The following is a 59,645-nucleotide window of genomic DNA, read 5'->3' on the forward strand; positions in this document are numbered from 1 at the left end:
AAACAAAAAAAAAAAAAAAATCAATACAATAATGTGAAGAGAATAAGCATTGTGACCAACCAATGATTTTTCTTTTGTTTTTTAGTCATTGAATTATTTTGTGCTAATTTTCTATTGGTGGCTTTTTATATCATTAGTTTATTTGTCATAATAACTTTCCGAATATGATTTCTCATTTTATTAATTGAGAATTAAATTATAAGATGACAAGATGTAATGTATATTTTGTATTTCAATGCATTCGAGTTTTGTGATTTTTTTTAATCACAATTTATTAAACTGAGGGATAGAGATATTTAGTCGTGCTTAGGTGCATACATACACATTTTTAGATCGTTTCGATGGAGCTAAAAAAATAATATAAAAACAAAAACTTCAATGTTCTAAAAAATAAAAATAATGCATTTTAAGTCTATATATATATATATATCTTTTAATTTTTTAGTTTTGTTTGTATTTTAAAATCGTTTGAACGTCCATACCATTATATACACACTTGCACTCAATCAGTCTCTAATGAATATGTCTTCACTTACAAAATTGAGGCTCCATTAAACAAATTAAACGGGAAAAAGAAAATTATTTTCAATGCGTTAGAATTTTTTAAATCTTTCATTGGCATTCTCATTCTAATAAAATGTAGTATCATGGCCTTTTTCACTTGATTGAAAAATATATGATTAACAACTACGATTATTACAAAGTAAAGCCTTAAAAAATATGCTGTTATAAGTGGACTTCTAACTTTTAATCTTGTTATTCTTGTATTCGTTGTCGATATTAACTTCAATAAAATATTATAATTTTTATTTAAAAGTTTTGTTTACTGGCGTCACTTATAAGCACAAACTGATTATTATTATTATTATTATTTGTTTTCCGGTAATCATCTATATTGTAATTTATTTAAATACCTGTTCCTCCAATTCTTAGCGGTTGTAAATAAATCACTCTTTCTTCTCAAAAAAAAATAAAAAATAAATCACTCTTTTAAGTTTTTATTAATCTCATAGTCGTAGGCGCTAGCCTAGCTTGGAGAGTTGGAGCCTTGGAGGGCAACACTGACTCTACACTGAATTCTACTGACCACTGCCATAAATGGATCTGTTAGCGCGCTGCACGACATTCATAAATTGCCTCCGCCTCCGCCTCTCACATTGATCCCCAGTACTCACCGTATCGCTCCCCGATCTTATGTCATTTCCCAAACGTTTCGTTTCGCTCTCCGTCCCTCCTTCGAGCTCCGATCGGGTCTCGCATTTCGCTCTACCCGTGCCCGACCCGAGCCTCCTACACCATACGGAACTCCTCCTCTCACTGTATTCAGCCGAAGGATATAAAACATTTAGGTGATCCGTCGTCGTTTTTGATTGTGAATGCTTTTGTGCTTGTAAAATGAATCCTCTGTGCTGCATTGCTCCGGTTTCCATCGATCGGGACCGGGCGAATCCCGTGGTTGCAAAATCGACAGCTCATTGTCAGTTAGGTCATGAAACAGCCGCTGTTAAAACAGTTAAACCGAGTTTGTCGGCTCAGGTCTCCTCCGTCGGTACTGACTGCGATAAGTCGTCAGCTGCTAACGTCGTCGTCGAGTCAGTGACGGAATCTCGTTATAGCGGAAATGGCGGAGGCGTGAGTGCCAGCGTGGCAGGGATTTTGTACAAGTGGGTGAATTACGGTAAAGGATGGAGGTCGAGATGGTTCGTGCTTGAAGATGGAGTGCTGTCGTATTATAAGATTCATGGACCGGATAAGATTTTGATGAGTCCGGCTAGAGATAACAACGTTAGAGTGATCGGTGAAGATTCCATTAGGTTTATGAGAAAGGCTAACTGGAGTAGTCACCGGCTCGGCTTCGCTGCTCGCCAATGTAAGCCTTTTGGTGAAATACACTTGAAGGTTTGTTCCTTTAACTGCATAGATTTTAATTTGTTTGTTGATATGTTTGTCGTCCTTGATGCCATTAGAAAGTAACGTTAGAATCTTAATGGCAGCCAATTTTGTTGACTTACTTGCACTTGCCTCTTTCCGTCGAAGTATTCATTGTATAGATGGAGGTTCTTTTTGTTAATTGAATCTTTAAGTTTAGGAGTTAGGACTATGTTTGGATGAAATATTAATGATCGATATCTCTAGTATTTTTCAAATGAATCCACTATTGTTCTACTGATAAATAAAGCATACATTATTAGGAAAATAATGCTGGTCTCTTTGAGTGGTTTCTGAGTTTGAAGTGATATGGTGCGCAGGTATCTTCAGTTCGTGCAAGCAAGTCAGACGATAAAAGGCTTACAATATTCACGGGAACAAAGACTCTTCACTTGCGTTGTATATCTAGAGAGGACAGAACTGTGTGGATTGATGCACTGCAGGCTGCCAAAGATCTCTTTCCGAGATTATTGACAAGCACTGATTTTTCACCTTCTGAAGATGTTGTTGTTTCAACCGAGAGGTTACGATTACGATTATTGCAGGAAGGCGTTGGTGATTCAGTAATTAAAGACTGTGAATCTATTATGCTCTCAGAACACTCTGACCTGCAAAACCAGTTGAACGCACTTCAATGTAAACATATAATGTTACTGGGGACCTTGAGGCAACTAGAGGTATTTGACATGATTTCATTTTTCAATTCAGTTCTCTATCTCTTGGTAAATTAAACAAAGTCTTGGGAAGGATAATTGAGTGTGTCACCATTTGCATTGGAATTAGTGAGGAGGTTGTTCTGTTTTCTGTTCTTCTTTGTTTTTTGGAAACATTTCACAGATTTAGGTTTTGCCACCAATCACTAGGTTCAGCCTCATCTTTTCGTACATGATATAATCATTAATCTATAGTGACTGGCATTATAAATTCTGAGTTGAATCATCGTGATTGTCTTGTATTATTTAATGGTACAGACGTGTTTGAATGGCAGAATTAATTGGTTGGTTTAAGTTGCTTCAAGGAATTCAGTTACTCAAGTTTCATGCAGCCATTTCTTAGTGCCTCTTGAACTTTTACCATCTTATGATTTTCTGCATTGTTGTTATTCCAGCTCATGTCCTCAATTTCCTTGTGTTTTTCTCCTATGTAATTTTTTTTTTCTTTTGGTGATTTCTCCTCTTAAAATTGTTTTGCAGACAGAAAAAATGGAGCTGGAAGCTACTGTAGTGGATGAGACAAAGGAGCGTGATTCTTATTGCGGACAAGGGAATAGAAGATATAGTGGTTTGTTCTGCTTTTTTAACTTCTTCAATGGAAATAATTTATTTCATCCATTTTTCTTAGAATATAAACTGACCATGTCTATTATACATATGTAGAAGCTTAATATGTGTGAATATGTACTTGTTGAGGGTGAATACAAGAGAGTCAACATAGTTGGAGCTTGGTTGATTTCCTTGAACATTTATTTTATTTTGCATAATAATATTGTTAACCGACCACCGGAAGCTCGTAGAAATCAAATCTGTTATTGTTTAAGAAAATACAACTCATCCGGTAGATATGCTTATAATTTTCCAAATGAAGCATTACAATGAAAAAGGTTACATATTCACATGCCATGCAGTTGGCAAAACTGAAAAAGGGCCATGTGAGCATTCCTTATTATTTAACTCCTAATTTCTTTGCTTATTATGAAACTGTTATTATTATTATTATTATTATTTTTAACTCAGCGGTATATGTTCGGTCCCTAGTTCCTAATCATTCAAATAGAAACACTTAATGAAATTGCAGGAAGAAAAGTTGTATTTTATTTTTCATTTTAAGCAAAAAGTATTGGGCAGAATTTCTTGTAATGAGTTAAAACTCAGAATTTTTAATTTTTTGCTGATTTCTTAGCTTCTTCATGTCTCAGATTTCTATTCCGTCATGTCTGAGGGCAGTGCAAGTGATTCTGATGCAGAAAATGAAAGTCAAGATGGAGCAGATGTTGAAACAGATGAAGATGATGGAATATTTTTTGACACAAATGATTTTTTGTCTTCGGAGGCTTTAAGAAGTGTCTCTTATCGGAGTAGGGAAGCAATGGGACACGCCTGCATATATGACAAAGAACTTTTATTTTCAGATCGTTTACGAGGGGTTGAAAATGAAATCAGACCAATACAGTATCCATATGTTAAAAGAAGGGATACTCTACCAGAACCAAAGGAGAAAGAGAAACCAGTTGGCTTATGGTCAATTATTAAGGACAATATTGGAAAGGACTTGTCTGGAGTTTGTCTCCCAGTTTACTTTAATGAACCACTGTCTTCACTGCAGAAGTGCTTCGAGGATTTGGAATATTCATACCTGGTCGATCAAGCATCGGCATGGGGAAAGCAGGTCAGGTCCTCTGCTTTGCTTTCTTTTGAGGCAAACCAGTTTTAAACCATGATCTACCAGTTAAATTACAATCCAGGTAGTTCATGTATAGGCCTTATTTCTGATAGATTAATTATCTTATTCGCTTATGTGGATTAGGTCATGACTGCTTTGGCTAACAAATTTAAGCTTTGTTCTTGGTTCAATTATGTATTTTGTATGTAGTTTTGATGATCCCTTTTAACCTTCAACCAGGATTTCATAAATTTATTCATGATAACCTCTTCTATCCACAATTTTTTCTTGTTTGATGGGATCTTAGGGGAGGATCTAAGTAATTTTACTTCCCAATTCTTAACTGCTGCTTGGGATCTCAAAAAGACTTGATACCGCTTTACTCCCCACTGCGAGGAGCCAGCTGATCCTACTGACCGTAGGACTTCTGGTCAATTTGTGATATGTGTAAAAGGGTAGACAAAATATGTGATTACTATTCAGCTTCAGGTGTTCTTGTCCTAGTCTATCAAGGGATTGCTCCTTAACAGTCTGTACCTCTATAAACTTTGGAGCTTCTCTATGAATTATCTACTCCAAGGACATTTAAGTTCCAATTACAAGACATTGCCAAACAGCATGTGGTACCCATAGGGAAAAAGGATAAAAGAGGATTGTTGCAATATGATAAAATATGCTGATTTGTGGGCCTCTTGGTTGATTGAGTGACGGTATTCAGAATGGCTTGATATTCAGTGGGCTCTGGGTTTTGTTCAAGATAATCTGTTTTCCAAATAAGCCTGTTTAGGACATTTAGTAGATGTATAGAAGTTGCAAATATCACTTCCTTTTTAGAAACAGAAATGGTTATCAGTGGAAAGTGTTCAAATATTTTTCCTTTTAAGAAGTAGTTTCTATTGGGTTTCGTATATTTAAGCTTAATATTTACTTTCACTAAGAAGTCTACAGACATTCAGAACTTGCTTTATATTGTAAATTGTAAGTGGGTGTTGACATTGTTTTCATTCCATGCTAACAAGGAATGTCTAAGATAAGGAATTTACATGGTGCAGGGGAATGATTTGATGAGAATTTTAAACGTTGCAGCCTTTGCTGTATCTGGCTATGCATCAACTGAAGGTCGGCAGTGCAAACCCTTCAATCCTCTTCTTGGAGAAACCTATGAGGCTGATTATCCAGATAAAGGACTCCGCTTTTTCTCAGAAAAAGTATGTTTCTTTCTTCCAACTGAAAAAGCTTGTTTCTTTCTTCCACTATTAGTAAACTTTTACCTGAAAATACTGGAGAGAGTCAAAATTGAATTCACCTGTTAAATTTTGCCTCATTTTTAACGAAGTACATGACGCTGACATCTAACGCTTTTCTGTTTATCACTTAGCTGACAAGTCACTTTCATTTCAGGTGAGTCATCATCCTATGATTGTTGCTTGTCATTGTGAGGGAAGAGACTGGAAATTTTGGGCTGATTCCAATCTCAAAGGGAAATTTTGGGGTAGATCTATTCAGCTTGATCCTGTTGGTGTCCTAACCCTGCAGTTTGACGATGGCGAGACCTTCCAGTGGAGCAAGGTCACCACTTCCATATACAATATCATACTTGGGAAAATTTATTGTGATCACTATGGCACCATGCGCATTAGGGGCAGTGGCAATTACTCATGCAAACTCAAGTTCAAGGAGCAGTCTATCATTGACAGAAACCCACATCAGGTAACTTTTGTACTTGAAACAGACATCATTGGGCACTCTTATGTGTTCACTTGACGGACAACAGGCTTTTTCTCAGTGCATGTCTGCTGTTTCTGTTTCTGTTTTTTATTTTTATTTTATTTTTTTAATCTTGACAAAAAAACAAAGGTTTTCTTAGGAACACCAGTTTTACCAATTCCAGGCATTTAATTATCTGCATTTGATTTTATGATCTATCCGGCAGAACCCTCATTCTTTTCATAAGATACTATTTGGAGACTATATATCCTTAAATATGTGAAATACTGTATTACAATGAAAATAACTTCTTGAATATGCACTTAAAACATACATGTATAATTTAACCAATTGATTTCTTTTTTTAAAAATTGAGTTTAGGTTCATGGATTTGTGCAAGATAATAGAACAGGAGAGAAGGTAGCGATGTTGGTGGGTAAGTGGGACGAAGCTATGTACTATGTTCTGGGAGATCCGACGACAAAACCTAAGGGATATGATCCAATGACCGAAGCTGTGTTGCTGTGGGAAAGAGGCAAAACTGTTACCAAGACAAGATACAATCTCACCCCATTTGCGATATCCTTAAATGAGCTGACCCCTGGCTTATTGGATAAATTGCCTCCAACAGACTCAAGGCTAAGGCCAGATCAGAGATACTTAGAAAATGGAGAATATGAGTTAGCAAATGCGGAGAAGCTGAGACTAGAACAGTTGCAGAGACAGGTATTCACCTAGAGATCTTCTGTCGTGTTTCTCCTTGGATATACGAGGTCTTATGAATTTAGGGTATAAATTACTAATTCATTTGATTTAGCTTGGGACCAGGTATACAACTTAGGGCCTATTTGGTATTGTCGTTGGACAGCTGTAGCTTTTAAGTTAAAGCACTAAAGTGTTTAGTAAACATTTATTGCTATGGTTTGGAAGCTAAATTGAATTTATTCCACAATTGTATGATGAAAAATCTATAATATCTTTATTATTTTTATTAAAATTATTATTCAAAGGGTCATATTTACAGTAAATTTATTAATTTTAATTTTATAGCTATAACTTTTTCCCCACTACAGGTCTAGTCTTGCATTTACTGTTAGCAATACACTTGTCAGAGTTTGGGCTGCTGGAATGAACACACTTGACTTAAAAACTCTACAAATGACTATGAAAAGAAGGAACCCTACTCACCCTCTATGATGAAGATAATATTTGGTACAGAGTATTGCGCAACTAATATTGTTGCCTTAATCTAATGTATTTGAATTGAGTTCCATGTTCCTGTAACTTACCTTCGTAAGTCTAGATCAGTTCCTGTTACTTACCTTCGTAAGTCTAGATCAGTTCCAGCACTAGTTTACATAATTCAACATGCCATAACATTGAACTTTCTTCTATTTCTTTTACTAGGTAGAAATAACATCGAGCAACTTTTATTTTCTTTTTAATGCAGGCAAGGCAATTACAGGAAAGTGGATGGCAGCCAAGTTGGTTTTGCAAGGATGAGGATGGTTGTTATCGTTACATGGGTGGCTATTGGGAAGCAAGAGAAAAAGGGGACTGGGGTGACATTGCTGAAATATTTGGTCAGAGCAGTGATTCACCTTCATGTTTAGTAGAAGAATAGGCTGTCCTTTCAACTCAGGTTGTGCTGTAGTTATACTGTTGTCATATTTCCTTTTTCGTTCCCCATTCCGATTGTTGTCTATGCTAATAGTTACTCAAAATATTAGATTAGACTTAGCTTCCGTGATGTTGAAACTGGAGTCTCTTCAAGGTGTAAGGCTAATGCTAGTTTCTTGAAGCTCTAGTAAACCGAGTAACCAACGTTACCATTACAGGAGACCCGGTGGGTATTCTACATGCTCATAACCTGCGGAATTTCATTCTCACTTTCAACTTGCTGATATTTCGAGCATTTACTAGTCTACTTAAATGCTAATACAGTGAACAGATTAGATATTAACACACTCAATTGAGTTGAGATATCAAGAAATTTAAGTGGCTTTAATGGTAGGTTACATGTAGACTTGGCATTAGTTAATATGTAATATGTTAGATCATCTCAACTCATCAGACGTCCGAGATAAGGAATGCAATTAAATTGAAAATTGGAAACAAAAATGCTTTCTTTGGACCACATGCTCGGATATACAGATAGAATAAGCTATATCTGATGCAAATTTCAAAACTTGGTTCGTTCCCCATATCAGGATTATTTCCACGCTTTCCTTCCTCGGAACTGTTTGCCCGCTCGTTGCTGTTTTTTCTTTTTCTCTTGTCGAGTTTTAGCAACTTTGGCTCTTTTTGCAGCAAGAGGCATAGCCTTCTTGTGTTCTTTTTGACGATTGCTCAAACCACCCGTCTGATCGCAACATTACAGGATATCAAAATGGTGAATCATGCAAAAGTTTGTGCTTTTGTAATTGGAAAGATTAACAGTAAGGAGGCCATTAAATATGTCAGCAAGCAGTGTCTTAAGGATAATTGATTGAATTAATTCAGCCACTCAATCAATGGTTTAAAAATAATAGACAATAAAGCACTGTAAATACAAGTATACCTTTTTCTGTTTAATAGCAGCTCGAGCCATGTACTTCCCTCTGTCTTCCCTCCCTGCTCTTATTAATGCAAGCCTTTCCTCTTTGCTTAACTTTTGCCGTACATGAGCCTAGAATTTCCATGAACAAGTCAGTCAGTCAAAATGTGTTCGTGGCAGCAAAGAAGAAAAGGAACATGACAAAGGTAAAATTGAAAGGAAAAGATATAAGAATAGAAGAATTTGGAAACTGGGATGAAAATATCTCTTTATCCAATCAATTCAATGAAATCTACTATTTCAAAATGGCCTTAAGCTGATGAAATTTCCATCGAGTATACTAACTACTTATTGCACAGAGTTCATTACATTGTAGTTGAATCTCACTTCAAGCATGCGTAGAGTTCTCAGTTTATATAGGACTATCATATGGTCGAAGCGGTCACACAATCCATCAACCAACTATGCGTCCAAGATATAAGATACCTCTACCTAGTCATTCATTCTACAGTTTCTACCTAGTATCCGAAGCATATAAAATTTATTCCAATTAGCATTGCCCTGCCCTCCAGAAAGCTTGCAGTTTTTGAGCTTATGAAATCCCAGTGACCAACAACAGAGCAAGCTGAAAATATAGCCAATAAAGGCATAGAAAACTTACTTCAAGCTTGACCGGGTCCACACGCTTAATGCTCAGTTGATCAGAACTTGGAACCTTAAACCCTTGCTGAGCCAAAGCAATCTTAGCTTCCTTCTTTGCCTAAAAAAATATTCCAAAGAAGAACCACAGAATAAATGCATAAATTTGTATATCCAACATAAGTTAAGGAAACTGGTATGAACCAGTAGTCCAGTCAGTAAGGTTCAATAAAATACACGTGTACACCATGATTAATTTTTGGAATAAACTTGAGAACAAGTTGGCACACCTTTAGTTCTTTGATCCTCTGGAAATCTTCATTAGAAAGAATGCCATCACTTGAGTCAGAGGACACAAAGCCTATTTTTGCTTCTGCCAATCTCTTCAGAGCTCGAAGACTTGTGTCAGCAGCAATAAGCTGACCATCAAAATCAGAAAACTTCCTCTTTTTTGCCATAGATTCTTTGGTCACTGGACTGCCGTCCCCGGCATCACTTTCACTGTTTTTAGAATCACAACCTTCTTCAAGCTCATCAACATCCTCTGCCTCTAACTCCTCTTCTTCATCGTCATCACCATCGAGATCATCTTCACTGACACCACTATCATCTTCAATACTATTATTAGTATCATTGTCTTCATCTATTGCATTGTCATCTCCACTATCATCATCCTCACTTCCAATAGCATCACCAGAAAACTGGTTTTCTTCATCACCATCAGTGTCAATATTCTCTTTATTATCATTATCATCATCAGAGCCATCAGAGGCAGATTCATTTCCATCACCATCTTGTAGTAACTCAACACCAGGAACATTGCTAGCAACACTGACTTCCCCGAATGCTCTAGGCCTGGCCTTGGGGTCAGTGGGGCGGCCACGATCCTTCTTGACCAGTAAAGAAGGGCACACCTGCAAACAAACAAGTAATTAGTCTACCCAAATAGACCAGGCATATCACTGCAGACATTGCTCCTACACACACTAAAACACAATAGCACAGCAGTAAAAAGTTATTAATACCTCTCTGAACAAAGTTATAAGTGATCGAGCAGCTGCTGAAACTGCCTTCTCATGTGATTTCTTATATAATACAAGATCTTGCAGCAAATCGTCTGTCATCAACTAGAAGCCAAAACAAATAAATAAATAAATAACGTTGGAACATTGTAAACATGCATTCATCTAAAAGTAGTACAGAAGAGACAAGATGGAAATATGAAATGAGTCCAGATATTAATATAAAGAACAAAAAAAAGGAATTGATCAACCATAGCTAAAACAACGCATTTCATGTAAGTTGCGACATTTACATATGAGTTAATCAGATTTTGGGGTGCACCATCCAAAAGGAAACGACCACTATAGGTAGTTAGGCACTTACCAATGGCATGCGCAAGCATATTTCCCTAACAACATTCAGTCCAACAGCAATTGCCTAAAACAAGCAAAGGTAAATGATAAGTCAATCTGTCATTCATTGAAAACAAAATATGAAGCAGCTATACCTCTGTACGTGAACGATCGTGTACAAACTGATTAACTATCTGTTTAAATAAAGGTTCAACTGCATCAGGAGGCACCTGGTTTATTGTAAGCAGAATTATAGAAAGTAAGAAAAGAAAATAGAAAAGAACTGTTAAAACTCAATTGGAAGAATAAATAACTAAATAAACAAACAAAAGAGCTTCACATCAAATCCAAAAGAACAACAAACAGAAGCTAATTGTACCATATCATGACAAGCCTGAACTGCTGCTGCAAGCAAATTGGTGATATCACGTTGATGAGGCTGCAAAAGCCAATACAGTCATACCTCTATTGACCAACAGAATTACAACTTCAACGGATAAGTTAGAATTATATACCTGAACGTATTTTTGGAGAAAAGGGTAAAAATTTAATAAAATCAACCGGTGAAGCCCAATTATTCGAGCAATCACTTTCAGTATCATCATTTTGACCTGATGTTCACAAAAAGAGTAAACGTCAAATGGATCAAATAAAAACAAGTTCTGGTGAGAACTGAGAACTGATCAAATAAAAACACAACCAAAAGTTTCCTCTATAACATAATGAAAGCCCAACATCTGTGTCCATTAGGTAAGCCCAACCTTGACTCGCAGCAATGCACAGTGCGGAGAAATTACTGATAAATAAGTATTGTCAGAAAAATTCATTCACTATTACAATGTCTTCAATCTTTGTGCTGACCTAAACTCTGTTTGGGATTGAGGTTGCATATCTGTAGTTTAAAAACTATATTACTAAAGTGTTTGAAGACATTAGTTGTTGTAGCTTGGAAGTTAAGTTGATTTGATTTTACATTGGTATGATGAAAAAATTTATATATCTTTTAAAATTTTATCAAAATTATATTTACTACATTTGTACGATGAAAAATAGGACCCTAATCAACCTCAAATTTTATTGTTCAAATGATTTATCTCAGTTAACATATAAAACCTTCTTCAGTTTCAGAAATTATTTGAACAAAATGGTAGTTGATATAAAGCTTACTTGTTTTCATAGGAAGCACTAATTAATCAAATAAACAATTACCTCTCCCTTTCCAAGGCTTCCCTTAAGCAATTGCACAATGCAAAACCCCCCAATTTAGCTACTCCCAGTGCCAAGACCAAACTTCTTCATGTTTCAGCCATCTAAATGCAACTTACCTTCTCACCACTATCATAATTGCATGCTTAAAAGTGAACCCAAAAAAAAAAGATACAGCAGTGAAAAGACAATGAATATGCAAGACATGTGAGAAGCAGAATACATGGAATATCAAACATTGGTGCCAGATAACCAGTGTCCATATTAGGATCAAATTTAGGGGAAAAACTCACTTATCAACACATCAACAAACTCAAAATTAAAGACAGGCAAAAAAAAACATAAGAGGCAACAATAAGTAAACATCAATGAATGCTCACCTCAAATCGTTCAGTGCAAGTTTGAAGACGAGAAAATAGCTTCTCAGCAAATCCCTGCAGGCAAAATGGAATTTTTTTTTAAAATTACCTTCTATCCATAAACAAAAAAAGGAATCTGACTGGAATATTGTTAATGATTATGATAAATGAAAAGTGTCAGACCTGCGGATCAATTAGATGGTTAAGAGGAGAGTAATAAGTCAAAGAGCTTTTTTCTGAAGACAGGCGTTGCTGCTTTTTCATGCTACGCATGGCACGCTGCAGTTTTGCTTTCTTTTTCTTTTTGCTAGAAGTTGTACCTTTGTGTTGTGCCTGAAATCCGATACAAAATAACAACGTTGAAATTAAACTAATGCAATATTCAAATTTCGCAGCTAGTGTTTCCCACAATTAGTGAATTACAGAAAATATGACACCACTCCTCTCTAAAAGAGTTAGGAACACAACAATAAAACATAATTGTCTTACATGTACCACTGTGGCTTTCAATGTGTCCGCTATTAGATTTTGGACATATTTGCTAAACTGATATTATAATGAGAATATATGACTGATATTCATAATGAGAATATAAGAGTGATTTAAAACATTGTGGGCAACTACTAACCTTATAAACAGCTTCTTTACTGAGGATGACTTGTGGATTGTGAGTGGTCAAGTCATCTTCATCACTATTAGCATCACTATCATCGTCATCTTCAATCTTCTCATAGTCAAGGAGAAATGAAAGAGCAGCAATCATGATCCTGACAGATTCATATACAAATGATACTTTCTTTAACTCCAACAAGTCGTACACAAATCATCCATGAAAAGTTGAAATAAAATGCATACCTTGATGAAGAATGAAAACATGCTTTACAGATAGCATTTGCTGTTCTCTCATCGAACCACACCTTTCTCCGATGAAGCTCACATAGTGTAGTAAGCGCCCTCCTAGCTCTAGTTTCATCCTCTGCCTAGAGAAAATACAATTATACAAAAATCAGTCCAAACCAAGAAATTAACTTATATTGTACAGCAATACCAGGATCTTTACATGGAACACAGAAACCGACCTGTAGGATTGAGAACATGATGTTCTGAAGTGCTCGATTTTTTGGTTCATTCTTATTCTTCTGATTCATGCGCTTGATACTATGAATAACATGAGAAAATGCCAACTTTCTCAGATTCCGATCACCCAGAGTTTGAAGTTCCATGAATACCGCAAGGGTGGCTTGGATATCAACTATCTAAATGCAAATATTCATGTCAAATTCAAAGCATAAAAAAAAAAGTCCTATTTTTAATTCCTATCAAATGAAGTAAAGTTTTGAGGCCACTGGATTAAGTATAGAACTAAAGCTTTGAGTCATCAAAGGACTGTTTATCTTGATCCCATGTGTTTGATAAAGAATTATGGATTTAATTTTCAGGTTCTTCAAAATTTTCCAAGCAACAAATTACCCAAATAAAGAAAATAACGAGGAAACTATTAGCTTCAGTGTTCCGTAATATTTTAGAGAATCATCACCATATACCTGTCGGTTTACAAGAAGAATGAGAGCTTGGGTGACGTGGCACCTAAGACCGGACGGCAAGGTTGGTGCAGACGATTTCAAAAACTCGGCGAGCTGACTCGGGAACTCAGCGAGTTGCTTGCGATAAAACGGCATGACATGTGCCAAAAACATGGCTCGGTCACCGAGGTCTTTTGCCACGTTAGGGTCGCTGCCAATGCCGCTAATAGAGCTGAAGTTGAGAGCTGCTTGTTGCTGGAACAAGTCGAGAGCCGCGTTGAATTGCTTGTAAACTAGCGTCAGTTCGGCTTCGTAGCCATCGGGGTCACATTTCATTTTTGATTGGAGTAACGGGAGACTTAGTTTCTCAGAGCTCCGACCGGATGCTGAGAGAGGCTCCGGCGAGAGGGCAGTGATTGCGTGGTGATTGAACATTGGTGGCGTGACTGCGTTGGTGCGGCGGTGCAAGGGCGAATTTTCAGAAAACCCTAGTAAAACCCTATCTCTCTCTCCGCGCCTCACTGCTGTACTATTTCATTTCCGTTTAAACATATTTTTTTTAAATACTAATGATTTTTTATATTAAAATATTAATTCTCCTTTAGAGATTTATTTCCTGTTACTAATAGTATAGAATTATAAAAAGATTGGTATAAATAGTGGTATTTAAAAAAAAAATTAAAAAGGTCTCCCGTAATTGTGGTTGGTTGTAACTGTGGAGTAAAATTTAAAAATAAATTGTTTAAAATAAATTGAAGTACCTCCAAATATAAATAAAGTCATCAGGACAAAAAGGATAATATTCACTTTTTGTCCCTGAGGTTTAGCGTATCTTCACTTTGATAGAAAGCATCGGCTTATCTCCACTTTCCTCCTCATAGTTTGCACACCGTTTCATTTATCGTTAATGGATGAGGGTAAATGCGTAATAACATTTCTAAATTCAAAAAATTAAATTTTAAAAAATAGTTATTATCCGATTCCGATGCATCTATTGCTACGGAATATATCCAGCAGATTTACGAGTGTTTTTCCCTTTCATCAAATCTATCCATTGCAAAAGCAATTCTCCTCCATCTAACCGAAACAGACACATACACCATCTCTAAATGCTTTGAAGATAAAGAAATCAACCGTAATCCTGCAACTTTAGCGCAGAGGAACGGACGAGGAAAGAACAGATGATAGTCAAGGGTGAGGCGTCGAGTGAGAGTCGCCTGCGGAAGGTTGGTCTTTGAAAAAACTCTTTGCATGTTAGAAATCAGTGATTGGGCATTATTTGGTTATTTAAATATGAAAATGTGTTTATTAATGTATCGAAGAATCCGCTCTGTTGATCGTGTTGTTTATGGATTAAAATGAAAATGGATTTGTTGATGCTTTGATGAAGTTGCTCTGCCGCTGGCGTTGGTTTATTAATTAGAATGAAAATGGGTTTGGATGTGTTGAAAAAGCTGTTGTTTTGTTGATTAAAGTGAGAATGGGTTTGTTGATGGTGTGTCGAAGCAGCTGCTGGCATTGTCATTGTGACTTTATTTATCCAATTGATGAAGTTATGAGCTAATAGTTTTGTTGGATCAAGTTTGGGTTCTTAAATAGTGGAGTTGATATTCCTACAAGTGAATTTATGATCATGAGAATATGAAAACCGAATGGCATATGGAGGTCAGGATTAATCACTATCTTATATGTTTCTAAATAAAGGAGCAAGCAACAATCAATTTGAAAGTTAAGACTTTAGGCATATGTAAGTGCAACTGAATTAATCATCAGTCATTATCTTGTAAGTTAACACTAGCATATTGCTTAATGGTAAGCGAAGCTATTTTATGTGTATTGCTGCCTGTCAAAATGTTTATGCTGTAAGTTATCTCCTTGTAGGACACATTGAATGCTTGTGCTAGTTCTCCATTGCTCTAGCAGTTTAGCTTTAGGAATGTTTGAAGTGAACTTTTGTTTTATGTTTCAGGACTTTGGATTAGACGTGTATAATATTCAATATCTTTATAGCAAAGAAACTGATATATGTTAATGTAGTGTGACCTGGTCTTTATTAGCTTCTTGATCTGCGAGGAAGTTTGACAACCATCTTTGACTATGATTGCCGATATATAAGCTGCTACATATTGTATCTTAGGAATCACAACAATTTATTATTGCAATATGGTGATTTTGAATCCAAAACCTGGTAGTGTCAAGAAAATAGACCCCTGTTTATGTATCTTCATGTTTTGTATGTCTTTAATAGACTATTATAAGTTACTTTTAGTTTTATCAGGTTCTTTTAATTCAGTCATTTCAGCTGAATTTTTTTCAATTGTAGTTTCCTTTAACTGAGCTAATAGTGTTGTTTGGTCAAAGTAAGTTCGGCTTCATAAGCTTCATAGTAGAGTGTAGAATTGGGTACAATTTTGGGTTAGACAAGTCAAAAGTCTTATCAAATAATGGGCTGGTTACTGATTTGGGAATTGTTAATATTTCTTGGTATGATTTTAAACATTAGAAAGCAGAAATCAATTGTAGGTAGTGTTATTTATGCTAATAACGGAAAATCATAAGTACTTAGTTCATTAAACATGATTAAAAAGTTAGGTTCTTTGTTAATGAGTCTCTTTCCTCGAATTCTTGGTGGACTTTTTTTTTCAAATGATATTTTTGGTATCTTTGGATCTTATTCTGCAGAAATTCCGTAAAGTCATGCTACTATTATTATTATTTTGACTGCTAGTGCTAGACTACTAGTATGATGACAATGATGTCTGTAATGGAAGCAATAAGCATGGCAATAACTATAATTGCGACATTGCTAAAAAAGTCTATTTGTCCTTTTATTTTGTTGACTTCATTGTATGTCATATTATTTCATTTAATTATTTTCTCAATTCTTCTAGGTGAAAATTTTGGCTTCAAGGCCAAGCTAGTCATCCAGCAATTCAGTGAAACCAAGACATAGCAGCTCATAAATTGTTGTTGATGATCCAGCCATATGGGTGCTTGCCAGTCCTAGATGATAAAACTTTTCAACGTGGTGCATAAATTGTTGTTGATCTGCTTGGTATATTTTGACCTTTGTGAATCCATGGTTTGATTCCAGTGTCTACAACTTTGAAATTCAATTAAAAGTTGAGCTGTGATTAATTGATGAAAGAGCGTGAATAGCTTGAGAAGCAAATTAAAGAAATGGGAAATGTGTGTGTGTGTTTCATCTATCTATTTATTTATTTTTTACTTGGGAAATGTAACAATTTATAGTCAGCAGAGTAATAGAGTTGTATTTAATTTATTATTATTATTTTTTAATGATTCGGTAATGTCATTATTTTGTCAATGGTGTTTTGTCATTTGGAAAGCATAAGACAGAGGGTTACGAGGGTATTGGTTACACCACATAGCATCAGGAGAGGAAGATAATACTAAATGGCAAGCTGACGCGCAAAGCAGCTCCTCGTATTCTCTTTGATTCTCTGTTCCAAGTTCCCAGCAAGGGCTATGAAAGTGCAAAGATTACCGAATAGTAAAACTAAAACGGCATTTGCAGCCATTATCATGAAAAAGGCGTTCCATTCAGCTTCAGGCCAGCTTTCAAACAGCCCTCAGGTCCATTCTCTTTCTCCCTTTCACCCATAAACTCATAGACATACATGAAACAACATTTTCAGTAAAAGTATAGTCTTTATTTATGATAGACTAAAATTTTTATCTTCTCTGTTATAAATGAAATTAGCTTGTTTGTTTGAAGTCTGTTGTCAAGATCTATTAAGTCTGTAGAGCCTAAGTTTTTCTTATATTGGATTTTATATATAATAAACCTTCAACGTAGTACTAAATTGCCTAAATTTTATAAATGGGTAGCGTATCTCTTACATGCTAACTTTCACTGGATTTTTTCTGAAAGTGATCAATCATCAATGTTTGTCAGGGTATATGCAATGTGAGAATGAGTGGTGAAGAGTTGCTGTCTAGATTGCTTGACAGAAAATGGGCATTGACAAGTCCCGATTCTAAAATTCACCAAATCAAGCTTTTTACTACAACAGAAAAGCATGGAGGTGGACCCTTGGGTGGCATTTCCTTTTTAAACAATACTTGTCCGTTTCTTGGTGATGACATGATAATGAGAGATGAAGATCGATGCTTCTATGTTGTGAGGGATGATTTATTGCATCCTCTGGTAAATGGTAATAAAGCGCGAAAGATGGACGCACTGCTTCCTCTTCTAGAAGATCATATAGTGACTGATTTGGTGAGATTTTATTTCTTTTGGATATTGAGTGCATAAACAATGTTAAAAGTAATAGTTTGTTAGCTGGTTTCAGGCACTTCTTTGTTGCCCTCATCGTAAGGCATCCTATTGTTGCCTTTAAGAAACAAGCATGTCTATCTTTGCTTCAGTGCATCTTCATGCATAATACATACCATTGCGCCTGGCAAAGTGCATAGCACACTCCCATTAGTATTGAATGACAGCAGGATTAGCAAATGATAATTGCTTGATAGTAATACTACTCGGCCTCATGGTTATTTTGTTAATGTTTTTAGGGGCAGATGGTTGTCGGCATTTAATCGATTTTTTTTTTGGCCGATCCCTTGTGTGGATTTATGAATGTTAGATGTCAGCCCTGTCTCTGTGTTTCTTTCATTTTAACTATTTGATGGCATTAAATATATGAAATTATTATTGTAAGCAGTGTCTGTTTCAATTTTAGGGGCTCTGAAGACCATATAACATTCAGCTGAGACTTTTTTTAGGTTACATGTGGAGGTTGTCAAAGTGCACATGCAACTGCTGTTGGTATGTAATTTCTTGCAAAGAATGAATTTTCCCTGCTACAGAATTCTTCCCTTGTTTGGTTCAGTCAGTGATAAAGTATCTTGTTTCAAACAACTTATTTGTGTATATTTACAGCTGTTTCATGTGCAGAGAGAGGATTAAAGTCACATTTGCTGTTGCGTGGGGAGCAGCCTCAAATTCTGACTGGCTATAACTTGATTTCCACAATCTACGGAAAGGTCACATACGTGCCAAGAACTCATTATGCCCATAGGATAGAAATGCTGAAGAGCTATGCAAATTTGGTTGCAGGCAATAACGGTGATGTTGTATGGTGTAATGAAATTTTTGAGGCATCCTTAACGGCTCAAAAATCTAGGGCTTCGTGCCTTGGGCAAATGGATGCTCATAAAGGCATTGACAACTGCCGAAAGAAGGTGTTAATTGTCAATGAAGGTGCAGGGGATGCTGTAGCATTATTAGGTAACTCAAGAACCACAAAATTTTATATAGATTGTCATCTTTCAGTTTACTTGTATTTCTGCTACATATATTTTTGAGAAGTCCTTTTGGTTAATGACTAGATGTTAATATTTTGGCAAAAGGAAAGATACTGAATATTGGTAACTCAGATCAGTCCAATGAGGTTTCACATTCTTAAGCTTACTGCATCTTCCTATTCCCATATCTTTCCAGACCTTGACGTTACTCTGAGACTTCATCTTCCAATCTTATAATGCTTGAATGAGTGAAGTAAAGGTTTAATGCCTTAATATTTTGAATGACTCACATCACATAAAGGCCTGATCTTAAGTGTGGTGCAAGTGAGGGTAGATTGCCATTAAATTTGACATCAATGTGATTGATAAGAGTATTCTTTTAAGGAATGTCCATGAGATGCACCAGGAAGTCAGTTCCTTTATGTTAAAGATCTCCCTTAATTTTACTGTTTTAAATATTGATGTTTTCAGTTTGGTGTTTTTTTCTTTTCCTTTTTCCACTTATTTTCCAACTGGTTATTGCTACAATAGCTTGACACAGCTAATTTATTTCAATCAGGTGTCTTTCGTCTGCTGCAGTACTTATCCCAGGATCATTTACTTGGAAGAAAAAGGGCTATAAAATTTGTTGTGGATGCTGGTACTGGGACAACAGCTGTTGGTTTAGGTCTTGGAGCCATATGTTTAGGGTGCGTTCCACTCTTTAATACACTTCTAGTCAAACTGTCTAGGGGTTTTTGAATGATTACATTTTCTTCTTAGATGATTATCCCAGGAATACATTGTCTTTTCACCCTGTAGCAGCTCACTCACCACTGGTACTGCTTTTTCCCAGGCTTCCATGGGAGGTAACTGCAATAGCATTGGTGGATACAATTGATGGGTACAAGCAACAGGAGAAAAACTTGATTTCTGAGTTCAAAAGACTATTTGGGTTTCTTCTTAAGAAAAGCAGCTTAAATGAAGTAGATGGTGAAATTGTGCATTGGGTTGAGCGTTGTCGACCGAGAAAGTGCGTAATTTCTTTGCTTTTGTCATAGCCGATGCTATCAAACTGATACTCATATATTTCAATATCACCAAACCTTTTTTTTTTTCTAAAATTAGTTCTTAAGCTTTGAGAAAGAAATTTTAGATCTACCTTTGCATCCCAATGTATGTTTTGTTCAAAATTATAATCAAGAAATCATTATTATTTTTGCTTTTAATAATTTTAAACTGTTTGATTTGATGCTGTATGTACACAATTTTTTTTCTGAAACTCTACAAGAATAATGAGGGAAAAGTTGGATAGAAACTTCATGTGATAATATTTAAACTTGATCATTATCATTTTTTTTAAATGATATAAACATTTTTAGCACAGGAGATCAATGTAAATATGTAATTGTATGTTTTTCTAGAAAGAAAGTAAAAAATCGTTTTCAGCTCTATTTTTTCAGTTAGTGTATTGAGTTCTCTCACTATTTGTCAATTACCAGATTTGGCAATGTGTTAGAAGGGGAGATAGAGGCATGCCATCGAATTGCCCAGTTAACTGGTATTTTAGTAGATCCTGTGTATACTTTAGCTGCCTGGGAGATGGCAACGCTCCTCAGTGATGAGAAATTGAAACAGGATGCTGATGTGGTGATGCTTCACACTGGAGGCACACTTGGCATGTTTGGACTAGCACAGAGGTACAAATCTTCTTTTCATTCACTCAAAGATGGTGCTTTCCCAAGTAACAGATAATTAGTTTAGTATGTCTGTGTTTGTATATATTTTGGGGAAAGAGAGAGACCCAATGTTTCTACATTGACCTGTAGACCATTCAGCGTGTCAATATGGGATGTGGGCTACGTTCTAAGTTGTGGTCATGGCGACAATGTTATTTTGACTGTCTCTGGATAACTATGTCCATTTTTCCCTCCTGAAAAGGCTCTGTGTTTATTTTGAAGTGGTAAGCTATGCTAACATACTTGTCAATCTATCACCCAGTCAGTAATGATGATTCTTTATTTTCTAGACTTTGACCCTTACCCAGAGCAGGGAACAGTAAAATCACCAAATAGAGCTATTCAATTAATATTAGCAACTTTGTGGGTAATTCAACACTCATAAGAGTTTTCATGTAAACCTTTCAAGCAATATAGCCAAACACGACACCTTTCGGTACATTTCCCTGATGCAGATTGGAAAAGCCTAAAACTGGCTGCAATTAGTTAAAAACTCACCGACACTGTTGGAATGTTGTTAGCTTTGTCACGTGCACGTATCACTTCCACCTTCTGTGTAAATAAATCGCACAGATTAGAAGATAGTAATTTCTGTGCTGCCTGACATGGATGGGCCATCTTTCTTTTTGTGCAATAAGATAGAATAAGAGTAAATTGCACCATAAAAGTATTCAACCACTTTGCGTCCATGAGTAGTGTGTTTCATAAGTTGCGGACTATTTATCATACTATTTAATAGTTGAATATCAGCCCACTTAGAACAGACAATGTTGAGTATTTAAAAGTGTGGTATTATGGGATTGTTAACATCTTAGTGTACGTCTCGTTAGACAGGATCTAGTTTCACTTTTTGCACCTTTTAAGCTGGAGGACCCAAGTTATACATGGTGGACTTGAAGGCCCCCACTGCCTAACCTGCCCAAAAACTAATAAATAAAAGAGTATCCAAGAAAACCAAGACCGAACCACTCTCGATTCTACATTCAAATGGGCTTCTGTATTTTTTTTCATAATCTAGATAAAGATAGAGCTTCCTCCATGGTGAAACTTTCTATGGAACTGTAATCTTGAAATCAGCAAATATAGTTTTCTTTTTGTTGTCTTGATCAAGATGCTTTGCCCTATAATTTAATACTTGAACATTCTTGATCATAGTGTGAATTTGTATTTGGAACGTGATTAAAATAAACATATAATTTCACTCTCAAAGCTTGCCTACGATCTAAGACCAGATGTTGGATGGTTGTGTAGGATGACAAGGGTACATTATGGAGGTCATAACTTGACCTACGGGTGTCCGTTTTGCGTATATAATATATCGTTCGAATATTGCGACGATATGAATCAAACCCAAAAATCACCTAAGTCATTTTGTCCCGTCAAGCAAGAAATGTTGCTTTTTTCTTGATTATTTTTTGGTTTTAAGTCATTTTTTTATTATTTTAAAGATTTTTATTTTTGTAGATATCGAATTTGAATGTTATTTGTTTTGTTTTCATTAATTAGATTAAGAGTATTTTGTTATAAATAATATTTTAAATTGATCTATTTTGATAAATTCGTGATATGCAAGGTCAGTATAAAAACGACCCAAAATCTTAATTTTTTTTCGTTCAAACTTTTTTAATAAAATTTTCGTTATTCAAAAACCTTATTTCTCGACTCCATCAATCTTTTTACATTTCTGCATCATCAGGACCAAATTAAGAAAATGCTTATAAACCGTTCCTTGAACACATGTTCAAAAACTGGGAATTGATTCGTCGCGGTGACAGGACAAACGCATGCCAACGCAAACAGTATTCCACTAGCGTGGTGGTCTACAGGGCCTTTTTAGGCCGCAACATTCCTGGTAATAAGGGGGAGCAAAGGAGGATGGTCTCGCTCTCATGGACCACTCTGTTTGAGTTAAAAGGCTGTTTCTTGAACACGCCCTTCATAGGCCAATCGAATTATGGTCGTGTTGGACGGCATGTAAATCGTGTCTCTCAATGACAGGATACAAACTGACTGCATTTTTATTATGCTGGTGCAAGTCCTTATCCTAATTGTTAAAAGAAAATTACTGGAAAGGTCGGCTAGTTCAACAAATGGAATGTTTTTGTGTGGGTGGGTGGGGAACTTAATGGAGTAAGATCTCCTTAAAAAAGGGTTAGGTGGGGACTGAGGGGAGAGGGATTACATCCCTTTTACTTACTTTTAATCTCCATAAAAAAGGGTAGGTGTGTGGGACTGTGGCTGTGTCGCAATCGCCTCTACAGAAGAAAGGTGGCGTTTGTGGCCCATGAATTTATGTGGAGGAAATGGGGAACACGGCCATAGAACCTAGGAAGCTACTACTTAAATTATTAGGTCCATCAAACAATGTGAACGAATAAAGTATCAAAGCTTCTATTGCTTACGAATAATAGGGAAAAACTACAAGTATCCGCTCTATCAATCATCCTACCAAATTTTTCATTGTATACTCCTTTAAGTTATGGATCACATTTCTAATATTTAAAATATGTGACAAAAAGTTTGGGGCAAGAATCGAATGTTTGAGACATGGAGTAAGTAATTTGAAAAATGTAATGAAAATTTGGTGTAATGTATAAAAAAAAACCTTCGGAGCAGAGTCGATGATCGATTTTTACTTCATTCAATCACTGTGGGTACTACCAATAAGCCTTTGGTTCAATGAGAGAAGCATTGCACTTACAATGTTAAGTGTAAGGGTTCGAGCTTCCATAAGAGTTTTATGGGAGTTAATTTCAGTACTCCTTCAATTATTACCATAATTGAGTGGAGACAGTCACTCCCTTACGAAATATGAGTGGAGTAGGCACTTCTCGAATATTAGAGAGGGTTTAAAATATCTTGGTATGTACTTCAGTGTGTTAATATATGGCGGTGGTCCCAGTTATATATTAGTATGATTGTAAATATTAATTGTAATGTCTGATGTAATGTCAGTAATATCCGTGTATAACAGACTTCCAAAAAAAAAAAAAATCACCTGCGGGTACTGCATGCTGATCTCGCTAGCTTGTTTATACAAAATCACATGTAAGGAATAATTTCAGTAGAGTCGATATGAGGCAGCAGCAAGAAGCTTCTGCTTAAATAGTTATTTGATACCTTACATGCGCAGGCTGTGTGATCTGTGCCGTGAGAATGAACGTTTGATGCAATGAAATTAATTATGTCTGAGAAAAATGAAAGCACGGAGGAACAAATAAATGTATACCTTCTTTGTCAATGTTACCATATATTATAAATTTTTGCTTTATGCCCGAGTAAGACTTTTGATGGTAGTATCCAAATAAACATACTTGAATGTTATAATCGTTTGAGAAAGTAGCGTGAATATATTATATGAATTAGCGACAGGAAATTAAGGGAAGTGGGAGGGGGAGACAATGGTGCATGCAAAGTAAAGCAGGATGTGGAATTTGGTTATATTAAAATGAATGAACTTCGATTTTGGCGGAGCATCGGAAATCTCGCGTTGGCCCTGCGTCCTGCCACTAGAATCTCCGGCGCACGTGTGCTTCTGCTTCGCTCTGCTCTCCCAACTCGCTTTGTTTATAATTTTATTATATTAGTTAGTTTGATCCATTTCCTTCCTCTTACTCGTAATAACAGAGCAGCAGCTAGCAAGCAAGCGAAAGCTATTTGTTTGCAGGATTCATTCATTCATTCATCGAAGAGCGGATATTGGGAAAGATTTTGGAGGTTAAATGCGATTGAATTTTGATGGGCCGCATGTCATTTCAATTCTTGCGTTTTTTATCCACATCCAACGCAGCATTTATTTCTTTAATGGAAACACCCATCTGCTCATCTGCTCCTCTACGATCTTTTCAGCTCAGCAATCAGCAGCCTCTATTAATTAATTCATGTCGAATGGATATTTGTCACTAAAATAATGGTCTTAGTTACGACTTACGGTTCATTTCACATGTATATTACATATAGAAGCGTAAATTTATCGACATTAGCTAAAAAAAAAAAGTTGCTTTTCAGTAGTATCCCTTCTTTAAACGAAGCCAGTAAGTAAAAAGCACAGCAACCAGTACAGCGCAGGTAACACTGACATTTTAATCAATGGCAAAGGTACAAAAAGAAAAAGGATAGTCGTTTTCCATGGCCATTATGATTCAAGATTATCAGCTCATTTTATCATCTTTTTGATACAATTTTTATTAACACCCAACTCAAAAACACCAGCACATCGTGTGCTTTTATGTCTTTACTCCAGTTGTTTTGCATCTTAACAAACAGAACATTTCCCATTTGTAGATTTTGCACAGTCAATTACCTTAAAATTTTGGCAGATTATACCGACTTGTTTTGTAACACACAGCTACTGTTCTATTAGCATATGATGGAGAAATTAATGTTAACCCCCATTATACCTGGACTAATTTTGGTAATTCAATTTACCAACTTACGTATATTATTAAGATCCCATTTGATTGTTGGGAGACTCAAAAATAATTTTAAAAAGTTTAAAATTAATTTTAATGTTCGATAATTTTTTTTGTTAAAATTACTTTTGACAGCATCACCAACCTTTCAACTACTTTTGAAAAATAAGGGACTAATAATTTTTCGAAATCTGATTTTGATAACAAATTTGTATTTAATGCAATTCCACATATATCACTACATATTTTATATGATCATTATTTTATTTTATTTTATTTTTCTTCGCGCATGCTCTTTAACACCAAATCCTTCTTCTTCCTATTTTCCATTCAATCAAAACTTCTCTAATATTGCAAATATCATTCCTGCACGATCACCACTTGGGTTAGTATGTGTTTCATTACGCTATTCTTTAATTTATAAATATTCAATAAAATTTAATGTGAACTTTATCAATATACTTATGTGTGTATGTGTGTTTCTAAAGGACCATCTCATAAATTAAATTTTGATTATAGCAAATTGGTGTTATAGAAGTGGTTTTTGTTTTTTTTCTTCTTCTTCTTTTTTTTTTTATGAATTGATTTGACATAACAGAATTAATAAAGTAAAATATTATCTTTTAATTATCAATTACTATATATACATAATAAGAATATTAAATATATATGTTGAAGTAAAATTCACTTGATGTTATGTCTTAGTTATTTGTATTCGTATAACAATTTAATAATAAGATTTATTAAATACATATAATTGATTTTAAAATACACATCACTCTTAAAAATAAAATTTATAAAAATACTTAATTAATTTTTTCACAATTATTATTTCCATAATACAATTAATAACATTTTTTTTAAAAAAATATATTATTACCAAATTAGCACTCGGTCCAAAACAACTTGAGCTGTAATAAATTTTGATTTAAAGTTTGTGACACGATCTAGTATCTAGCCTTGTGCTTCAGATATAGAGAAGGGATTACGGTTTCACGTTCCAATTTCAGTTGTTTTTTTCTCAAATATTTCCGACAAGCACCATCACGTTTGCATGAAGCCATGAACCAAGAGAAATAAATTTGATTTTTTTTTTTGAGTTATTTATTTTGAATTAATTTTATTAGGCTAGAATAAGTAAATTTAAAAGGCTAATCGTGGAAGTCAAAATATATAAAGCAAAGCTTATGAGTAGTCAAGACAGCAATATGAAAAAGTGGCAGGCACCAGGCAGTTATTATGACTCTCCAGTTTCTGCATAGTAAGCGCCTTTTGTTCTCGTGTGTGCGTTCACCGTGTACGTGCATTCCCCTACACCCGCCCCCATCTTATCATCCCTTCTCTTTTCAAACATCCTCAAAACATTCACCCCATCCGCCACGTGTACGGACCACATCCCCCTCCCAAAGGGGGAAAAATGACAAGGGTACTAAAGTAATTTCACGAAAGTTATTTGATGGCAGGGGACATTTTTAGCAACTTTTGGCATGTAAAATAAAAGAAAACCATTTTGTACATTTTTCACAGAGATTAAAAGCTTGGCAAGGAAAGAGAATTTGACAGAACACTGCCAGCCGTTTGCTTCCCGGCCGGGAAAACAACTAACCGATGGGAGAAACCGGTATTAGCCGGTTTCAGGGAAACCTAGACCCGAGAGCGCAAGAGTTCAGACCAACCACACTCTTTAGACCGCCTCAAGTTTACTATCCGTACGGCGCCGCTTCTCCTCCCACACTGCCTCCCTATCCCTCCAACGACGTCCAAGTTGTGCCGTTTGGCGGCGTGGGTTACGCTCAGTACCCCACGCACCCTCAACTGGGTGTGCCTCTCCCGCCTCCGTCCACGGGGCCCACGCGGACGCTGGTGTTGAGTTATGTGCCGGGTGACGTCAGCGAGACGATTGTGAGGAGGGACTTAGAGGTTTTCGGCGAGGTGAGAGGGGTTCAAATGGAGAGACTTATGGAAGGAATCGTGACAGTTCACTTTTATGATCTGAGGCACGCGGAAATGGCGTTTAAGGAGATACGAGAGCAGCACATGCAACTGCAACAGCAAAGCTACGGGTTAAAGAATCCTTACAGTAGCGGGTTGATGCTGATGAATAATGATAATAATAATAATAATTTAGCTACTGGTTGTTATGATAATCAAGTTGTTGCGGAGAGCTTGATGATTATGAACTCGTATGCCCCAGTACTACCTCCACCGGCGCGTGGGCTCGTCGCTGGCAGGCCCGTCTGGGCCCAGTTCATTGTTCCGACGTGTAATGCTGTTCCTGATGGGAACAATCAGGGCACTATAGTCGTCTTCAATTTAGATTCCGGGGTTTCTTCTTCTACTCTCAAAGAAATTTTCCAGGCTTTTGGTAAGTTTTTTTTTTTTTTTTTGTGGGTTTTAGCGGGGTTTTAGCGTATGATGATGATTATTATTATTATTAGTTGGTTTGGGGATTTTATGAAGTTTCTGTCAGTTTCATAAGATCTGAATGTTTTATTATCATGGCTTGGGTTTTTAGTTTCTTTCACTATTTTTTGGTGTGTATTGTTTGTTGTGACCTGAGCCATTTGGTTCCAACCCAGTGGGTCGTTTTCCTGCCTTTTCATTAATGCCGTTGACCAGCTACAGAAGCTTTTAAACTGTTACAAGTTTCTTTGGGTGATGAAACGCAGAAATATACTTCTTTTACAGGTCCGGTGAAGGAATTAAGAGAGACACCATTGAAGAAACATCAAAGATTTATAGAGTTTTATGACGTAAGGGATGCAGCTAAGGCTCTTAAAGAAATGAATGGGCAGGAAATTTACGGAAAACACGTTGTCATCGAATTCAGCCGCCCCGGCGGCCACAGCAAGAAGTTCTTTTATGCCAACTCATCATCTTGCGCCAGCAGCCTTAATTACTCTACTATTTATCAAACAAGAAATTCAGATTGTCCTCCTCCGCCATTGTCTGCTGACCCGCCTTCCTACAGTCCTCGCTCTTTGGTCTCTCAAGCCCCACATTTTAGAAAGAAATCACCTTCGAATTCTTTCAAGGGGAACCCTAATAATGTGAACGTGACTTGTTCAATCGAACCCTCGGTGGCTTCTCTGTCGTTGGCGCATGCAATTGAGGATATTAATATTAATCCTACCAGGAGAAGTTCCAAGAAAAGCCAAAGCTATCAGTCAATAGTCTCTATTGCTAAGTCGCAGCAAGTTAGAAATAGGAGTAGGCCATGGAAGGGAAAACACGCTAAGAAATTCGATGCTCGTTTTCTAATCAGCGAAGATGCCACGACGGGGTCTAACTGCAGAGATTCCCGAACCACTGTCATGGTCAAGAACATACCTAACAAATACAGGTTCGGCTCTCAAAATCAAAATTATAATTTTGTATTTGTTTTATTTTGTTAAATTGTTACTAGATAGTATAATTATGATTAATTATTTTATATGTTGTTGCAGCCAGAAACTGTTATTGAACATGTTGGACAATCACTGCATTCACTGCAACGAACAGATAGCGGAAGGAGATGACCAGCCCTTGTCTTCTTACGATTTCGTCTATCTCCCCATTGATTTCAAGTAACTCGATTCTCTTTTACTTCTGGTCGTCAGTTCTCTTTTGTTTCTGGTCCGCTCCTCCTTTATTCAATTCTGTGTTTTGTTTGCCTTCTTAAAGCAAATTTAAAAGAATCTGGAAGAACATGCAGTAAAATTCAATAATATTATTTACTCTTTTGGTTTTGTTTAAAAAAGCAACAAGTGCAACGTGGGATATGGGTTTGTTAACATGACGTCTCCGGAGGCAACCTGGAGGCTGTACAAAGCCTTTCATCTTCAAAATTGGGAGGTCTTCAACTCCAGAAAAATATGTGAAGTTACCTATGCAAGAGTTCAAGTAATTAAATTTTATTTTACATAATTATTTTATTCGTAATTAATTATATATCCTATAATTCCTAAAATATGTGCTGTGTTGGCGTGTAAAAACGGAAATAATGATGATGAAGGGGCTGGAAGCTTTGAAAGAGCACTTCAAGAACTCCAAGTTCCCAAGCGAGATGGACCACTATTTGCCCGTAGTGTTCTCGCCGCCTCGAGACGGGAGGCAACTGACGGAGCCACTACCCATTGTTGGACTTGGTCTCGATCACAATAAGCAGTGCATGTCCGTCATCGGCGACGTCATTGGTCATTCACTCGCTAATCCAAATGTAGTCACTGATCTTGATGACCATCATGACAGCGTAGACGGTTCAGATACGCTAGATACTGCCAATAACTCTCAGTCTGACTACGCTGACCAAACCCATCTCTTAATTGGCGGCAGCTGCAGCAGTAGTAGCACGAACGGCGGCGATGTGGTTGATGACGATGACAGAGATAGTAGCAGTTGTGCGGTTCTTGCGCCTAATTAAGTGAGAAGGAGGCTCGATCTCTTGGACATGCGGATAAGGGTGTGTGCATATATGCATAAATTAAATGTGCCCTGCAGCACTATCTCACCACTGGGTGCTCGTTGAGCACCGAGCCCTTTCTTTATATATAGCCTGTTTTCTCAGGCTTTTAGCTAGCTGACCGCTGCTAATGCTATCACTTCCATTTACTTCTCTCTCTTTTTGTTGTATTTTATTTTGTTCTTAGTTACTAGCGTTTCTTCTTTGGTTTTTTTTTTTTTTTTTGTCTTTTCTTTTGTTTTCTTTTTCAGGTTAGTTTCAAAAGTCGTAGTGCTGGTTGCTAGTTCGGAATAGAGCAAAAAAGATAGAAAAAGTGTTAGTGTTGGTACATTTTAAAAAAGTTATATAATTAAATTACTATCTAGTTTTGGGGTTAAGATTTTTTATTTAGCCAATAATTAAGACTATATACATTGGAAACGTTGAAGCATCTTTGCCTCTGGTAATGTTATTTTTTTATTATATAATATGAAGGATTGACCAAGGGAAAAAAAAAAATAAGCCACCATCATCCGTTGTGTGTGTGGGCATGCGTATGGCTACACTGCTAGTCTGTGTGCTTCACATTCACTGATATTTTTAATTACTATTGCCAATGCCTTTGCTGTCGTCTACCCCTAAGAGTCTCTTTGCTTTCCTGAGCGCTCCGTTGGCTTTTTTGGGAAAGTGAACTGTGCTGCCGCCACGTCATATCTTAACTTTAGATGCTAATTTGTGTAATATCTGGATAAAAGTTTCGTTTTGACCTTGTTTTCTGTATTTGTATGTAATCAAGGGAAACGGCTAGCTAGCTGTTTGACTTCGACTTGCAAATCGGCAGAGAGAGCTGATTTTGCTATATACATTATACCGTGTATTTGAAGAGAGAGAGGTGTCAATCATCGTTGTAGTATCTGATCTTCTGAAATCGCATCTGAGAAAATTTACATGCAAGAGGAAACCTGGCAACTTGGACCTCAAAGAAAGTCAAAAACCTAGGAAGTAGGTTCAACTCCACCTTTTAACCGATGGTAACTAATACCAGCAACAACCTGTAATGATTTCCCTCGTTGAAATGTCGGTTTGATCATTAAGCCATCAAACAATTCGCATGTCTGTGTGACAAAAATTTAATGGACGACTTTATACAGTTGAATCACGTAGGAGCCGTTGTTATAATTTGACCTATCAGTCTTTAAGTCTTTTGATCGAATTATTAAGTGATCATTTCTCTTAAGAGAACTTTCCATTTGCGAGTTAATATTTCAGATTATTCTTGACTCAGTTCCAAGCTCCTTTCATTTCGATCTATGAGTTCTTGCCTCCATTTGGGAAGAAGAAATCATTAAAAATTTGTTTAAACAAGTAAGATTTTGAGCAAATTACCCATTTCTCATGCGCTCCTTCTTTTATTTAGTATGTATTTAAGAACCTTGGGCGGTGTTCGACCAGCATTTTTTGTATGAAGCAATTTCGTTTTATCCCTCATAGAAATATTCTATAATTAATTTCGTGATTATACAGTTACGGCATCAATACTATAATAAACATAAATTTTGTAAACTACACATAAGATTAGTAAATCAAATATAAAATAAATCAATCAATATAGGTTATTAATTATTAAAACAATTAACATAGTTTCTAAAGAATTTTAGTGAAAAATAATTTATTCATTTACTTTAATTAAATATAGAAAAAAAAATCACTCATCAATTGGAACAAAGAAATTATACTGAAAACAAGTGGAATAAATTTTATTTAATTGTTTTAACTATAAATTCTATATTCATTATAGGACATTTATAAACTTTTTAATTTTCATTTTCTACAATAGTATTTGTTTGCTACACAAGTTAATTAAGCAAAATTATTTATTTTGATGTGTATCTAGTCAAAACAAAATAAAAAAAAAAATCTTATATTACTAGACACATGTATTATATATCAATAAAATTATACCTAATTTTGAGTTTTATGCATACTTGTATAATTTTAAACTTCGCTCCTTACTTATAGACCATTTTAGGTTGCTGTTAAGGAGGTGTAGAATAATGTAAAATAACACCAAATTATGACAGCTTTGAAAACATTAAAAGAATAGTTTTTTAAAATTCGATTTTGAGAATAAGTTTTATCATTAATAAAAAATCACATATATTATATAAATGCAAAACAATCATTATTCAATTTTAATACAAAATCAAATATATAAGGTAATCAATATGATATTAACTTTTATTTTACATGTTTTTTAGTTTTTTTTTTTCAACAACTCTTATATTAACTTACTTATTTTGCTTTACAAAAAAGAAAAAAAAAATTATTTTCTATTGTGTTCAAAAGTTTTAGGTGTAATTTACAAAACTTATATTTTATTTTGTACTTAATATTGATTTATATGTTTTATATTATTTTTATAAGTTTTACTTGTTTTACTTTTCATTTACAGATCTTATATTTTATTTTCAAAATTTATGTTTTATCTTACATTTAATGCTAATTTACTAATTTTATATTATGTTTGTAAGTTTTTATATTGTTTACCAATAATATACTAATTTACTATTTTTTATTAATTTACTTGTTTTACCTTCCTTTTACAATTCTTATATTCCATTTTCAAAATTTATGTTTTGTTTTACAATCATTGTTGATTTACTAGTTTTATATTTTATTTGCACGTTTTTGTTTTATTTACTAGTACTACATTAATTTATTAATTTTATATTAATTTACTTGTTTTATCTTCCATTTACAAGTCTTATGTTTCATTTCTAAATATATGTTTTTCAAAAAAAATTAATGTTGATTTACTACTTGTATATTAATTCAATTATTTTAGTTTCATTTACAAATTTTATATTTTATTTATATAATTTGTGTTTAATTATTATATTGCTGTCGTAATTTTAATCACAGTATCATAAAAATACTTCTCTCGTAACTATAAAAATGAATTTATGTGCATTAGTGGGAGTTTGTTTACCTCAGCTTTAATAATGGCAATAAAAGAGAATATATATTTGAGTAGCTTTTTCTCAATTTATTAAAAAATAAAAATAAAAAAAGGATTGAAAAATTTACGTCGAATAATAATACCCGGCCAGTGTGCAAATCTTATTTGTGAGATAATGCTCTCATATTTGAAATAATTAAAGAATGAAACTGGAAAGAAGACGCAGCAATTCCAAGCAAATGATAATGATCAACAGATAAAGAACTACGAAAGAAGGAAAGTGGGAAAAAAAGGGAAGGAAAAAGCCAAAGAGGGTGTAAGTGTGAGGTCAATCGAACGATCTCCTTTCCATGAATATCACTCGAGTAGCAGCAATTGGCAGTTCGCCGTGGCCCGCTTGTCTACGTAAACTGCAATGTACGAACTATAACAGAGAGAGAGAAATTAAAAGGCAGAGACGACCACGTGAAATTGCTGACAGCTATAACATCAAACCTCTCTCATGCCACATATGATTGATTCAACGCTGACATGGCATCACTGGTGGCCGGAGAAGCTTTGACCTTGCTCCGTACCACACCAGTGCACCAGGTTGTAGTTCATCAGCGCTGCAGAGCCTAAAGCCTAAACGCTTCATGACCAGCTTCAGCCTCTTTCATATATAATTTCTGGCCTTCCCTTGTTGCATTCTCATTCACTCATCAGTCCCCCTTTTTTTTTATTTTTTTTGTCACATTCAATGTCCGTTTAAGAAAGATTTGCATTTTGCTTTAATTTTTGTTTTAAAAAAGTTGGGCCTCTTGACATTTTACTGTTACGTGCACCAGCTTTCGCACGGCATTATAGAATGACCTGTTCGATCTGTACAGCTTCCTCAATCCTCATCTTTAATTTCGGTCACACAATGCACACACACTCTGTGCTGTGCATCACCATCATCATCTCCTCCGTTTGTGGCTTTGTTAATTCAATTCAATTGCCTTGATTTCATGGGGGCTTGACACGTGGACCACCTGATTGTTTCCACGATCCAGACCATGAGTGGTGATGCCGGTTGTGTTTTTTTAACTACAGTGCCTGTCGATCCTCGTATTGTTGCTGTCATGTAATGATAAACGGTAATAGTAACGGCGACAGTTTTTAATTCCTGTGTGGACCGGGGCATGCACAGACAAATGACAAATCTCTAGTCCTCTTGTGTGACCGGAAAGAGCCACTATCATTGATCATTGATGACTGTAAATAGCCAAGTTTACAGGACCACATGTTCCATTGTGATGGACCACCCTGTGGCTTAACAGCCTGAGAGCTAAAAAGTCAGTTTTACATTTGCGGAATGGAGTAGGGAACAGAAATGAGCTAATATTACTGCTTAAAATTGTTATGCAAATAAATGGGATCGAATGGTTGCTTTCAGTTTGAGGGAGTGTTGGGTACTAACCTTAACCTAGGAATGCAACCATTTCAATTAATTTTTAGCGTGTGGTTTGATTTTTCAGAATTTGTTTAGGTATACACTTGACAAAAATGTAGCGGAATGGTGAATTAATTGCGCCTTTAGGCACCCGATTTTTTAACCCTTTTTTTCTTTGATTAGAAGAAATTTGACAATGATGAAAGTAGAGCGTGGTCCACTCTTTAGTTAAGTGTCTTAACACTTTTTTCCAAAGTCATTACAATTTTTTTTTTTTTTTTTTGGGGAGAAGCATTGCATAATTGATTCAGAAGATTATAATAAGAGCACTGTTAGTTTATCCGAAGTTGGTGCCTTGGTGGATGCTCCAACAGATAAAATCAAAACAAAGTTAGGGTCTTTTTGGGATTACATTTTGAAAGTTTATAAGCGATTTAAAAAAAAAATAAAAGTTTGGTTTAGTGTTTGGTAAATTTTTATCAGAATTAGTTTCGATAAAATCACCTCATTTTATAGCAGATTTTGAAAAGTAAATAAATAGTAGTTTTTGACAATCACTTTTATATTTAATACAATTTCATATATATCTTCATATACATTATAAAAATCCAACATTATCATTATTGATTATGAAATAAAATCATCAACTTTAAAGAGATATTATTATTACCAATTATCTTGACATAAAAGATAAAAAATAAAATTAATAATACAAAATATTTATTTTATTATTAATTATTATATACATTAAATTAAAAAATATATATATATATAACCAAAGTTGGTTGGTGTAAGTGGTTCGTCACTCTCACTCCTTAAAAGAGGTCAGGGGATCAAGTCCTGCTCTCATATGGAGTCACCACCTTGGCCAGCACTTTACCCCTTTATGGGCCGACCCGGTGCGAGCAGGGATTAGTCTGAGTTGTGGTACGGGCTTAAAAGTACCTCCCACAATTGGGGCCCACTCATGACCACCTCGTGGTTTAAACCAAAAAAAGAAAAAATATAATATATATATTTATGAATGTGTAAATAAATTTTATTCAATATTATGTCTAATTCAATCATTTATATTTTTACAGTAGTTTAACAAAAAGATTTATCAAATAAACTCGATTGTTTTTAAAATTCATAATACTTCTAAAAACAAATTTTACCAAAAAAATTATTTCTACAATATAATTAATAGTATTTATTTTTTAAAAAATACAACATGACCAAACTAGCACTTATTTTAAACGTTCCATGTTTAACGGACACTTCAATTGAGTACTACCATCTTTACACGAACCGAATTTTAATTTTTCTCTAAAGTAATTTTTTGATTAAAAATATGATGTAAATTTGTAATATATAATATTATTTAAAAATAAAAGAAAAGAAGAGAGAGAGAGAGAGAGAGAGAGAGGTTCGTGTCGGTCATTTACTTTCCTCCATACAAGTTTTGAGTTGGAACGACAAGTTTTGGCAAGTTAATGTGAGTGGAACGACAAGTTAATACAATATTGAAATTGGGCATACGGTTATCATTGGATGCTCTAGGGATTCCGGAAACACGGTCTCTCAAGCTCTGTTGAATGTTGAAACTGCTGTTTTTGTTACGATTACGATGAGACGTCGCAACTTGCCAGCACGATGTTATGGCCATTAAATTACTTTTTGTTTATTTAATCGAGCAGCACCAATAACACCTGCAAACGCACGAGTTAATTAACACCATTAATCAATTGTAATTAACAGTGAATTAAGTAATCAACCGACAACGCCCGGATTAAAGCCTCTAATTATCTTCCTAACAGTACTTTGCATTAACTGGATTCTTTGTCCTTTCCCAGGTGAAAAAGCAACGTTGTCTTGTTATTTTAAATTTTTTATTTTTATTTTTAATAAATAGTTTGACCGACCGGTGGCAGGGAAAAACCGGTGGGATGTGAAAAATGCGGGCGTGGCTGAGAGTGTCCTTTTGAGATGATCAAGGCCACACGGTTGGCCACTTGGACGGACCCCTCTCAATATCTTATTAACTTTAATTGATAACCTGTTTGAAGCCCGATAAAAAAGTATAAAATTAAATTATGATTACATTTTTTTTTAACATTTATAATTGTTTAATAGGGTATGGGTGAACTTTGGAAAACACCATTTGTACGGCGGCTTGCCTTCTTTTGGGCTTCACTTATTGTATCGCATTCCATTTTTCAATTGCCCTCGTGAGCTGTGTTCAGGGTGTGTAAAATTACCCATTAATATGCAAATCTGTCTAATTTTGTAAGTTGCAAGTAAACTTAGTATTTTAAATTTAAACTCATTGATTTACTATTAAGAAAAAGATCTAAATATCTACCGCCCGCATTCTTTTTCAATTATTTATATTTTTTAATTTTAATCATAAAAATTAAAATTAAAAAAATTTAATCATAAAAATACATTAGCTAAAGTCATTAGTCTTGACCTAACCTTGTTAATTTTTAAATCTAACCTAATTCGTTGCAGTCACACCTCCTGCTCCTTCCAGTATATGTATATATATTTTAAGATATTACAATAAACTAATAACTAGTAGAAATTTTGTATTTTCAAGTTTATTATTATTGATACTTTATTTTAGTTCAATTAGTTTTGCTTGTTTTGCTTTAATGACTCGAACATAACGACTGCTCGCTAAAATTTAGTTTTTATTTATTTAATTAATTATTAACTGTAGTTGTCTAAAAGGCAAATTGTTAGTTTTTCTCTTACTGAAATCAATATATATCACTAATCCCTTTATTATTTTTATAATAGCCAATAATCTCTCAGTAGCATAATTTTATAGTTTATCCTTATTTTTAAATATACTTTTATTTATAGTTGTTATAAATTAAATAAATCATATAAATAGAAATTACAAAAACAACTTAAGTAGTAAAACCAAGAAATGTATGTTTTGATGTGAATAGAAATTAATAATAAGACGTTTTTCATATAATAAATAAATATATTTTATATTCCCAAGTTAAATGACCTATTTACCCTATTTTCCTCTAATTTTTTTTTTGGAGTTAGAAGAGTTTTTAAATATTATGAAAATAGTAAGCAGGCAAGTGGTATGTATTGATTTCAGTAAAAAGAAAGCTAGCAATATACCTATCTAAAATTTACTTGTTAATATTGTTGACAATACTTGTATATTGATTAAAAGATAAAGTAAGACATTGATCTTAGTGATAATAATTTACCTATCAGAAATATTTTGTGTTAGATTGGTATATTTCATTTATTTATTTTAATGTTGAAATTTTGATTTCTCATTTACATTGATGAAATTTAATTTTGAGAGTTTTATGCATATTTTTTAGGCTATTGTTATAAATTTATATTTGAATTATATAATTAATTTTATAGTTATTATTGAAATATTTTTAATATTTTTTTATTTTAAATGTGGGAATCTATTGTGGGTTTGGGTTAGATTTGGTAATTGTTAAAACCCATAACATGTGTTTATATATATATATATATATATATATATATATATATATATATATATAAGGCTTGGGTCCAATAATTTAAATTTTTCGCGAATGACCATACCCATTGTCATCTCTAACGGTGTTTTCTTTAATGCTTCTGCAAACTGAAAAATTACAATTATATATATTATATTTCTACCAATTTTAATTTTTTTTGGGTAAATCACAAATTCCACTTATCTATGTTAATATCAATGCATATAAAAGAGTAAAAGAAGTAATGAGATCTCACTCTAAACAAATTGCATCTATTATAAGTCCTTAATTCTAATTAAAATGATAAATTACTTTTATAATAGGAAATCTTGAGAGTTCCTAAATTCTCAACTCACAATTCAACTATGAAGGTTATTTGAGTAATTTAGTAGAGATTGATTCAGAGACATTTATTTTTGGGCACAGAGTCTATAGCTAGTCTAACCTTAGTAAAAGTATGTCCTTATATTTAAGTAGATCTTAACAAAAAATGAATAGACACCATAAAATTTTGAGGTGATATTAGAAATATATAGATTACCTAAATATAACCTTGGGTGCATAAGCTCGAGTCCCAGCAATGGTTGGGACTCGACTCCCTTTCAGATAAGAGTTTATTTGACTCTCCATTTTAGGAGCAGAATAAATCTTTCTCTAATATTAAATGAGTGTTGTTGTTGAGACTGTACTATATTAGAATCATAACTACAATCTTAAAGGAAAATTATAATTGTTATAAGATTGTAAATATCAATATAGTTCTGATTGTAATATATTAATATTTAAAAAAATAAATGATATTTTATACTTTTACAAGCTAAACAAAAATTGATAATCTTATAAATTTTTAATAATTTTTTCTTTTTATTTTTTAAAATATCTATTTGTCCTAACAATTGATGATTCTAGAGTCTAGACAATTCTCTCGGGATATTAGGCTGTATGCCAGCCAATTTGTATAAAGGTTAAGATGAAGCTTGTGAGTTGCCATGATCTTGGGGGGGATGATGAAGACAGAGAAATTTCCATTAATGCTATTGACGAGGAAATGTGGCGGCCTTCTGATTGAAGGGCAAAGTGCTTTGGTCAAATTTGTCAGCAGTCAAATCAATTAATTTCACGTTGAAGGACAAGAACGTCATGTCACGATCAAATACTGAGCCTAAATGGGCCAAATTTGACTGTAGCTACAGCCCAGTATGCAGACCCAGTTAATTAGGCTTTAAAAGCCCAAATTGCCTAATTGGGTAGGATTATGGGGCACTCCAAACTTTAAGGCTTATCATTGAGTTCTCGCCCCTTAAGAACAAAATGGGACTGGTTACTCGATTTTTGTTTTTGTTGTGTGCATTAGCTGACAGATTATTCAAAGACAAATTTGATATTCCATTTCAAGCATCAAACAGATTTATTGTGATACAAATTATTAAACATAAAACAACCGGGTTACAAGCAACTGCATAGGCTTAAGCACCTAACTATCAGACATTTTTTTTTATGATCCTCACATCAGAAAAAGAAGTCTTGGCTTGAGCATAAAACCCAAATGAAAGCAAAATCTAATGAACTAGAGTTCATCTTTGCGGGGATGCCTAGAGTTGTCAGGGTGCAACTTGACAGGATAAGAGGCTTCCAAAGTTATACCACACAGCCCTTCTCAGCATCGATCCCACGTAGCATTCTTATGTAACCCTTTTCTCCCCAGTCAGTACCCCATGAATTCTTCATTATCCAGTACTTTGTTCCATCCTGAGTTGCTCCATATCCTACAACAGCCACCCCATGATTCAGCTCTGTGCCACAATCTCCGGTGAACACTCCCTAAAATCACAAACTCAATTTCCACATTACCAAAATCATCACACTTTAAATGTATATATGTACTAGTACTGCTAATATGAGGCAGAGACTTGTTACCTCCGAGTAGAATTGAAAATCCTTGCCACCAGCATCTATAGCAACAGCTACTGGCTGGTTTGCCACTGCTTTCATCAAAGCGTTCTCATCACTTTCAGGGACCATTTCATAGCCATCTAAAATCACTTCAGGAGCATTCTTCTGCAAAACCGAAAGCAATTTAAATATACATCCCCATTCCATGAGCATATATGAACACGGTAGATAATTGACACCATAGAACTTATATTATATTATGTTAGCTATGTCACTAGTCACTTACGTGGGCAACTCACAGGATCCATCCTTGGCTGTGTAGGGGTAACTCTTTTCAGTTGTCAACCCTTCACTCTTTGCAATAAAGTTTAATGCTTGTTCCATTAATCCTCCATCACATCCATGGTTATCTTTATCACAGTCAACCAGCTCTTGCTCAGACAAAGACCATAGCTCACCTGTTTTGATTTTGTTAATTCCCTCCACTGAAACTACAGTTGAAAACGCCCAGCAGCTTCCTGTAAAATCAACAGAAATTCAGCAACCTTTTTAAGAGCCATACATCAGTATGAAATATTTCAGATATAGAAATCTTGGAAGCAGCTAAACATTCTTGATAGTGATAGTCATTAGTCTCGGAATTGCTCAACATAAAAACTGAAAAGTTAATTCTTACCGCATCTGCCTTGATCTTTGACACCGGTGACTGCTCCTTGCTTCCTCCAATCAACAGATGGAGGAAGATCTTGAGTCTTCCCATGCATGAACCCGGTCTGTCTCCTGGGACCATGTAACATCCTGTGGTGGCTTACCTTGGAGCTACGGGAGCTCATGAACTCATGGTTGGTCATATCTGCAAACCTGTTAAGTCTCAACTTGTAAGGCTTATCCATTTGGTTCACCTTGTGAATATGCTTCAGATTCTGCTTGAACACATTGAAACGTATTTGTTTTTCCTTGAGGTTGCGAGAGACTGTGTGGTGGCTCCTCCATCTGTCGTACAAGTCCCAGAGACTCTCCTCGGAAGCCAAGTCACTCTCTTGGTAATCAAAACTCTCAGCCACGCCAAAAACCAGAACCAGTGACAACCCCACCAAGAAGAATGTCCTTATATCAATGATGAAGAAATTGTGTTTTGTGCATGAACGAGAAAAACTAGACTGTATTTCAATGATATATGGAAAATGAAACAGTTTAATTCTCACTAACAAAGATCTCATGTACCTATATAGTAGCCTGGTGAGAACAGTGATCACAGCATTTGAGAGCTTTAAACAGAAATTAAGGGAAAACAGGGCTCGTCTTTTCAGATTTATCTATTTATAGATACGGTGTTTGTACATTTTGTGCAATCACTCTGCTGCCTAAATGATAACCATGCTATGCTTGTTTAAAGTTGTTTGCAGAGTATATAGAAGGTGACGAATTGGTTATGTTGCAAGTCGGCTATAAAGCACGATTATTTGCAAGTTCTGAGAAATAGTGCCCCTAACCGGAATGCTTTTTCGTTCAGAAAGTTGATAAAGTGGTGTTAGAAAGGAGACGCGTGTACATTTGAACTCTGGTATACTTGTAGCAAGGGGTTTGGATTTTTCACACCAGGATAACTCGAGGATGAGATAGGCAGGGCTAATTACCGTCTTCTGAAGTCATGTATTCTGAATTTAGCCGGTCGAAAACAAGAAAACTTTGATTTCATTTATATCAGAGCCTTTACGTATTCTAACTCATTGTATACACAGGGAATTGCTCGGCTAGTTGAATGTGGATGAGGCAGATTCATTTTATATCCATGTTTCCTTCGTGAAATAATGGGATGGAGCTATCATGCTCTGAAGTTTCAGTAGTTTTGAACCAGTATGCAATGCTATTGTGGCATGCAAATACCATGCAGAAGTCTCAGACAAAACATCCTTTCAAATCTTAGTTTACTTTCATAAGAAGAAGCATTTAACAGAACCTGTTCATTGACTTATGAACAGAAGAGCTTTATAAGTTTCCAAAAATTGAAGATACAGATTAAGAAATTGAGTGGATTGGAACACAGAGGATCCCAGATGGTACCGTTAAACTGCTCAAGAATATATTTATATATTCTGGCTTTCAACATCTAATTCAGTTCCTTCTAGCAGCCTCACAATATATACTGACATTTTCAAGGCTATTGACGGCTGAATACAGGTGCAATAGGGAGGGAGACTCGAACGTTAAGCACTCAGTTTGATTATCATCTAAGCATCTTCAGCACATCTAGATTTAATCAAATATAAATCAAACTAAAAAACAAGAAAAGAGGTATTACAGCTTAAACTGAATAGCTTCAGTAACCAAATGTTATTGTTATAAGATCCAAAACTAATGCTTTTCATCAGGTCATAAGAGATCCTTTAAAAGATCGTTCAGGGGTAGTGAACTACAATTAGGTTACAAAAACAACTCACACAGTCTCACATAAACAACTGACATTATATTTGACGAAAAAGATTACGAATCATAAATCAAATGGACGCTCCTTGGTCTCTTTTAACTTATATTAAGTCATTTGAGTAATGAAAGAGGGAGATCCATTACCGATTGTACCGTTACAACAACACCAAGCTTGCATTTTAATGACATTGACACAATCCTACTCCTCAATCACCAATGCATGCAAAACAACAGCAAATATACTATCAATCCAAGCAAAAGTAAAAAACAAATTCCATCAGCTTAAGAGATGAAATAACAACAACGTGTTTATAACAATTTGGGGCATGAGCTTACGGTGAATATCATGCTTATGCGAACTTGACCGAGTCATAACATAATATTCCATTAAAATTTGAAAAAAAGAAAAAAAAAAGCAACAAATACGAAATTACAGAGCATCCTTGTATTTGTTTTCTTTCAGCAGCTCCTCTCTCACTCTCCTGACCTCCGCTTCCCGTTCCAACCTCTCTTGCTGTCACACCGAAAGACAATTCAACTATTAATTTATTCACAAGTACCAAAATTAACCACCACCTAAACGAAAATTACGAAAATAAAAACTTTAGCGCTTTTAGGGGGGGTTTTACCAAAATGGGGCGAAATGAATGAAATCAAACAAGAAAGCAAATGAAAAGAAAGATATGATAAATAAAGATAATTGATAATTTAATTTAGCGAAAGAGGGGAAGGCAAGGTAAAGGAGGGAGATTCACCTTTTCGTCTTGATGGAGGGCGATCCAGACATGGAGTTTGTCCATGGACTGCCAGAAGACGAAGGCCGCCAATGACATTCCGAAGTATGTTGATACTTTCACCATCTTAAAGCTTCTTCTTCCTCTTCGCTGCCGTTGAATGTCAGATATTACGGGACTTTGGCTGGAGCAGCAAAATCTGACGGTAGTAACTAGAAATTAGAAAGTGCAATAGGAGTTATACAGTGCGACTGACGTGTATTGTTCGCAATGCACCACGACTTGTTTCTGACCACACGTGCAGGATTGTTACGAGCAAAGCCTTACTCCGGAATCGGCCCAGACAACTTAGATAAAAGCATATCTCTTGCCGTTGGGCTTGGTGGGCTGGCGTGTTGAGGGCACCACCATGAGCTCACATGGGCCGGAAACTTCTTCTTAATGTCGTTTTCGAATTAATATTTGAATATTCTTGAAGTGTAATATAATGATATGTTTATTAGATAGGAATGAGAATGAGAATGAGAATAAGAATTTCGGAACGAGAAAAAAAGATATGTTTATTTCTTCAAATGAGAGATGGATTGAGAATTAAAGAGGCAGTGCCCACCTAAAATTGGAAATTATTACTAGAGGTCTCATTGATGGGGAGGTAAGAATGAGAATCTCATTCTCTAAAGTAATCATATTAGTCCCACTTAAATTTTAAAATTCTCATTTTATTCTTCTTTATATTATTATTAATGACAATAATTAACTAATGTCAGTTTAGTAACTTATAACAATTCATTTTGATTCTAAAATAAAGTAAACACATTAATGACAATATAGTTTTTTCCGATTTTGATTTCCACATCTAAAGTAAACAGTTATTCTGATTCTCATTCTCCATTCCGATTCTAGTCCATTCCGATTACTGATCAATAAACACATTATAAATATTTACATATCTATCTAGAAAACTAGCAAATCCCAATTTGTGATATATTTATGTTAAAAAAACAAAAACAAAAAGCAACCCTTCCGTTGCATGAAAATGTGTTTGTTGAGGAAAGAATATAAAGGCTGTTTCAAGCTTCCCCTTTAGCTATCATGACTTTAGACCCCACTTAAGCAAACGGAAAAAATGAAGTATATGGCTTGAGTGGCGGCATTCCTGTGATATAAGTATGTTATACGATGGATTGAATATCATTTTTGATAAATTTTTAAGCTAATTTAAATAGGATAATTAAGCAGCATTTATTATTGTTTAGAGAAATTGACTCTAAAACTAAAAACCCCGGGTCTGTTCTTGAAAGATATTTTTTTTTTTGAAGAAGTAATGCATGCCACTGTTTCCCTGTCTATTTAATAAATGAAGTTCAAAGAGTCACGAACTAGAAGAAAAGCCTTCATTTATCAAAAAAGTTTGTAAGTAAATTTTAGGAAAAATAATAGAAAATAATCAATCTTAAACAAAAAGAAATTATAAGAGAAAGAGAAATTTCCCGATGGTAGAGAAAGAAAAAGATCCAATGAGTTGTTAGTCCAAGAGCGAGAGAGAGAGAGAAAGAGAATCCCCCTAGCGTGATTTTTCTGGAGTTTTATTGTAACACCCGTTATTTTTGTTATAATATTACTATTATATATCTATTTTATAGAATATAATATTTCAAGTTAATGTATTCAAGGATACTTTATTGTATTTTATTTTATTTCTTCTAAATCTCAAATCATTTATTTATTTATTTTATTTATTTATTAAAATACTTAGTTTAAAAAGGAAATAAATCCCTTAATGGGTAAGGGTTTTAAAAGGGTAAAATCTCGTTTAGTCCCTGTATTTTTATATTAGTACCCGTTTAGTCCCTAAATTTTTAAAAATACCTCAAAACATCTCCGACATTAAATTATTAGCACATTTCCTCTTACTTTTTTTACTTTAGGCTTAATTTTTACAATATTACCCTCTTACAATAAATATTTTTTTGGGCATTAGTAAAAAGAAAAAAATTAATTATCAATTGAATCTCAAAAAATAAAATAGAAACAAAATTAATATATGTTACTTTTTTAGAACATACTGCTGAGGAGTTAATATATTAATTTTTTAATAATGTCCAAAAAAATAGGTAATTTAATTTTTTTTACAATAAATTTTTTTGGACACATGTAAACTTTCACAAAAATTAATATATATTCTTTTTGGGGTTAAATTGATAATTTAATTTTTCTTTTTTATTAATTTCATAAAAAGAAACATTATTATAAGAGGGTAATATTGTAAAAGCAAGTCAAAGAAACAAAAAAGTAACAGCAGGGATGTCAATAATTTAAGAGTATGGATGTTTTGAGGTATTTTAAAAAATATAGGGATGAAACGATCTTTTACCCGTTTTGAAAAGGCTTGCCCTATAAAAACTTCCTCTATGTTATTTTGTTTCTCAAAACCATAAAGACTAATAAAAAAAAAGAATACAATAGACAACATATGAGGGAATTCATGTTTTTGAATAAGAAAAGAGGAAGATTTGATTGTGTTCATGTTTTCCATTAAAGAAGTTATTGAGCTTGGATTTTTTCTTGAAGGTAGGAAAGAATTTATAAGCCTTTAAACTTTTGATTTTGATTGTGATTTTTATGTAATTGATTGAATGATTTTGTATGTATTGTGTTTATAAAATTGTGAAAAGTTTAATCATGTATTGATTTATGTGTTATTGAGTGGAAGTAGTGCTGTTATATTATCTTGAAAACTGTAAACAGTATAGGTTAAACTTCATACGACTGTTGTTTTCATTGCGTTTCATGCATAAAACTTTATAATGATTAAAATGGACATCTTTATCTTTCTATCCATATGTTTATTGTTCAAAAACTCGTTTTATATAAATTGATTTGATTTTTCGAATTCGTAACATTGATGTTGGAAATTTTTTATTTTAAGCAGTAATTCTCACTTCGATAATTTATTTCATAATCCAAACGACTTCTGAAAATTCTAGGAATATTTATTACTGCACATAATATGTCTAGTTTCTGTGTGTTTAACTTCGTAATTTTTGACTTTATATAAAAATAACTAAAAATCATAGAGTTGGGCTGCCGCAATCCTGGAAACGGTTTTCTAGAATTGCGAGCGCTAATATTAAACGAGTTTGGGTTACTTTTTCATCAGTAAATGGCTTATAAATTTTTAATTCTGATTCCTTGTTGTCTCCTCTGATCTTCAAAGTTTGAATTACTATTTTTGAATATGTATAACTAAAGTTATGAATTTTGGAATCATCAGTCCTCTATTTGTATCGTCACTAAACAGTTTTTGTGTTTTTGTGGAAAAATCAGTTTACAGGGATGATTATGAACTCTAATTAATATTGTTAAATTTTGCATTGAATGCCAATACGTTTACAGTAGATTTTTGTGATATTTATGATTTTCCGACATGTTTATAGCTTGACAGAAGCAGTTAGTGATTTGATGTGTTTAATTAAGAGTACATGGTTTAAGGATTTTTGGGTTTTTTTTATCTAGGTCATAATTGAATAAGATATTGATAAGAATTTTGTCTTGATAATTATAGGCCAAGAGTGAGCTCGTGTGATTGGGATATTGTTGATTGCATTGGATCGAGGTAAGTGAATTCATGCATAATATTTATTATATGTAAATATTTATGAATAGAATAATGTTGTTCAAATGGATTGGCAATTTATGGTTTTGAAGCTATTTAAAATATTTTCTTAAATTTATTTTAAAAATAATTTAAAAATAATTATTTTTCTATGAAATATTTTTCCTTAAAAGTATTTGTAAAGCTTTGCTAATTCAATATCTTAAAAGTGTTTTATCGAAATATTACTGAATGATTGGTATTGAAAAACTAGAAACTATTTTAAGGTTTTGGCTCATTGTCCGTAGTTACTGTTGTTGATATTTTTGAATAACTAGTTGTATTGTGCGCACCTATTGACGATTATTGTGGGGTAAAGTACCCTAATTGAACTATTGGCCAGGTCATCGGGAGTATAAGTAACATATTGAACTATTAACCAGGTCACCGGGGATACAAGTGACACTACGTGGCATGAGCAAATTGAATGAAAGAAAGGTTTTATTGATAAATGATTTTTACGTTATAACTTAACTGATTATGAGTTACATATGATTATAAAATGATTACTGTTTTCCTGGCTTATAGTATTTCATAATAATGGTTATATACTTTTTCGTATTAGTAACTTTATGCATGAGTTTATTTAACGAGTTGACGGCTCACCCCTCGTCTCCAACATTTTGTAGATTGATTTTAGAGATGTGGGCTTTTGGTCTAGCGGAGAAGATTTGTTAGCTGAAAAACTTTGGCATTTTCTAAACGAATTAATTGTAGTTACTTTGATTAATTCTTAGAGCTAGTTTTTATTTTGGGGGATTATTGAGTTATTTATTATTTTGGAGAACATATTTTGGCTATGGACAACATTGACTTTATTTGGGATTAATTATAAGACTAATGTTATAAGGTTTCATTCCAAATTCCTATTGAGTTTTTTTTTTTTGGTGAATTTGGGGTGTTACATTTATAAATACTCGAAACCCACCACCTTAGATCGTGGCAATAACTATTTATGGATCAAATTCGTGCTCTGATTTTTTAGAGGAGATCTGTGGTAGTTTATTTTGATTGAGTCTTGCTTCCTGGTGACCTTTTTGTCGAGATGATCTGCTCGATGTCGCCAAATAATCTTCTGGTCAAGATGACATGCTCCAAGTGACCAAATAACATCCTAGTCGAGATGATGTACTAAAGGTCACCAAATAATATCCTAGTCGAAATGATTTGTTCAAGGTCACTAAAATTTTCTCTTTTTAATCTACCAACTAAAAGAAACTGTTTTGACTCGTTTGCCCGTAGCGTGGAACATGTATTTATTTTATTTTTGCCTAGAAATTCTACAAGATCTCTCTAGTCTGCATGTACTCCTAAAAGTTTCCGACTACATTCCAAATCTTGAATTATTCTGCTGCCGGATCCTCCAGAATATTTTGGATGTCACAATGATGCGACATTGCGAGGTGTTGTTAATGGAACATTGGCATTTTATGCAATGGTACTTACATATCATAGATTCCTTAATTAATAGATTACACAGCTATTAATTTAATTGTGACGACTGTATAAGAATGAAAGATAATAATTCTTGGTGTGTATGTGCTCTCTGGGTAGCCGGCAGCTAAAGAGAAAAACCCACAATTTACTAACCTGAGGCAGTTGGAATTATGGCAACCAACATTCTAAACGGACCAAGCACAAATGCTGGCTTAATCTAGAAGACAACCTGAATCTGCACATTGTCCTGAACTTGCAAGTTTTTTCTCTGTCCATTATTAACGGTAGCTATCTCTATAGAATTCCTTATATATATCAACATTAACGGTGCAAATTAGCCAATAATTTTAAGTTTAAATTGGATAATTAAATAACTTTGTTACCTGAACAAATTAATTAAGTTGTATATCAAAGCTAGTTATATGGGGACCAAAGGTGGCCTATTTCGGTATGCTGATGGCAAAGACAAATTGCTCTTGGCTTTTGGAACGGTGGGCAGCATCGGAGATGGGATGATGACTCCGCTCACTATGTACATTCTCAGCATGGTAATCAACGAGCTTGGGACTTCTGATATCTCAATCTCCATTGAAGCAGTTGACAAGGTACCTGAAAGTGATTCCTTGTGTAAATGATTTTCTTCCGTTATAATTGATTAACAATGCTTCTATTCCATAGCGTAATTAACAAGCTGCCTTTCATCCTTTATACAGTACGCGGTGAGGCTTCTCTGTGTTGCAATCTTTGTTGGGATATTTGCTTTCATTGGTACGTGAATAACTTTGTTACCATATCCTATTATTTGGGTTCGGTTGATCTCAAAAGTCATAACAAGAAACCTTTAGTCCGGTGATTTATATAGTATTATTAACATGTGGCGGGCTACTTTTACAGTTGCAAGCCTGCAACTCTCGCTAACTCTGGCCATTAGACCGCATGAGCTTAACAATTAGCTGGATAAACCTGGTTCATGTAGGAAACTTCGTATGCTTCCAGTTTAAGGATATGGCTGTATCATATATACATTCATTTTGCAGAAGGAATGTGTTGGACAAGAACTGCAGAGAGACAGGCATCTCGTATCAGGATGGAGTACCTGAAATCAGTCCTCAGGCAAGAAGTTGGTTTCTTCGACAACCAAACAAGTTCTTCCTCTACCTTCCAAGTTGTGACCAACATCACTTCAGATGCCCATTCCATCCAAGATGCAGTTGCTGAGAAGATACCCAACTGTCTTGCACACCTCACATCATTCATCGGTAGCATCTTGGTGGCATTCCTACTCTCTTGGCGACTGGCCCTGGCTGCTTTGCCATTCTCGCTCTTGTTCATCGTTCCAGGAATTGTGTTCGGGAAAGTACTAAAGGACCTTGGAGCCCAGGGTAAGGATGCTTATGAAGCTGCTGGTGGGATTGCAGAACAAGCCATATCATCTATTCGTACAGTTTATTCATTTGTTGGGGAGCACCAAACATTGAAAAGATTTAGCCTGGCTCTTAGGAAAAATATGGAGCTTGGTATAAAGCAAGGTTTGACAAAAGGATTGCTGCTTGGAAGCATGGGAATGACCTATGGAGCTTGGGCTTTCCAGTCTTGGGTTGGCAGCGTCCTTGTCACTGAGAGAGGCGAAAAAGGTGGCCTTGTTTTCGTTGCTGGAATCTGTACAATACTTGGAGGAGTGTAAGTTGCCTGCCTTTTTTTTCATTTTTTTCCCCTATCTTCTCTCTTATCTGTAGACTGTAGTATTTTCAATTTATTAGAAGGTCACATTTAAGTTCGTTAGAATTGTATTTTTCTTAGTTACCAGCACAAATTTTTCTCCGAAGAGAAATTGGAAAATCTGTGCAATGGCTTCAGGAATCACTTACCTGCCATAAACTGATAAACGTCTATGTTGAAACAGACTCACAGCCTCAATACTGCATTTTCAGGGGAATTATGAGCGCGCTGCCAAATCTCTCATTCATCTCCCAGGCAACAACTGCTGCTACCCGGATTTTTGAGATGATTGATCGAGTTCCAGTTATAAATTCTGAAGATGAAATTGGAAAAACTTTGGCGTACCTGAGAGGAGAAATTGAATTTAAAGATGTTGACTTCAGTTATCCGACGAGGCCTGATACCCCTGTTCTTCAACGATTCAATCTTTTAGTTGAAGCCGGGAAGACTATTGGCCTTGTTGGGAGCAGTGGTTCTGGCAAGTCCACAGTCATTTCTTTGCTCGAAAGATTTTATGACCCTGTCAGGGGAAACATTCTCCTTGATGGGCACAAAATAAAAAAGCTTCAGCTCAAATGGTTAAGATCCCAGATGGGTTTGGTTAACCAAGAGCCGATTCTTTTTTCAACATCCATAAAGGAGAACATTCTGATTGGCAAGCCAGGAGCTTCAATGGAAACAGTAGTAAAGGCAGCCCAGGCTGCAAATGTACATGACTTCATCATGAAGTTAAATGATGGCTATGAAACTAAGGTAAGCTGTGTTTTCTTAATCCAACAAAATTTGATTTCCATTGCACCAATTTATTTTGATGTAGCTTTATGTACTTATCAGGTTGGGCAATTTGGAGTTCAGTTGTCTGGAGGTCAAAAACAAAGAATTGCCATAGCAAGGGCTTTAATCAGAGACCCAAAAATTCTTCTACTTGATGAAGCAACAAGCGCTTTGGATGCAGAGTCTGAGAGAATAGTGCAGGAAGCCTTAGACCAGGCTTCACAAGGAAGGACAACGACTATTATCGCCCATCGCCTCTCCACAATTCGTAAGGCTGATTTAATAGGTGTACTTCAATCAGGGAGAGTAATTGAATCTGGCTCTCATGATGTGCTGATGCAAATGAACAATGGAGAAGGCGGCGCCTATAGCAAAATGGTGCAATTGCAGCAATCAGCAATGAGGAATGAAGTTGCATCTGGTTCCTATAATCCAACAAAAAGTAAAAGCCATCATAGCTTGATGAGTGCGCAGACTCCACACACACCAATTAACGAGGGATCAAGTTATCAAAATAGCCCGATCTACCCTTTTAGCCCTACGTTTTCCATCAGCATGACAGGTTCTTTCCAAATGCATTCCGTTGAAAACCAAAATGATAAAAACTTCCACGATAATTCTCATTCTCCTTCAAGCCTACTGCGGTTGCTGCGAATGAGTGCAATTGAGTGGAAGAGAACTTTACTTGGGTGCTTAGGTTCAGCTGGTTCTGGAGCAATTTATCCATCTTATGCGTACTGCTTAGGATCAGTTGTCTCAGCATACTTTATTAAAGATGATTCGAAGCTCAAATCAGAAACTAGACTCTACTGTCTCATCTTTTTAGGCCTAGCATTCTTAACTCTCATTGCCAATCTCATTCAGCACTACAATTTTGCAATCATGGGAGAGCATTTAGTTCAAAGAGTGAGGGAGAAAATGCTGGAAAAAATTTTCACTTTTGAAATTGGGTGGTTTGATCAGGATGAGAATACAAGTGCAGCAATCTGTGCACGACTAGCTAACGAAGCCCACCTGGTTAGGTCCTTCATTGCAGATCGTATGTCATTACTGATTCAGGTTTTCTTCAGTGCTTCACTGGCTTATACGCTTAGTTTGTTGGTTACATGGAGGGTAGCAATTGTTATGATTGCCGTCCAGCCTTTAAATATTGGGTGCTTCTATTCAAGAAGTGTTCTAATGAAAAGTATGTCTGAAAAAGCTAAGAAATCACAAAGTGAGGGAAGCCAACTAGCAAGTGAAGCTACCACTAACCACAGAACTATTACTGCATTTTCCTCTCAGGACAGGATATTGGATCTCTTCAGAGAAACAATGAAAGGCCCAAAAAAGGAGAGCATCAAACAATCATGGTTTTCGGGTATTGGCCTGTTCAGCTCTCAATTTCTCACAACAGCTTCTATAACTTTGACTTTCTGGTACGCAGGGAGGATAATGAATCAAGGATTAGTATCACCGAAGCAGCTTTTTCAAGCATTCTTCTTATTAATGAGCACCGGTAAAAATATTGCCGATGCAGGAAGCATGACTTCTGATATTGCAAAAGGGTCGAGTGCCATCAGAACAATTTTCACAATTTTGGATAGGAAAAGTGAGATAGACCCTGAAGATCCTAAAGCTAGCGAAGATATAGAAGAGCCTACAAAAGGATTCATAGAACTAAAGAATGTATTCTTCAGCTACCCATCAAGACCTGACCAAATGATTTTCAAGGGTCTTAGTCTCAAAATTGGAGCAGGAAAAACAGTGGCACTTGTGGGACAAAGTGGATCAGGAAAATCTACAATTATAGGACTAATAGAAAGATTTTATGACCCTGAAAGTGGATCAGTCACGGTAGATGAACGTAACATCAAGAGCTACAACTTGAGAAAGTTGAGGTCATGTATTGCGTTAGTGAGTCAGGAGCCAACACTTTTTGCAGGAACTATTCGCCAGAACATTGCTTATGGTAAAGAAGTTGTAACAGAAGCTGAAATAAGGAAAGCTGCAATTTCAGCCAATGCTCATGAATTTATAAGGTATTGTAATCTCTCTGAGATCATTACAAGTTTATAACCAGAACATTGCGTATACTTTTGTTCAAACGTATTTGTTTGATGGCTAATGCAGTTCCATGGAAGACGGTTATGATACCTACTGTGGAGAAAGAGGAGTCCAACTATCAGGAGGCCAGAAGCAGAGGATTGCACTTGCTCGAGCAGTACTGAAGAATCCCATGATTTTACTTCTAGATGAGGCAACCAGTGCCCTTGATAGCGCGTCGGAAAATCTTGTCCAGGAAGCACTAGAGAAGATGATGGTTGGAAGAACATGTGTTGTTGTAGCTCACCGGTTGTCCACAATTCAGAAGGCAGACAATATAGTGGTGATTAAGAATGGGAAGGTTGTTGAGCAAGGAACACAATCGAGTCTCCTCTCAATGGGGAATGGAGGTGCCTATTACTCTCTAATTAAGATGCAAGCTAGTCGCTCTCCTTACAGCTGAAGTGCTGCCATTATAAGCTGGAAATTTTGTTGAATATGTAAACTACTTCATAACGAATTTTCCAAGATTTGACATGAAAATCCACTTATCCACCTGCAAGTAAATACTTAGCATGACACAATTTTAAGGCCTGACGATGGTCAAATCTAGCAAAAATGAAAAGTCAGTTTCCCTAATAATGGATCTTACATATCACCCTGCTCCTGGTAAACTGCAACAAATAAATCCATGTGTTCTTTACATATTGCTTCTTATATATATCGTAGATAGAATGACATTACGTTGTATCGTTCCGTCATTGAAATATTAACTAACTGTAATATAGGTATGATCTTTACAATTGGAACAGACTATCTCTCTCGTTGGTTGAAGAAATAAACAACAATGTAAACTGGTAAAAAGATTATAAACTGGAATCCATCAGAGACGGAGCTAGCTATCAGAATTATAACCTGATCTGTTAATCATAAAATTATTATTGCTTCAGCAAGCCAAGTCTTTTTCTTCCACCTTTCATAGCTTTATTTGATCATCTGGCAATTCAAAGTGGGATCGAGGCATCAAGCTATTTGTAGTGTTCTTTTCTCTTTATCTTATACATCTGAAACTACCATCTGAACTGAATTGTTGGTGACCACATTCTTTTGCATCACTTTCATGATCTTTCAGCCAAAAAAAAAAAAAAAAAACACAGATCCCTGCTGAAAGTTAAATCATTAAAATAAATTGCCCAAACCAACCTTAGAATTACCAAGTACTAACGCGTGTAGCAGATGTAACTGAAACGAATTTGATCTGATTGTTGCCGATTTAAAGCAGATCCAAGATCCCAACCGACATGTGAAGCCAAATGAAAGCATATATATATGCACATCCCATATTCCATTAAAATCAAACAGTTATATCTGATCCCTCCACCAGATAGAAAGAATGTTTAGCTTTTGCTATTTATTGATTTCTGATTGTCATTTCTGCTGGATTTAATTAATTTTATGCAGCTACCATGTGCATCTAAAACATGACATATGCTAGAAACCAATCTACTTTTTCTGTAAGATTGGAAACAGTTGGAAATGCTTATCATGCATTTGACACGTTCCCTCTCTTGTGACAAATTTTGATGTTAAAAAAGCAAAACCGCGATTACTCGACATTGTTTGCAAATTCATCCTGTTCAAGATATCATACTATCATGGGGTGTTGGGGTGGGGGGGGGGGGGGTGTGGTGTTGTGTATTAATAGCTAATGTAGATACATATATAATAAGGGTTCAATTTTTGTTTTGCAAAAACGTTGTCGTCTTTTATACATGCCTAAACTTGTGCATATTGCCAAATAGGAATCCACTTTTGGTATAAATTAGAATTTACGCAACAGATAATTGCATGAATTATGCTTCAAGCTGCTAAACCATTAATTACATATAATAAAGAACATAAAAGTTCTGAGTTATTTGTCCAAGCTACAGGGAGAAGGAACAAGTCAAAGAAGAGAAGATGGTTAAATAATAAGCTTCCGCTACAGAACAAAGTGCATGGCGTACGTATCACAGAAAAAAATGGATCAGTAATGATTTAGTAAATGTCCTTGTTGTTTACGATTTCCTAAACTTTGTTATATAATGCCTCTGCCGTCGGAAGATGAAATATACAAGGGCCTAAATGGCTAAATACAAAAGAACTGGGCATAGCCAATTGTTGGTTTTGCAACTTGCAAGTACTATAATAATTATTATTATTTTATGGCCTGTAATAGAACGAGCAACCTAACAACAATATTTTACAAGAGATTACAAGAAACTTAATACTTAAATTTTTTAAAGAAATGCCTGTTCTTTTTCAACGACGGGGACATATAATTATCCATGGGTTTGTTTGGACAAAATAAAGTGCAGATAAAATATCTAGCTTATGCTAATCTTTAATAGTTGAAAAAGATGAGTCCTGTGCCACCAACATCAGAAAACACCAAATAGATGAGTTGTTTTGATGTAACTTGATCTTTGATTTCAGAATTAACTAGAATTTTCCATTGCCCTTTCTGTAATTGGATGCTTCAGTCATTCGTCATGACCTCTCACTACTCAATAGTGTGAACCTGTACGTTGCTTTTAACCTTAATTCATGTAATTTCAACCGTCAAACGGTTTTGCGTTCGCTTCAGCACAACCTGCCTATTGCTATTCCAGTCCAAGCATCATTACATGGACCCATTCTCCGCTTATTTTCTGGTTCAAGTCAACATGTATTTATTCAAAAGAATCACCAATTTCACACCCATTTCTGAAACCGTCGTGAAATTCGCCAATTTGTTCAACACGTCGTGCTTCTTCAAAGTTTTTAAACTTGTTTTTACGAGTGATGATTCGCGACAGCTAGTTTTGGCAACATGATAACGCACAGCCTAAACCTCAAGAGGAATTAGCCTTGCCCATGGCCCGTCACCAAATATCTCATTGTCTCTTTCCGCTCTTTCTTAATTTGTTGGTTAACGCGTCAGGCCACCCACCCGTACGCTCCAATGTAAAGCTAAAAATTGAAAACTCCTACTGGCTGTGGGGGGGTCGGGGGAACGGAGTGGATCCCACCCCCTTTTGTCAATTTACTAAGATACCCTTATGGGGGTGTGTAGTGTGTACCTTATCTCACAAGTCACAAGCCGCAATATGATCGAGTAGTACTCGCTGTTTTCCCTCCATGCCAGCGCACATAGACATGCTCTTCCTTGTCCGCTCACGACCTCGGGCAATCGTACTTCCTTGTGCCACGTGGCAAGATCCCATTGCTACTTTCTTACCCCCATTTTTCCCTATATAATAACCCCTCCTCCACTCTTCACGCAATCAAGCCCTCTCTTAAGACTCCCCACGTTCTTTTAATTTTTAAACCAAAGCAAACATGAGGGTGCGTTCATGGCTAGCCACGTGCGCCACAACCACCACCGCAAACGACTCAACGGTGCCGTTTCCCAAGAGTCAAAGACACCTAGTTTCGGACTCGAGCAGCTCCTCCGATGCCACCGGAAGTTCCACATCCCCTAGCGACAGAAGCTACAGTGTCAGTCTCCAAAGCAACCTCTCACTTCAAACTCTGCCATCTGTTCCTTCCCTCCAAAAACTCTCACCAGATGAAACCATAAACTTCTCATCAGCCTCTCATCTTTGCATTAACTCCGTTCAACTTGGACATAAACTCCCCATCGGCTGCATCGCCGTCCATCACAACTTCCTCTACGCTGCCTCCTCTCACGAAATCAACGTCTACGATCGTACCGCCACCACCTGGACTTCCATCAATACTTTCAATGATAACGATTCGTCTTCCGGCTCCGTCAAGTCTGTCACCTTCTGTGACGGAAAAATCTTCACGGCTCACCAGGACTGCAAGATCCGAGTCTGGCAGTTAACGCCGACTAAACATCACAAATTCAAAACCACTCTCCCTACCGTTAACGACCGTTTGCTCCGTTTCATGCTCCCCAACAGCTACGTCACCGTTCGCCGTCACAAGAAGAAGCTATGGATTGAACACGGTGACGCCGTCACTGGCCTCGCCGTTAACAACGGTTTGATCTATTCGGTTTCTTGGGATAAAAGCTTGAAAATTTGGCGTGCTTCTGATCTCCGTTGCTTAGAGTCGATCAAAGCGCACGAGGACGCCGTCAACGCAGTGGCGGTTTCGGCTGGCGGAACCGTTTACACGGGATCTGCTGATAGGAAGATTCGGGTATGGGCCAAGCCTTTTAACGAAAAGCGGCACGCGTTGATAGCAACTCTAGAGAAGCATAAATCGGCGGTTAATGCTCTGGCGTTAAGCGACGACGGAACGGTGTTGTTTTCGGGAGCATGTGACCGTTCGATACTGGTGTGGGATAGGGAGGACAGCGCTAATCACATGGTGGTGACGGGAGCTTTGAGAGGTCATGGTAAGGCGATATTATGTTTGATCAACGTCGCTGGTTTGTTGATGAGTGGATCAGCTGATCGGACGGTGAGGATTTGGCAACGAGGAAGTGATGGGAGGTTCGGTTGTTTGGCAGTTTTGGAAGGTCACACCAAGCCAGTGAAGTCGTTGACGGCAGTTACGGAGGAAGGGCAGAAGGGTGTCGTTTCAGTTTTTAGTGGTAGTCTTGATGGTGAGATTAAGGCGTGGCAAGTCTCGGTTTCGTGCCCAAACAGCAGTCCGTTAAATTTGCAAAAATGGAATTTGTGAATTAGTAGAAAAGAGTGAGGACCAAAACAAAAACAAAAGAATTCTCATTCACTGCAACTGGCTCTCTCTTTCTCTCCAATCTACATTTTTGGATACGAATTGGAGATTTTAGTCAAGCACGGGAGCAATATTGTGACCATAAATTAGATGTGGTGATTTATTTAAGCTACTCTTTTTTCATTGTATAGTGTTTTGTTGTTCTTTTCCTTTTTGAATAAGAGATTACAGTAATGATAATTATAACTCGAAATATGTCACAAACCCTCTTTATAGCTTTGTATGACTACTCTAGATGTAAATGATATCAGGTTTCTAATCGGGAGGAAATCTTATCCATAAAGCTTGATAATATCAACAGGATATTTAAAGGGGAAAAATATTAATAATAATAGTAAAATACTAGCCTAGTTGTTAATGGTTGTACGTATAGCTAAATTGAATTGTAATCCATGCGTACATGAATGTGAAAAAAAATACTATCTTATAGTGAATGACAGCATGATGGAAGAGCGTAAGATCGGCTCATGCTACATATAAAGATGAAAATGTTATTATTTCTGATGGCAAGAGGTTATTGAGTGAGACATTTGGAATCATCGTTGGTTTCCTGTTTACACATTAATCCAGGACCAATTAAAATTTTTTGGCGTAACAAATTGGATTACCATTACTACTCGATCTCTATAGAATTGGCCAAAAATACTTGAGGCTAAATCGATGTCAGTCTATGAATTATATATATATATAATAGTTTTCTGATAAGGGATTTTAAAGTGCGGGAAAGTCCGGAAAAGCTTTAAAACCACACGGCTTTAAAGGCTTACAGTTTTAAACCTTTAAAACCATGCGGTTTAAAAGGTTTCCCATACTTTCCCGCACTTTAAAATTCCTGATGGTAACATTTCTCTCTCTCTCTCTATATATATATATAGATAAAAAGAAGAAACATATTTGTTTCCAATATTAGTTGATAAAAGTAGGAATCTGAGCTTAATTAATGTATTGTATTAATTACTTTAATATATAGAAGAATCATTTGAATTTGGGGCGTCTTCAAAACCTGAGTATGAGACCTTGGAATCGGACATATTATAGGGGTTAAACAAGTAAAGACTTATAAAAAGAATAAAAAAAAGGACTCACACGTATGCAAGACCCGCTAAATTTATCTAAATAACATCAAGAAACTAATTAGCGTTAAGCTGGTCAACAGAAGAGGGCTAAATCATTTGAATGTGCCCTTTCTTCGGCAAGTTGCATAGTTCAAATGGTATTTTAAGCTTTAAAAATTATAAGCCAGGTCGTGAATAACCAGGCAAGTGACCCCTTTATTATCAATTTCTTGCTTAGCTGGAAACCTCTCATTTTGTACTTATTTAAGTGGCAAAACGTACCTCCAATTAAGCTTCATGATCGTGCCCTAAAGAACATAGTTGTACCCTCCGATACGACATACATACATTATCGTTATATTTACACTTTATATTGATAAAATATTTTATCAACCGAGAATTCGATTTTCTAGTTATGACGTCACCGTCAACCTGCGCCATACGTGACTTAATTATTTCACAAGGAAGATAAATTTATATGAATTGAGGCAACTTGCATGCATGTTACGTTGCACGTACGTACAGCAAACAATAATTAATTACTGGGAACAAGTATCAGATTTCAGTGTCTTGTGTAAACACAAATGATAATCTGGTGGGTTGTTGGAGCGTCGTAGAGTTTCCGCTAGACAATTATAAGTTTGAAATAGATAATCTGAATGTATAAAGCATCAGAGTTGTTTTTAGTCAATTTCATCATATACGATCCTATATCTTCCGCTAAATGCAATTTATTTCAACAACAAGACACGCTTGTTTGCTCGGTGCACATTATTAAGATATTGACATGTCTCTCAATTGGTACAATTCAGTACTACATTATGGCCTACCAAAATCCGCATTATAAGGACTTTGTACTCTCAGTAGGACCAAAAAGAGAAAGAGACGCCCAATTATGCCAATATGACCATACACCGTTTGGTGTCGTCTGCCTAGTCAAGTAAACAAATGCTGCTTTGGAACGATACATCATATAGTCAACGTTCAGGATAAATTATTGGCGAGAATTTATAGAAAATTATTCTATCAACTCTTTAATTTTCCGGTCGACTAAAAGTATAGAGGAGCATTAATTATCTCGGTTTTAAAATTTGTAAAAAAAAAAAAAAAAGAAACCTCTAAAATATTAGTAATTAATGATAGTCTTGATTTCATACAGTTTACTAGAAGATGAAAATTTAAGATGGTTTGATTCTTTTCATGCACAAAGTGATCGAAAATGCGTGGGGTTATTTTAGGCCCGTTATTATGTTTCTTAAAAAGGAATTGCATAGAGAAAATCTATATTTGAATAAGGGCAAATCATCATTTAGTTTCTACAGTTTCAATCATATATGTAGTTTAGTCTTTATATTTTGAAAATTATTTAAAACATTCTATCATTATTTAAGCAGCTATAAATTTTTAAGGATAAAATAGTATTTTCAATCTAACATAACTTATATTTTTGAGAGTACAAAAACTAATTAGATAAATGGTTAATATTATGGAAATTAAATGAGTATTTATCCTTATTAGTCCTTCTCTAGTGTGAGTGTTTTTATTTTTTTCATGCGAATTTGCTTTTTAAGTTGTGCTGTTTAATTGAGTCAAATTTGATGTTATTAAACCACACCGTTTTATAAAACATTAAATAATAACTTCATTAAACCGCACGGTTTAATAGCGTGTCTATGTTAAAAAAAAAATGAGGGTGTCTGTACCTGAAAATGATTATATATTGTTCTTCTCTAGTGTGGATGCCCTTATTTATTTATTTATTTTTCACGTGAACACACTTTTAAGTTTTGGGGTATATATATATAACTCCGTCACTTAAAATTATTATATTTTCATACCTGAATTTTCTTTTCTTTGCAGATACAATGTTTTTTTTTATA

At 35.3% G+C, this 59,645-nt stretch overlaps 7 protein-coding genes and 1 pseudogene across 10 annotated transcripts; 5 read left to right on the forward strand and 3 right to left on the reverse strand.

Moving 5' to 3' along the window:
* Nucleotides 1–998: 998 nt before the first annotated feature.
* On the forward strand, nucleotides 999–7,904 carry LOC102627287 (oxysterol-binding protein-related protein 1D). Its single transcript, XM_006483931.4, has 8 exons — nucleotides 999–1,899; nucleotides 2,250–2,606; nucleotides 3,123–3,210; nucleotides 3,845–4,314; nucleotides 5,361–5,516; nucleotides 5,710–6,018; nucleotides 6,397–6,741; nucleotides 7,466–7,904. Exons 1-8 carry the CDS (start codon nucleotides 1,396–1,398, stop codon nucleotides 7,637–7,639), a joined length of 2,403 nt encoding a protein of 800 aa, XP_006483994.1. The 5' UTR covers nucleotides 999–1,395; the 3' UTR covers nucleotides 7,640–7,904.
* Nucleotides 7,905–8,099: 195 nt separating this feature from the next.
* On the reverse strand, nucleotides 8,100–14,188 carry LOC102627573 (uncharacterized). Of its 2 annotated transcripts, none has more exons than XM_006483932.4 (15): nucleotides 13,655–14,188; nucleotides 13,190–13,366; nucleotides 12,966–13,090; nucleotides 12,739–12,877; nucleotides 12,294–12,443; nucleotides 12,132–12,185; nucleotides 11,061–11,156; nucleotides 10,925–10,984; nucleotides 10,701–10,775; nucleotides 10,577–10,630; nucleotides 10,216–10,317; nucleotides 9,481–10,104; nucleotides 9,213–9,311; nucleotides 8,576–8,683; nucleotides 8,100–8,377 (listed from the first exon to the last, which is right to left on the reverse strand). In XM_006483932.4, the coding sequence occupies exons 1-15, from the start codon at nucleotides 14,066–14,068 to the stop codon at nucleotides 8,228–8,230; spliced, it is 2,427 nt and encodes an 808-aa protein (XP_006483995.1). In that variant the 5' UTR covers nucleotides 14,069–14,188; the 3' UTR covers nucleotides 8,100–8,227. The 2 variants fall into 2 exon arrangements, with proteins under 2 accessions (XP_006483995.1, XP_015387437.1); XM_015531951.3 differs by having other exon boundaries at nucleotides 13,190–13,362; nucleotides 13,655–13,801.
* A 435-nt stretch (nucleotides 14,189–14,623) lies between these two features.
* LOC102626421 (D-cysteine desulfhydrase 2, mitochondrial) lies at nucleotides 14,624–20,843 on the forward strand. Of its 3 annotated transcripts, XM_015531976.3 has the most exons (9): nucleotides 14,625–14,859; nucleotides 16,525–16,688; nucleotides 16,984–17,230; nucleotides 17,553–17,876; nucleotides 18,383–18,425; nucleotides 18,540–18,887; nucleotides 19,464–19,593; nucleotides 19,740–19,916; nucleotides 20,386–20,843. In XM_015531976.3, exons 3-9 carry the CDS (start codon nucleotides 17,123–17,125, stop codon nucleotides 20,636–20,638), a joined length of 1,383 nt encoding a protein of 460 aa, XP_015387462.1. In that variant the 5' UTR covers nucleotides 14,625–14,859; nucleotides 16,525–16,688; nucleotides 16,984–17,122; the 3' UTR covers nucleotides 20,639–20,843. The 3 variants fall into 3 exon arrangements, with proteins under 3 accessions (XP_006483993.1, XP_015387462.1, XP_006483990.1); XM_006483930.4 differs by having other exon boundaries at nucleotides 14,624–14,859; nucleotides 16,525–17,230; nucleotides 18,555–18,887; XM_006483927.4 differs by having other exon boundaries at nucleotides 16,525–17,230.
* A 5,661-nt stretch (nucleotides 20,844–26,504) lies between these two features.
* On the forward strand, nucleotides 26,505–29,839 carry LOC102620653 (protein terminal ear1). Its single transcript, XM_015531975.3, has 5 exons — nucleotides 26,505–27,399; nucleotides 27,723–28,377; nucleotides 28,481–28,600; nucleotides 28,775–28,916; nucleotides 29,029–29,839. Exons 1-5 carry the CDS (start codon nucleotides 26,643–26,645, stop codon nucleotides 29,434–29,436), a joined length of 2,082 nt encoding a protein of 693 aa, XP_015387461.1. The 5' UTR covers nucleotides 26,505–26,642; the 3' UTR covers nucleotides 29,437–29,839.
* An 8,844-nt stretch (nucleotides 29,840–38,683) lies between these two features.
* Nucleotides 38,684–41,742, reverse strand: LOC102626121 (vignain-like; annotated as a pseudogene).
* A 154-nt stretch (nucleotides 41,743–41,896) lies between these two features.
* On the reverse strand, nucleotides 41,897–42,583 carry LOC112499026 (uncharacterized). Its single transcript, XM_025101604.2, has 2 exons — nucleotides 42,391–42,583; nucleotides 41,897–42,149 (listed from the first exon to the last, which is right to left on the reverse strand). Exons 1-2 carry the CDS (start codon nucleotides 42,493–42,495, stop codon nucleotides 42,066–42,068), a joined length of 189 nt encoding a protein of 62 aa, XP_024957372.1. The 5' UTR covers nucleotides 42,496–42,583; the 3' UTR covers nucleotides 41,897–42,065.
* A 4,083-nt stretch (nucleotides 42,584–46,666) lies between these two features.
* On the forward strand, nucleotides 46,667–53,141 carry LOC102620376 (putative multidrug resistance protein). The gene is made up of 7 exons (XM_015531889.3): nucleotides 46,667–46,697; nucleotides 47,876–48,066; nucleotides 48,175–48,229; nucleotides 48,499–49,141; nucleotides 49,393–49,933; nucleotides 50,015–51,975; nucleotides 52,067–53,141. Exons 1-7 carry the CDS (start codon nucleotides 46,667–46,669, stop codon nucleotides 52,440–52,442), a joined length of 3,798 nt encoding a protein of 1,265 aa, XP_015387375.2. The 3' UTR covers nucleotides 52,443–53,141.
* Nucleotides 53,142–55,300: 2,159 nt separating this feature from the next.
* Nucleotides 55,301–56,694, forward strand: LOC102625834 (protein JINGUBANG). Its single transcript, XM_006483926.4, has one exon. The coding sequence runs from the start codon at nucleotides 55,340–55,342 to the stop codon at nucleotides 56,651–56,653; it is 1,314 nt and encodes a 437-aa protein (XP_006483989.1). The 5' UTR covers nucleotides 55,301–55,339; the 3' UTR covers nucleotides 56,654–56,694.
* Nucleotides 56,695–59,645: the final 2,951 nt, after the last annotated feature.

The sequence above is a fragment of the Citrus sinensis genome, chromosome 4, assembly GCF_022201045.2.
Source record: "Citrus sinensis cultivar Valencia sweet orange chromosome 4, DVS_A1.0, whole genome shotgun sequence".
NCBI classification, from domain to species: Eukaryota; Viridiplantae; Streptophyta; class Magnoliopsida; order Sapindales; family Rutaceae; genus Citrus; species Citrus sinensis.

Bases quoted from the DNA above. Each gene is read 5' to 3' on its own strand.
- LOC102625834 (XM_006483926.4), top strand. From the start codon at position 55,340: ATGAGGGTGCGTTCATGGCTAGCCACGTGCGCCACAACCACCACCGCA.
- LOC102620376 (XM_015531889.3), top strand. From the start codon at position 46,667: ATGTGGGCTTTTGGTCTAGCGGAGAAGATTT. The intron at 48,067-48,174 runs GTACCTGAAAGT...TCCTTTATACAG, and splicing joins CCATTGAAGCAGTTGACAAG to TACGCGGTGAGGCTTCTCTG. The intron at 48,230-48,498 runs GTACGTGAATAA...TTCATTTTGCAG, and splicing joins TGGGATATTTGCTTTCATTG to AAGGAATGTGTTGGACAAGA.
- LOC112499026 (XM_025101604.2), bottom strand. From the start codon at position 42,495: ATGGTGAAAGTATCAACATACTTCGGAATGTCATTGGCGGCCTTCGTC. The intron at 42,150-42,390 runs GTGAATCTCCCT...TCGGTGTGACAG, and splicing joins CCCTCCATCAAGACGAAAAG to CAAGAGAGGTTGGAACGGGA.
- LOC102627573 (XM_006483932.4), bottom strand. From the start codon at position 14,068: ATGTTCAATCACCACGCAATCACTGCCCTCTCGCCGGAGCCTCTCTCA. The intron at 10,631-10,700 runs GTATAGCTGCTT...TGCTTGTTTTAG, and splicing joins ACGATCGTTCACGTACAGAG to GCAATTGCTGTTGGACTGAA. The intron at 9,312-9,480 runs GTGTGCCAACTT...ATATTTTTTTAG, and splicing joins AGAGGATCAAAGAACTAAAG to GCAAAGAAGGAAGCTAAGAT.
- LOC102626421 (XM_006483927.4), top strand. From the start codon at position 17,123: ATGAAAGTGCAAAGATTACCGAATAGTAAAACTAAAACGGCATTTGCA. The intron at 17,877-18,382 runs GTGAGATTTTAT...GACTTTTTTTAG, and splicing joins ATCATATAGTGACTGATTTG to GTTACATGTGGAGGTTGTCA. The intron at 18,888-19,463 runs GTAACTCAAGAA...TATTTCAATCAG, and splicing joins GGATGCTGTAGCATTATTAG to GTGTCTTTCGTCTGCTGCAG.
- LOC102627287 (XM_006483931.4), top strand. From the start codon at position 1,396: ATGAATCCTCTGTGCTGCATTGCTCCGGTTTCCATCGATCGGGACCGG. The intron at 1,900-2,249 runs GTTTGTTCCTTT...TATGGTGCGCAG, and splicing joins TTGGTGAAATACACTTGAAG to GTATCTTCAGTTCGTGCAAG. The intron at 5,517-5,709 runs GTATGTTTCTTT...CTTTCATTTCAG, and splicing joins TCCGCTTTTTCTCAGAAAAA to GTGAGTCATCATCCTATGAT.
- LOC102620653 (XM_015531975.3), top strand. From the start codon at position 26,643: ATGGGAGAAACCGGTATTAGCCGGTTTCAGGGAAACCTAGACCCGAGA. The intron at 28,378-28,480 runs GTTCGGCTCTCA...ATGTTGTTGCAG, and splicing joins AACATACCTAACAAATACAG to CCAGAAACTGTTATTGAACA. The intron at 28,917-29,028 runs GTAATTAAATTT...ATGATGATGAAG, and splicing joins TTACCTATGCAAGAGTTCAA to GGGCTGGAAGCTTTGAAAGA.